Source organism: Coffea arabica, chromosome 7e (genome assembly GCF_036785885.1).
Source record: "Coffea arabica cultivar ET-39 chromosome 7e, Coffea Arabica ET-39 HiFi, whole genome shotgun sequence".
NCBI classification, from domain to species: Eukaryota; Viridiplantae; Streptophyta; class Magnoliopsida; order Gentianales; family Rubiaceae; genus Coffea; species Coffea arabica.
This window is the reverse complement of record NC_092323.1, coordinates 11276284-11337231: the sequence shown is the minus strand read 5'-3', so window position 1 is coordinate 11337231 and position 60948 is coordinate 11276284. Positions and strand designations below refer to the sequence as shown.

Genomic DNA, 60948 nt, shown 5'->3' with positions numbered 1-60948 from the left:
AATTTTAATATTTTAATTTTAGTTACTAGATCCAGATCTCATCGGTAAAAAATTTGAGGTCATCAATTAGTTTCAACAAAAAGTAATGACTATGATTCTACCTTTAAGCCTCTCAGATGGAGTGCTTTTCTGTTAGGAAATTGGTTTAATTTTTTTAAGATAAATTTCTTGTTTTGTATGGAAATAACTAGTTTTTTAATTGATTTTAGTTACTTGAAATAGTAGTCAAGAAATTTCCTATTTTGTTTAGAACTATAAATTATTTTCTATTCTGTACAAGTTTAGGAATTAGAATTGATTTCCTATTGTTATTTGAATTTTTGGCCAAATAATATTCTATATAAATAGGTGGATTGACATACTACAAAGAGATATTCAAGGGCACACAAGAGGCGACATGTAGCATTATTCATGGGTGGTGAGAGAGAATTCTTGAGAGATGAGAGATGATATAAAAAGGTTGAGAGATTTTTCTCTCATAATAAAGAATGAATTTCTTTCCATGAACGTAGGCTCAATGGTGGAGCCAAATCATATTAAATATTGTGTATCGTTTATTTTTCATATTTGTGGCTTGTTTGTCATTAAATTGTTATGTACTGGATATCTCAATGATTGTTTATTCCGTGTTTGGATCCTAACAAGTGGTATCAGAGTTTGATTGTGAGATTGGATTGTTCACAAGCATTTGGATCCCAACAAATTGAATAGTTAGATCAAGAGTTTGGTTGTTCAAGGTTGGATCCTGTTAACTATTTAGATCAAGTGGATTGGTGGCTGTTACCAATTGAACTATTTAATGAGTGGTATTCTTGTTTCAATGGATTGACAAAAAGTATTGAACGTGAAGGATGAAAAATCGAAAAGCATGGAAACACTTGACGGTGAATCTAGGCAGGTGATTCAAGAGTCAAGGAAAATGTGGAGTCCAATGTTGATTTTGGACGTGAATCGGTGGAGACTTTCTCATACCTCCAATGGTTGATACTTCATTCCGGTGAATTTTAGATTTTGGTTATGTTTTTTGGATGGTGTGGCACATGTCTCAAAGAAACAAAGAGATCTAATTTTCATGCACTAGAAGACTCTAACAGTTACGAGTTTTTCGTTTTAGGTGGAGTTTTGAAAACCACATGTGGCGGAACAATTCTGAAGATGGGAAGAAATATGGTGATTTTTACCACTTGATTGCCTCAATGTTTAGAGTTATACCTTACAGAAGGGGATCCCAGATTGCAAGTAGTGGTGAGAAAAAAATCCTGCAAAGGGAGACGATAAATTAAAGCACCTTCTCACGAGTCAACTGGAAATTAGATTCAGGATAACTACACATGTTCATTTCTCGATTGAATCAATTTGGTGTCAAGATTGTATTAATTCTGGTGTATAGTTTGATACCATATTATTTGGTAGTTGAAGACAAATGGTTGTTAAAATAAATTTTCGCCAAAGTGGAGATTTGTTAGGAAATTGGTTTAATTTTTTTAAACAGGTTTCTTGTTTTGTGTTAAAGTAACTGGTTTTTTAATTAATTTTAGTTATTTGAAATAGTAGTTAAGGAATTTCCTATTTTGTTTAGAATTAGAAATTATTTCCTATTATGTACAAGTTTAGGAATTAGAATTGATTTCTTATTGTTATTTGAATTTTTGCCAAATAATGTTCTCTATAAATAGGTGGGTTGACATACTATAAAGAGACATACAAGGGCACACAAGATGCAACATGTAATCTTATACATGAGTGGTGAAAGAGAGTTCTTGAGAGATGAGAAATGGTATATAAGGGTTGAGTTTGAATTCAAATTGTATTCTTGTATAGGATTTTCCTCTCATAATAAATAACGAATTTCTCTCAATGGACGTAGGCTTAATGATTTAGCCGAACCACATTAAATATTGTATGTCATTTATCTTTCATGCTTATAACTTGAACATTAAATTGTTATGTACTTGATATTTCAATGATTGTTTATTTTGCGTTTTGATCCTAACATTTTCCTCTTCTTCACACCCAAACCTTGATTTTGACATTTTCCTTGACAACAACTCGCCTGATACTTCTCTAGCACATGAGAAAGGAAATGCCATAAAATCATTGAACTTAATTTCTTGCGAAGGAATTAATGAACAAGAGCCCAGTTCAAGTTGAAACAGTCAAGGCAACTCAGAAAGTTAGAACTTAAAAGTAATGTCAAAGTGTTGGATAAACCAAAAGAAACAACTAGTCTAAAGAAAAAGTTGGTTTGGAGCTTGAGGATTTGGGAGCAAACTCTTGGAGGAGCTCCTCAGTTCATCATCTGAAATTCAAAGTGGGGCTACTAATTATTAATTAGACCCAAAATTCATACTAATCCAAATGGATAGTACTTGTAGATTAATCGTTCTTTCATGGTCTTATGTTTTGCGTTTGATAAAATTGAAATCTGAAAATTGAAATCTAAAGTCAAATGCATTAAGTTACTTTTTTGAATGTATATCACATTAAGTGATAAGTGAATAGATTATTACGTATTTCTAGGAGAAAGTTTTATTTAGAAAATTCAGTGTCATTTAATTAATTTAAATGTTCTATTTTTGGTTATCAAATACATCTGATGTTCAGATTTGAACATATTAAAATTAAGTGCTAAATTGAATTATCAAATAGAATCAAATAATTCTATTTCATATCACCATGCATCTATTTATGGGATGCCCCTCAATATAAATCCAGTTCAATGAAAACCTAAATAAAAAACATATATTTTTTCAGTCAATATAAATAACACATTCATGGAGCATATTTGAGTTAAGAATCTCAGAATTAAGCCTGAAATATATTTCAGGAAAAAATAGTGGGCTCAATTCTCAATGCCCATGAGTTTGGTGTCTAATTGGACTTAAACTTTAAAAGTTGAACTCCAACTCGACAAAGTTGAGCTCACAAAGCCTTGTTACGTACACACCAATTCGAAGCTTTGAGTAACGAAAGTGTATATGAATTTTTTGTTTTGCAATAAAATATGGGACGTAACTTAATTGCTAGCTCACAAAGATCCTGAATGAATGATTTCTTGCTCTAACAAAAAACTCTCCGGAGTTAAAAATTTCACCAATCAAGAGTTGGGAGGCTCACATACTCTTTGACCCTAAAAAGGTAGAGGTATTTTTTGGAGGCAAGACGGACGGGTATATTTTTAAACACCAATACTGAACAAAGGATGCTCTTGAATCTAATTGAAAATATTGAATATGGTCATTTAATATTTTGCGTTCTAATTAACTAAATTATTCTATTTCCATTAGCTTCTGTAATTATATGTCTGCTAGCTAAATTTAATTGAATCTCTCTACCAATACAGAGACCAAAATCCTAATCTACCAGCTGGGGTGCTTTCATTTTGATCTTCTTGGCCATTTTGATTATATTTCAAAGTGCTCTAAATGAAGTTCAGTCTTTCACATTGCAGTGTCTGCAAATTCAGCCTTACGTTCACAAAAAAAAAAGAAAGAAAGAAAATTTCATGATCAATATATATACCTCCACCACATGGGGCTTTAAGAAATATGCAAACAAATATACCTTGAAAATGTGGGGACGTATATATCACAATCGGAATGAGATCGGGCAACCGATGGCATTCCAAGATGTATAAAGAAACTAGCATACAAGAAACTTTAGCTCCGTCTGTGGATTCGTCATTTTTTGAAAAATTCTAATTTCATATACAATGCTACAGTAATCTATAAACAAAAAATAATTTCAAAATCCCAAAAACAACTTAAAAAACACAAAAAATAACCTCAAAAAATACCAAAAATAATTTCATCTACAGTAAAAGTGTTTCACATATATTATTATAATAAAATATTTTCAAAATATCCCAAAAAATAGCTAATCCAAACGGTATATTTAGAATTTCAAATATGCCATTTTCTCTGGTCTATTTTAAACTTGCAGGATATGGTATGGGTTTATGCTCTCCCACACCTATGTATTGCTTTGTTTTTCATATCAAATAGAGGAAACAAAATTTGCAACTTCGAATCTTGAACCCATACCATATCCGGGACTCTGGGTTTTCTAAAAAGAAAAGTATATATACTGATATGAATCACTCGTAGTTGTAGCCAAGCATCCCTGAACCTGAACCCCAAAAATACAACCCCGAAAGATAGGAACAATTTGCAATAAAGAAAAGGAGCTGTCCAACCACATATGGTTTCTGTCCTTGAATTTAAGGCTCTAATTCCCATTCCTAGGGGCGGTTGCCTAGTGCAGAATCCGCCGACGGAAAAGGACAAAATCAAGGGTCAAAGTCATATTAAAAATTAAAATAATGACCATTTGTTGTTGTTTAGTGTTTATCCATACTAATACTAGGGTTAGGCAGAGGTGCATTCACGTACGCTCTAATGAAGGTGCAACGTACGAGTTGTTGTCAGGCCGACGTCATCATGCTTATGCAACAATTTGATGGGAATATTCTATTTGAAAACTAAAAAATTAGATGTACCATCCATAATTCAATGTTCTTGAATTTTGACCAGGTATGACGAAGTTCATGTCTTGACCTTGTTGACATTCGCAGTCCTGTCCCGCTGCTTGACCCAAAAGCCACCAAAAGAACGCAAAAAAAAAAAAGAAAAAAAAAGAAAAACCCTCTAGTAGTATCATATCATATATGCACTCAGTACATTCAATGATTTTGGGCGGCCAGAATTTTTCAAAGTGTAGACCAAAGTGTAAATTCAAACATTAAGTCCCAATTGAACCTGCAAAGTGAAAATTTTATTCTGAATAAACCCTTTCAATTCTTTTGGCCACTACTGGGTCGGCCCTAATGATTTCATCATTTTGTATTTCGCCAATGACGTTTGAGTAAAGTTTAGTGGTAAAGTGAAATCTTATCAATTTCTTTTAGAAGCTTTAAAGCAATTAACTTCTCGTCTAATTGATCTAAGAAGGATTTAAAATATTTACTCTTCTAATCCAAAAAAAGATTTTGCTGCTAGTTTCAATCTTGCGTATATGATTAGAAGAGCACTATTGTATCCTTTTCAGCTCATTTACATGGGAGCTTAATTACTCTAAAGTCCCTAAGAACTGGTAGCGAAAGAGATTATTTTGAGACAAAATTTTCATTTTGGAGGGCTTAATTGGAATTTGCTTACTCTCAAGAGTTGAATAAGAACTTTGATCTACTTTGAAGAGCTAATTAAATTGAGATTCATCCTTTCTGAAGTAATACTACTTGAGGTTCAAATTTGGATGACAACAGCTGAAGTATAGGAAGATGATGCAATATTCAAACTTGTTGATAATCCAACATAGTCTCTTGTCCTCAATTTTATATAAACACAGTACGCTTCAAGCTAATCACTGAATGAAGAAAGATTCGATACGTGTTAGTAATCATTAAAATTGCTATCAAGGTCACCAGGAACAGGTTCATTGAATTACTCATGTATGCCCCCTTTTGTTGGATACATTACATGTATTTCTTCCCACTGTCATGTCAAGTAGGCTATTAGAGTTTTTGCTGCTATCAGATTCAGGATTCGAATTCTGAGACAGACAGTTATGAATGAATGAAGAGAGTCTAAGAGGGTGGGAGGATAAAAGAAAAAGAATTATAATTGTATACTTTAGTATTATCAAGGTTTCATCTTATTCCAGGACTTTAGTATTTACTATCAATCCAATCCTTCCTTCCAATACTTCAGCTCTTGGCCGCAATCTGTGCCACAATCTCCAATCCTTATTTCCCCCATTTTCGTAGTCCTTTCTGAGGAATGCCCCCAATCTCAAAACAATTACCAAATGGAGAAATTATAACACTTACCCAAAAGAAAGACAGATTAAAAATCTTAACTAAAGAACTGACTGGCTTTACTTTGGGCCACTTTAATTTCCCTACAATCCAAAATTCACAAGACTGTCCCGTTAAATTCAATTAATTAGACTCTCGTCACTGGCATGTCGAAAATTTTCCATCACGCCATTAAAATTTAAATCCTTTTTTTTTTTTCTAGAAACGATGGACATTTAAATTTAAATCCGAGAGTGCAGAAATCGTAGTATTCTGGGATGGAGATTTTAAAAAATAATAATAATAAAAAAAAAACAACACAGGCATATAGGGCAACCAGAACCCATATAATGAATCATAATTTACCAACTTCAACTTCAGAGAGGGTTAGCCTATAAACATCTTGATCTAAATTCTAAAGCCCTGGTCTAAATTTTATTTTATTTTATTTTTTTTGCAGCCATGATCCTGGTAATCAGCCATACAAGGAATCATCACTTGACCAAACTTCCACGATTATCCAATGTGCGGTGTGCAATTGCTGTTCAAGTCATGTGCTGCAATTTTAAGGACGCCGTCTTTTCTATTACTGTAATCTTCAGACAATCCATAGCCATTAACATTATAGCCATCAGACAGTTGAAACATTTGGAGACAGAAGATGGCGATTAGTCAGGAACATTTACCATTTCATATGTAAGGAAAGTCCGGAAAGTTGGTGACAACCTGGAAATAGTGGCGCGAGTTTGACTAAACCATCCTAGTCCGAGGGGCATTATCAATTTAGTAGAAAATTATACCTGAAAAAAAATTAGTGGTCTTACTAACTGGATTTTGAAACCTTGCTAGTATTTAGTAGAAACCGATGATTTGTTTTGTTCTCTCTCTGTTCTTTTTTTTTTTTTTTGTTTAGCTACTAATGTTCTGGCTACCTTTGATTTTGTTGTCAAGCTCCCCCGTCCGGATTGTATCTTTTGGGAGTTTCTTCTAGAAAAATAATGATGTAGCAATTTTTTTAAGATGTAATGTATATGGGACAAAAAAAAAAAGGCTACATTTTTCTTGTTGCTGTTTGTAAACGTAGCAATCCAGACAAAATTTCCAACCCGTGCAAGCAGTCTCAGACAAGATCTATCAAAAGATATATTAACCTTCATGGGGGAAGGGACTCTTGCGAATGGTTCAGAGGGTATTTATTCTTCGCTTGCGAATTCCTTTTCCAGATTTCTCTGAAGGAATACAAACTAGTTGCATGAGAAAAATTGGACAGGGAGCCTTCTACTATTGTTGACAAAGAGACAAAGTGTTTGTTTGTCTTGAAATGTCAGGGAAATATTTCCGTCAAATGCATCACAGTCAACATACATAAAATTAATAAATGCTCGGGAGGTTGATTATGTACTAATAAAATTGATATTTTTGGCCATCTTTATCAATACCAACTTCCAACTTGGTGCACTAAAGTGTGATTAATGTTGATTGCATGATGATCTAAACACCTAATAATACCGTTGGTTTATAGTATAAAGCTAGTTATAGTTCTCGGATTTCGCTGTACAATACAAAACTCTAAAGAATTAAGAAAATTAGGCAGTAAATTAGTAACAGGAAATCGAGTTTTTTTTTTTTTGATAAATAACAGGAAATCAAGTTTAGGCTGCCGATATGTTGAGGCTTATAAACGACATTAGACGTTGAAAATTTTCCATTTGTCAGGCAAAGTTAGTCCAAATTTTCGAAAAACGGAAGATTTGGCCTACGTCAGTGCATATTTAACTCTATATTGGTTGAATTGAAACATTTGGGAACTCGTGGCCCCACCAAAATAGAAAGATTACAAATATAGAACATAAAGTTTGCTCATATTCAAACAAGTAGTTTAACTCATTCCGGGGAGGGATCGGTTGGGTGGTCCGACGGAGAGAGTATAAATGAGAGATCTCAAGTTTGAGTCATCCCATTTATACAAAAAAAAAAAAAAAAAAAAAACTCGCTCCTTCTAGACTCTAGTAAGGGTAAAATATTGCACTTGTACTAATTGATTACCAAACTAGTATTTTCTAGTATCAATGACTACAATCAAGAAAATATTGCACTTGTACTATTTGATTACCAAAGTAGTAATTTCTAGTGTCAATGACTACCGGCTCTCAAGTTTATACACTCTGCATCTCTTTTTTATTTTTTTTGGATATATTATGATAATTGATGGACTCTGAGAGCTTTGTACACTGCATTTCTTTTCTTTCTCTTTGATATATCATGACAAACTTAACTTTGTCCTCAATGAACTTTGGAAGTTATGTGTGACTCGCTCTTTTATCCTTTCAAAGCCAAAACTTTTTTCTTTTTACTTTTTTAAATCACAATTTAGGTAAAAAAAAAATGTGCTAGCATGGAATATGTGAAATTTTAGTTTAGAATAAATTTCATCTATATATGGAGTCTCCATGATCAAATACAAGTGCTTTAGGCTCTTCAATCCTAGTACATAATAACAATTATTCAAGCAAAAACTGTAAAATGAAATAGGAGTAAACCTTTTTTCAATTTTGCAGGTGAGTGAAAAAATTTCTCCCTGCAGTCATGTAAAGCAACTGATCCATCCATGACTAACTTCAAATAAAGTAGAAAAACTGTAATGTTGGATGAGTAAAAGGGAAAGATGGAAGTTTGAAATTCTCGGTCAGGTTCTTGGAATTCAATCAACAATAACATAAAAAGGAAACAGAGAGAGAATAAAGATCCTTTTATTTTTGTCTTTCTACTTGGTCGTCGGACTAAATTGACACCAAGAAGATGAAAACAATTGACGTCAATCCCTCTTTTTAGTTTTCTTTGTAGTTTTATTTATTTTTTTTCCCGTAGCTCTAATTCATGTCCATGGTTCAACAGTTGTCATATTCTATTGACAGTAACAACTACAGTACTTTAATCCACTATGTATATAAACATGCTAGCACTCCCCTTGCCTCTCCAATTCATAATTGTCTGAGAAACCAAAGTTTCTTATACTTAAATATTTCTCACTATTGTAGTACTAACCAGAGAAATTAAGATTCAGAAAATGAATTCTTCATGGATGGACCATTTTTCTGGGTACCATCTGTTCTCATCCCACAAGCAGATCATGGATCAAGCTGATGATCAGAACCTAGATTTCTACATTTCTGGTGATGAGGAGAATGTCCAATACTTATGGGATACGAATACCAGTTCATCTAGCGAGGTTGACAGCACTGAAATCATATTTAGCCTTCAAACACAGCCTGAGAAACTTGAAGAGAAGCATTATATAGGTGTGCGCAAGCGGCCATGGGGGAAATATGCAGCTGAAATAAGGGATTCTACAAGAAATGGATTAAGGGTTTGGCTTGGAACTTTTGATTCTGCAGAGGAGGCCGCTTTGGCTTATGATCAAGCTGCACTAGCAATGCGCGGTCCAGCAACAGCCCTCAACTTCCCGATCGACAGAGTCCAAGAATCATTGCAGGAAATGGTGTGGATGTATGAAGACGGATCATCTCCAGTCGCAGCCCTGAAAGAAGCGCACAGGATGAAGAATCAGTCCAAACGTAGAGGAAAAGCAAAACAGGATAAGCAAAACGACGTGTTGGTTCTTGAGGACTTGGGATCTGATCTGTTAGATGAGCTTTTATCTGAAACTTGTTATCCTTGAAGTAAGCCAACTTGTTGTAATTATGCTGTTATGCGTCAATTCATCATTGTACCTACTTATATATCCCCATCTCATTGTTTTCTAGTCTCCCCTTTGATTTTCTTAAATCCCTGGTTTGCCTTTCTTTCTTGCCCACAACATCACCAACTGTTGGAACCCTAACCGTCTAAGCCATGATTCAGATATGTCTTATTCGCTTCAGCTCTAATAGAGCAGTAATTATGAAGTACATAATATATAATCTCCCCACTTAGCCGCCAGTGGCACTACCTCCTCTTTTGCTTTTGTAGATAATGTATCAAATTGCTTTTGTTCCAAAGCAAAACATATCAATTTCTTTTCAGTTCTTGCACCTAAAAGAAGTGCATTATACCTTCAATGTATGTTTTGCAACCTCAACCGTGGAAAAGATTTAACTTGGAGGCTGTATATTAGTAATAGCTTCATTACCATATAATCCTAATTTAGTTTTTTATTATCACAATATCAAATTGTATGTTACTGTATATTGAAAATTAAGTTTCTCTTTTGACATCATGCTTGATCAATATCTCAGTATTACATGCCCATGTTCTACCAATCTATATAATCTGTTTCAATTTAGCAAAACGTCGCATTTGGTGCTTTGTTCTTTACATCAATATTTTTCTTCTGCTAGTGTTTATAATTTTGATAAGTTTCAACTAAAAAGTTTGAATAAGAAAACATGACAGCAGGCATCTATACTGTGGAATTGTTTCCTCCATTTAAACAATACATATGCTGGACTTAGAGCCATACACCTTAGAGAAGGTATCGTTGGTTTCCTTGAGTTCTTCTGGACTTAGAACCATACACTGTTTTCTAAACTAGCTAGCTCAATAGCATCTAAGTTCTGTCAGTCATCAAGTCAAGATCTTGATGTCGGACTTTTTACAAGCGTTCACAAGGATTTAGCAGGAAGAGAAAATAATTAAGGGGATCAAATATATAGTATATTATTGAAAAAAGGCATGCTTTTGCTTTCTGCAAATGATCTTTAAGGGTCATAAATAGGTTGCTGTCTCCCGAAAAGCTATTTCCTCATATTGCTTCTTCCAAGAAATGAATTATATAACGTGCATTATGATTGTTTCTGGACCTTGGCACCCTTGATGAACTAGATTTGAGAGTCTGCAGGAGCTGGGATCCTACACAATCAAAATTAAAAGCATTCAAAGATGAATAGAGACAATTCTGATAGAACCAAGGAACTAAACTGTATGAGCACTTGATAGTGGTATCTAATGATTTAAAGGCCTACTCTCCAAATTACTGGTCACATATATACGTCGAGTTGGAACTTTGAAGCACTTTTGTTTACTGTTTTGGGTGTCTCCTCCTGTTTGAAGTCCTGAAGTTTGAAACATCAAAGTAGTTAGCTTGTGTCAGATCATGTTCCCAAGTGATACCAGAAAACTGATTCCAACATTCCATGTTACCTTGGATCATCTTCTTTGAACTCATTCTAACACTAGTTTCCTAGGGTAAGATCTCTTCTCTTTAGCATCCATAGTTATCATATCACTGTTCTGAAACTTCTTGTCTGTCTGATTTGATCTACCTTTTGTACTGTAAGATCATCTTAACCATTCCCATCTCTCAATTCATTACCTTACTATGCATTTCTCTTGATAATCACTCTGATGTTGTCTTTTACTTTGTAATGTTCCTAAATTTCAATCTTAACAATCTCATTTCTTCAACAGTTGTTGGTGGTTTTACTCCATCTCTTTGTCGAAAGTGTGATGTATCACAGAGCTACTATTATTGCCATCTCTTCTGTTTTTTCACTTATCATTTGTTTTTGATGCGATTATCTCCATACTTTTAACTCAACAAAAAAGAAATTAAAGTTAAATAGAATTTTGATTGGTTTTCCGATTGATTAGGAAAACCATTTAACTATCAATTAGGAAATAGGAACTTTGTGGGGCAGCGAAGTTACTTTAACTACTCAACAGTAACAGACATTTGCTTTGGGAAGAGAAAAATCTTTCTTGTTGAACTTGTCATCATTTTTCTTGATCATCAGCAGCAACGACATGCCTTCATCATATTCATCTGATCTTTTCAATCCAATTAATACACTTTTCCAAACCTTTTGTTAACAATGTGATATTAAGATACCTTATCCTTCTCTAAATCTGAATATTATTCGAAAATAACTCTTTGTTACGGCTACAGTTGCATATTACAAGACAAAGCTTGTTGCTATCTATTAACAACTATCAGTCATGCATGAGCAAAGTGAAATTTTGGGGATATATAAAATACGACTCTTTCGCATACTTTGGAGACCTGATAAAAGAAAAACCATTGTGCCGTCACAAAATCAATGACGGCTATATAACAAAATGAGCACTATGAGTCAGGGTCAAACCCTATCATTTTCAGCTAGGAAATTAAAGGCACTTGAATCCATTTTCATAAGCCTTGATGTGACTTTGAATTGGGATCATTATGCCATTTTCATAAGACGCTTTGATGGTTCTATTACAAAACCAGTACTTTTAATTTGGATCCCACTCTTTTTCTCTTAAGCTAGTGAACTCGAGATAACTTGTATGCATTTTGATTAGCTTTGCTGCTATTGTATGTCCCCAACTATCTTTAATCTTTAAACAATAGATGTCTCCAAAGATAGGCAAAGATTAAAAACAAAAGAGAACGTGAAGCAAAATACTAATTACAGGTTGTTCTATGGTTGCAAAGTTTGAAACTGCCTATAGGTGGATTAAGTTCCCATAATGAAAGAATAAGTTGCACCTGATATGGCTTCTACTGGCTAGTACTTGAAGCTTTAGCATCTTCTTTTCTGAATCATCATCATCATCATCATTATTATTATTATTAGTATTTTTGGATCTATTTGAGTTGGGAGGAGATGATGTAGAATTGTCCATTTGTGCAATAATTGTTGGAGCTCAAGTCGATCTCTACCAGTCTTCACAACAATTGACTTTCAAATCATGAATTTCAGCTAAAATTTAACTGGTAAGAGCTGAAGATAAATGAAATTATTGGGTAAGCTCCCTTGAATGTGCTAGGTGAGGTTTAATAAATGTATAACTTAAATGGCTCAGCAATATAATTCATTTAGCTTCTCAAGTTTCATCATGATCTTAGGATATTACATTCCAATAACTTCCTTCAGATTTGAGCCCACCAAAAAAGGAAAAAAGAAAAAATGAAGAAGTTAAAAAATGTTGTCAGGTTGGACTTGCTAAAAATTTAGTCTGGTTATATTTTTCTCACATTTGATCTTTATGTCCTAGATACTTTGATAGAGAATACATGTTTAATTAGTTTCTTGATAATGTACGTGCTCACATTAACTTTTGAGAAAAGGATTCTTTACCAGTAAACTAAGTGTTTTATCATAAAATTTATGGGTGATATCGATTCTGAATATGTATACAGAAGTTGTAGTCATAAGATTTAATTACATCAAATTCGAAAAGCAGTTGCTAGATGGAGGAAGATGCCGAGAACAAATGGGAGCTTAGTTTGGATAGGGACTTTTCTATATGCATCTTTAATTTGATGTAAATATATAGTTAGTTATTTTTCAAAGGCCTTTGTTATGTATTTGTAGGTGTTTTGCTACTAATAACTAATGGATGCTATTCAATAGAATTAATACTTTTACCAGTAAAAAAGAAAAAACATTGACATATTAGCAAAAGTTACAGTAAACAAGTAAAACCAATAACATATAGGGTATGTTTGTTTGGACTGAAAATATTTTCCCGAAAAGGTTTTCCAGAATTTCTGGTGTTTGGAAGCAAAAGAGGTTGGAAAATTATTTCAGCTGGAAAATGTTTTCACGCCACCGGGTGGAAAATGACTTCCACAACAATTTTCCTGAAGTTAATTTCCGACGGCTTCAGGACTCATGAAAAAGGAGCTGGTGAGAGTTGCAGAAGTTTTTTAACTTCTCTGTCTTTGAATGCTTTGTCAAGTGTCCTCCGTAAGACTATCAAATCTCGCTTCCACTTCCAGATCCGTACTTTGCCACAGCCAAGTTATCTCTTCTATTTGAATAAATCAACTTACAAGATTCCGCTGAACAATACAGCACCAGTGGACTTTTTTCATTTTCTCCACGAAAAACAAGAAGGCCAGCCATGAAGATGATGAAGGCCGTGAAGAAGCTCAAGTTCTGGTCAAGAAAGCAGAAGAAGAAGAAGAAGGCATTGTTCATTGATAACCCACCACCACCACCATGCCATTGTCAGTACCAATATTACTGTCCGCCATATGAGCCCTCTGCTCCACCATTACCAACATCATCATCTTCATCATCATGGGTTGAGTACGATCACGAGGCTCAAGACACCGTCTATGCAAACTCTAAGTTTATCTCATTTACCTCATCAAACCCAACTCAAGTTCAAGATCCCACATTTGGTCCGCAAGACTTCGGTTCGGTTCCACAACCCAGACCGCAAGATCCTACAATGCCAGCAATATATCAACAAACATATCAGAAAATATTTTCATTGACAAACCAAACATCGAAAAATTATGAAAAAAGGAATTCGGAAAATATTTTCACTTAATAACCAAACACTGGAAAATTATGGAGAAGGAAGTGATTTTCCAGGAAAATGACTTCGATGGAAAATATTTTCCCTAGAAAAATATTTTCAGTCCAACCAAACGGACCCATAATGGAGGTTACATTCTGTATAAAAAAAACTTACCACAACAGATAGATTGAGAAGCTGAAGAGTAATGGTTGATGAAGCTTGTCTCCTCTATTCAATGGCTGTTTAAGTCTATCCACCATTTATTCTTCTTGCGTTGCTATTCTGCTGGGACGTGGCGAAAACTTTAGAGCCTTTATCTTCACTGAAAGTTACCTGTTGAATACGTAAAGAAGATTGTAGTTGCTGCTACACTATGCTGCTGTGTTTTGCTGAATAAAAGGGTCTGTATACTGTAGGATGTGGTGTTGATGATGGGAGAGGAGTTGTGCAGAAGAGGGAAATTTAGGGCGCAGCTCTTGGGAGGGGTTTGAGCAGAAAATATTTTCCTTTAAAAAAAAAAAAAGAAAACGCTTCCACAAATTCATAGCAGACTTTATAGTTGCTGAAACCATGGATAAATGCAAGGGTTGATAACGCTTTGCCCCCTTGAAAGTGGGGGGTAATAACACTTTGTGCCCTCGACGAAAATAATGGGCAATTTACCCGCTTGAGATATTTTGTTTGGTATTTGTAGTAAGCATTCCATTTGAAAATGCAAAAAAAAAAAAGAAGAAAAGAACTGCTTAAATAAGTTGACAATTTTGACAAAAAAAATAAGTTAACAAGTTTACCCTTTTTGTTGATAAATAAAAAAAATTTATAGAGTTAATTTTATGTACAATGTATACATAATTATGGTTAGATGCATGATACATAAATAAAATTTGGATTAAAATTTTCAATCCAAATAATGGTGTATATGCTGTTAGTCTATAGCAAATTAATCCAAATTTAAAAAGGACATTTATTAAGAAAAATAGTCTGGTTAAACATGTTGACAATTTTACTCTTATGCTATTGATAAATAACTTACCCTTATGTTGTCGATCAATGATAGTAATTTATAAAGGACATTTATTGAGAAATATAAATGATATGTAGCACTAGAGATTTTCTTCAAAAATAACACACATTTTAGGCTGTTCAAACTTTGGGAAAAAAATCAGTATATCCAATCTAAATCGGATATTGGTCAAACGAAAATCGATAAAATCAATTAATATCTAAACTTTAAAGTTTGATAAAATAGTGTTGAAATAGATATTCAAATTTGATAACTAAATTTCTAATTAAAATTTGGTAAAATAGTTTGACAATAGATATTAAAATTCAATTACCAACCAAATTTGCAAGAATTTTATATGTTAATATATATTATATATAAAAAAAATCCTATATTAAGCAACGTACAACTAAAATAATAGGAATAAACTAAAAGATAGTCCACATTTTTTATTTTAGATATTCTCTTATTTGTACCTATCATATAGAAATGTCGTGTGTTTTTTAGCCTTCTTTGTAGGCAGATATATTTATTGCTATCTACTAATATATATCATGGAGTAATCTATTATATAAACGGTGTTATAACTTATGCTTTCATAGAATCAATTTGACTAAAGACAAAATTTACAAGATAAGGATAGAATTGTCAGTTAATCATTATAATTTTTTGGCTTTTTCAAATGGAATACTTAATACAAACATTAAATGAAATGCTTTCAAATGGGTAAAGTGCCAATTATTTTTATTGAGGGGGACAAGGTGTTTTTACCCCCACTTTCAGGGGGGCAAAGTGTTATTAGCCCTAAGTGGAAAAGCAAGTATTGAACTGGTAGTATAGAAAGAAGAACCCTATTTTTTTTTTTTTAATCTTGTCTAAGCAACCCAAGCTAAAGTTCTTTACAAGATTAGTAGTTTGGAATTTGGATATTAAAATTGGTTTCTATGCTGATGTCTCAAGGGTATTTGAAAGTCTAACTCTTAGCTACTTTGTTGTAACTTCAGTTTCAAGGGGACACAGGGTTGTATTAGTGCTAGTGAACAAAATGCTCAGCTTGCATTATAGCAAACAATATTTGACTGGCTCACAGATGTCTAATCTTAATTTCTCTAGCTTCATCCACTGGGACTTCAAATGATGATAAAATACTGTCCCATCGGATAAACTACTCAGCATAAGAGCAGTTGTGATGATCATTTTAGTTGTATTTAGTCGTTTCTGTCGAGTACCATCTAGGCGTTTAGACATCAATTCATGCTAGCTTGAATTTTTACTTTTACAGAAGTGTTGAGGCAATATAGGACTCATCGAAACCAGAAAACATTGCTAGAAACTTAAGTGCCAACAGTATATCACTGTTTTAAACAAATTGTATAGTAAGAGTACTTGATCAACGGAGACACTTAACTGGTTAAGGGTTTCTTATGAAATTCACTGCTGAATCTACTGGTCCAGTAAAGGGCACAGAGTGGACCATCCGCCGACGAAAGCAGACAAAGAAAAAGCATTATGGGGTCGTGAAAATATCACCTTCTGGGGGTTCACGTCCTGCTTCTGGATTTTAATATTATCTTCATTCCAAAATAACATATTGTTTGGGCCCATGAATTCATTTGCTTTTCTTTACTTGTTTTTTTTTTTTTTTTGCCAGCCAGTCTCTTTCAATTAAGTTGTAAGTAAATACCCAAACAAGTCTCTTTCTTTTTCTTGAAATGCATGCATTTTAATCCAACAAAAAAAATGGGGCGCATTCATGAACCTTTAATAATAAAATAACATTTCAAGAGTCACAATCAATAAAAAGAAAAAGATTGAAAGTGATTGGAATGCAACTATGCATATTTGTTAATTGAATGGTTAAATATTTGGAAAAAAAGATCATGAGAACATGATACTAAGGCATAATTGAAAGATCAGAAACAGCTATCCACTTGTTGAGGATGAAATCTTTGCGACCTTAAGTATACTAGAAGGGGTGTTGTATTGAAATTTTATTAAGAAATATACTCCATAATTTTTTTTCTTTTTTAAAAAGATAGATAACCTAGAAAGAAAGTCTAAACCTTTGAAGGCTGCTTTAAATTGGTTGAAGGGTTTTGATGTTTGACCCTTTCTCCTATCTATATGCGATGTTACACCATTTTGTGTGTTCGTTTCATCCAAAAAAAAAAAATCCATAAATTTCTGTCTAATGCTTTTTCGTGGATGAGATAGATATCATATAGGATTCAATTATTTGCTGTGTTCGTTTCAGTCAAAAGGACGTCATTTCCCGCTTTTTTCATGGATGAGATAGATATCATAATTGCCTTTTTTTTTTTTTTTGGTTTTGTCGCTCTCAAACTCATCACCTTCTTTCCGTTGAATGATTGGAGCACAAAAGTAACTGTTTTATCCAACATGAACAAAACTTAGATTGTGTATAGAAAAATGGTGTAATAAGAATCTCACCTTATACCAAAAATGTGTGTATGGATGCGTTATATACTTAGGCGGACCTCGATCACCTTATCCCAAAAATCTCTAACAAGCAATTTCAAGAAACACCTTCATAGATTTCGAAGCAATATAAAGTTGAATAACTAAGAAAGGAGATTTAATAAATGATAGCTGAATCTGATAAAACAATTTTGATTGGCACAAAATTTGGGGGTCTTAAATCTTCCTTCTTTAGAGCAGAAGACGAAGTCCTTTCGAAGGGCATCGATATCTAGAGCTCTGATGAGCATCCTAAAAGGATTCTCCATTAACGTAAATTATTTGTTTCGTATTTTGTTTTAGGTCAAATTATTCCACATGTAAATTCAGCATCTGTGCGGCCGAATTAATGAATGCATATAAACATTGAAATTAAACAAAAAAAAAATTCTTCAATTCTTAATTTTCATTTTATTCTTCGGTCTAAACTTAGATTATTCTACTCTTATATTAGCCTCCGCTCAGCATCTGCTGACCCAAATTAATAACAGACTGACATCCAGATTTATCTAATTAAGGAAGTAAAGATTTGATAATTTTAACCAATCTTAATGAAGTTTATTGTTTCTATTCGCGCATTATAATTAATGATTAATCCACTATAAGAAACATAAATAAAAAAAAAATCTAGAACTTAAAAGATCACATCGGCAGGTTTTTCTAATCTACTTCACCTTCCTCTACTAAGGTCTTGGCTAGTTACATATGAATTGATACTAGTCTTCAGTCAATTGATAGCGTGTACCATATCTCAATCAGCATTTCTTGTTTGATTTAACTTTTTCTGTTGGCTCCAAAAGATACTACAACAATCAAGAAAATCAGATCCCTTGTACCAACTTCATATGACTAGACCAGATAGACTATGTCTACGAACATAGACAAAGTCTTATACTCCATCGTACCTTTGCTTGGATTTTCATTCGATAGACGAAGAAGAGAAGTTGGTCCGAGTTGTTGCTTGTGGCCATCAATCTAAATGGAGGAATGAGCTTTGAAACTTTGAATTCTGAACCCTCATTATCATTTGGAAAACGGTAACTGAGAGCATAAATTAATACAATCACTCAAAGCAAGAGAAAAGGAATTTTTTTTAAAATTTTTTTGTTGAAAGAAAGAAATTAAAAAAAAAAAGAAATAGTTGGTCCTATTACAGAGGGTACCTGTCCTGTATTTAAATGCTGTTATTCCTACTTCTAAGGGGAGCTGTCCTCGTGCGGAATCCGCCGACGGAAGAAGACAAATTCCCGGGGTCAGAATGTGAGAATCAAGACATATTTTTTTTAAAAAAGGAAAAATGTATTACAAAATCAATAATTAATGTGGGATGCATACACAGATTGATACTAGGGTAATGTCGAGGTGCTTTTCTTGCAGTATTAAATATGTTGTATGGCACTATGGCTATTGTCAATTCGTCATCATGCATGGTTGCATAAACAAAGCTCTATAAAAATAAATTATCTTATCATTATAGTAAGACATGAATACCTGAACCTCTTAGCTGTAGACTGCTCCGAGTTTGAATTGTCAACAATCGAAATCATAGATGATGGGAAAATGACATATATATGGAGAAACCTTAATATATTGCCCTGTCATCCTATATTCAATTAATTGCTAACCAAACAGACTAATTAATCTGGTGGATTATGTCTGACAATCAATTTCGTTGGCTGAAAAGTGAATTAAATAAAGCTTCAAGCTTGATTTGCTTAGGGTTTGATAACGTTACACATTCAAGCTAGAATTCCACAAAAACTGATCAAATCCTTATATTTCAAGTGCGTTTGATGGTGCCTTGTATTTTCCAAGTTCGTCCTTGGCTTGGATCAAGAACCAACCTGTCTTCAATCTTTTTTTCTTTTTAACAACATTTAATTTATAACATATCTCTAGTCTATGCATCCCCAACTTCAGTCTACATGTTCCTGTCCTTGCATTCTTACATCATCAGCACTCGTAGTGTAAAATCCTTATCTGTATACAATGAATCTTGAACAATCATTTCTAAAGAAATTTTAAAAGCGTTTACCTATGTCTGATTTTGGCCAGTCCAATTAATTTACACTCTGATGCAATCATGCAAGTTTTCTCTGACCACAGTCGTAGAAACTCACGTCAGTTAAATGCAATTCAGTGCGCAATTAATAGGTCCCCTCTAGATCCTTATAATAGGTGGAGAGAATGAAGTGTCAAAGAATCACCACAGAAAGAATTAGGGTTCAAAAAATTGGTAATGATATGGACGTGACTAGAAAAGGAACAAATATAAGGAATCAGTGTTAATATTAGTTAATAAAAAAAAAGAGCGGAAAGAAATAGAATTCGGAACATCTAGGTATAATAAAATGGAGCCAAAGTTACCGATCCAATTTACCTTCAAGAATAACTAGTTTCTGCTAATAGCTCATCTAAAAGGTCAGGTCCCAACTCCCAAGTCCTCAAACGCCAAAACATCTTCGTTTCGACCTATTTCTCATCTTGTGTACCTCTTTCAAGGCTGCAACTGGGGATTCTCCACCCATGTCTTCACATCCCATTTCCTGCAATGATCGTAGGCCACAGCTCCCTCCTCTGCAGTATCAAAAGTTCCACGCCAAACCCTTATCCCATTTCTTGTAGAATCCCTTATTTCAGCTGCATTATTCCCCCACGGCCGCTTTCGAACACCTATGTATTGCTTTTCGGGCTCTTTTTGAAGACTGAAGATGATTTCATTCTCATCAGTACTGGTACTGCTGGATGGACCAGTGTCCCATAAATACCTTGTCTCATCCTCATCACCAGCAATGCAGAAATCAAGGTTTTCACCTTCTGCAATAATTTGCTTGTAAGATGATGAGAAGACTGTTTTATGGAAGAAAACTGGATCCAGGAAGGTTCCATTCGTAGGTTTCTTCCTTTTTCTCAGGTTAGTAGTCAGTACTCTTTTGATGAGAAATATCTGAACAGAAGAAACTTCAATTGTCATATGATTAGGAGTTTGAAGGGTACTAAGAAGCTTGTATTATATACGTGTACTGGATTTATATAGATGATTGCTGTCAAAATTCTCTGACAACTATTCGTTCATGGAATTCCGACCAATTTGATGCCCCCACTGGAATTTTTTAGAGCATACATGTTGCAATGACGCTCACAATTGCAAAATATTTGCATTGCCATGACGTCATTTGCGGTCTGCGGGATTCAAAAAAGAATATAGAAAGGAAAGCTTGGCATTTTTCTTTCTTAATGGATGAGACGGCTGTGTCCAAGAATTTCAAACTTCTGTTTTCCTATTTTACTTGCATTTCTTTTATATTTTCTATTATCTCATTATTTACGTACTTGAGCAAGAGACATTGCAATGCATTTCCAATTGGTACTGAGTGAGCACTTGTTAGTACACCACAATCATATTTACATTGGCATGTAAATATGCATATTAACAATTATTATCCTACTTCATATTTATAAAGGATGGGGGGAGAGGGAGAGGGAAGGAAGAAGAGGGGGAAAGGAGAAGAGAGGAGCGGAGGAGGAAGGAGGAGGGGAAAGAGAGAGATGGAGAAGGAGGGGGTGAGAAAGCGAGGATTTTTTTTTTTTTTAAAAAAAGAGAGAGGTACGTTCAGATGATGCGGAGGTGGCAACCAACAGTGGTGGGCTCATATGATGGCGGTGGCTATGAAAGCGAAAATGGTTAGGAAGAGTGGTGGTAAAAAAAGAAATAAATGTGCATTTTTATGTATTTTGTGATGTGTATTTTAAACTTTGTGGTATTTTTAAAAAGTAGATATGGTCAAAATTATTTGAAAACTTGTATAATAAAAACACGCTTAAAAACACGGATACAAAACATAGGCGGTGTCCCACACCTGGCCGCCAGTGCCACTAAGCTTCTTTCTTTTGTTTTCCATGATAACACATGAAGTTGCTTTTTTACAAGCAAAACTCGTTATTACGTTTTCAATCATTTTCTCAATGGTTAAACTATGTATTTTACTACTAATTTAGTTTTACTACCTTAACCCGCAAAAAAATTTAAACACGGCTTCTTGTAACATAGTTTCCTTATCATTTGTACCCTAAAAATTTGATGTTGGCCACATTACAATTTCATCATGTATGATGCTATATGGTGATAATGACAGTTTCTTTTTTATCATTATACATGATCAATTTGTCAATAATAACGGCCATATTCTACCATCCAATATAATCTATTCAATAGAACAAAATATTCAAGCAAAAGGTGTGTTCTTTATTCAGCTTCTAGTCCTAGATTTAGCATAATCTCCACACTTAATAACAGATTTTCTCAGCTTGACATCCATTTAACTTCGGTTAGAATAGATTACCTCCATCATTCCATTGCTTCCTGGACTAGATTAAAAAAACATCTAAATTCCGAAGTTTATGTTAATGATTTAGGGAGGAGAAAAAAATAGTAGTATGGAGCAAGCTATGCAAATCATCATATACAAATAACCCAATGTTGGTAGTCATTTGAAAAAGAATTGTCTAATATAATTAACGTAGCTTCTTCCAAAATTTTAACCACTGATTGTATGTCATGAGTAGTTCTAGAACCTAGAAACTTTCTCGTACTAGTTTGAAAGTCTGCCAGAATTGGCATCCTACAGTATCAGCAAAATATATATGCATATATATATATATATGTGTGTGTGTGTGTGGGTTTGTCTATATATATATATATATTTGAGAGCAATTTATTACAACTAGTTAATGCATCTTCTCTTTAGCATCTGTAGTAGTGGTCGTGTAACTATTTTAATCTTGTGATTTTCCAGAACCTTGTATACGTTATGATCATCTAACTTACTATCCATTCTATATCAAACCTTTAAATTCAGTATGATAAAAGTCCTTTTTTTACCCATAATTAGCCTATTTTTAATCCACATAACAAAGCTTCAATGATGCCTATCCCAGGTCTTGCGATTCCTTGTTTGCAGCTGCTGAAAAAGTTCAAGAAGTCTATAAAGGTTTGCAGCACATTTGCAAACAAAATTTTCGAACTGGAAACATGTCCGTTTCTATACCTACTTGTTAGAGACTTAATAAGCAATCAGTTTGCAAAGACAAGTTAAATGGCAATAGTTTATATAATAATCTGCAATAGCAATCATTAGCTTTGTTGGATATTAGACCAAGAATTGAGAGAAATATTTGGAGACAAGGGTAGCTTCAATTGTTTTCTTGTTTTATTTCTTTCACACTCTCTTATATTGGTTTGGAGCTTACAAGGTCTATTTATATTTGTAAATGATCATTCTAGATACATAGAGAAGTGTTCCAACCACCCAAACAACTCTCTTAATTTCCATCATTCTAGAGAATATTGCAATTATCTAGAGAGCATTCCAACTACCTCATTAATCAAGCTAATTGATTTAGCACATTATTCAACATATTCCCCCTTAATGTGTTGTTCTTGAACTCCAAGCATCTCTCGAAAATAGTTGAACTTGTCTTTTGGAAGTGCCTTGGTAAAGATGTCTGCAACTTGGTCTTCACTCTTGCCAAATTTTAGTTCAACTTCACCATCTTCAATTCATCTCGAATAAAATGGTGTTTGATAGCAATATGGCGAGTTCTACTATGATAAACTGGACTTTTGGCAATGTCAATTGCTGATTTGTTGTCACAGAACATCACCGTAGCTTCCTTTTGTTTCTCATCAATGTCTTCAAGAATTCTCCTAAGCCAAATGGTTTGTGATGTTGCCAAACTTGCAGATACATATTCAGCTTTAGCTGATGATTGTGCCACACTTTGTTGCTTCTTTGATGCCCAAGAAAATACTCCAGAATCAAGCGAAAAAACAATAGCCTGAGTTGCTCTTCATATCATCAAGGCATCCACCCCAATCACTATCACAATAACCATGCAAATTTAAAGTAGTGTCTTTGTTGAATTTGATGCCTTAATCAAGTGTCCCTTTGATGTATCTTAACACTCTCTTGGCTGCTCCAAGATGTAATTGACTGGGATTGTGCATAAACCGTGATAATAAACTTGAAGCAAACATGATACCCGGCCTTGTAACTGTGAGATAAAGCAAATTTCCGACCAAACTTCTATACAAAGTGGAATCAACTTTTTTTTCACCATCTTTCTTGACAAACTTTTCACTTACAACAAGTGGTGTAGCCCTAGGTTTACAATCAGCCATGTCAAATTTTACAAGAATATTTTCAGTATATTTCTTTTGACAAATAAAGACTCCATCATCATATTGATAAATCTCCATACCAAGAAAATGATGTAGCAGTCCCATATCATTCATTTCATATCTTTTCATCATGTCTTTCTTAAAATCAGCAATCATCTTCTCATTGTTACTAGTGTAAAGCAAATCATCAACGTATAAAGCAACAATGAGAATGTTTGAGTTATCTTGAGTTTTCACATATAAGGTTGGCTCACTTTTACTCTTCTTGAATCCTTGCTCCATGAAGTAAGAATCAATTTGACTATACCAAACCCTTGAAGCTTGTTTCAATCCATATAATGCTTTCTTCAACTTATACACTTTGTCTTCTTGTTCTTTTTTGACAAAACCTTGAGATTGTTAAACATACATCTCTTCCTTCAATTCTCCATTCAAAAAGACAGATTTAATATCAAGTTGGTAGAGATTCCAACCTTTTTGAGTTGCTACGGCAATGAGAGCTCTAATTGTATCACATCTTGCAACCGGTGCAAATGTTTCATTGTAATCAATTCCGAGCTGTTGTGAAAAACCCTTAGCAACAAGTCTTGCCTTCTTCTTTTGGATTGAACCATCTGGATTCATCTTAACTTTGTAAATCCACTTGATACCAATGATCTCCTTGTCTCGAGGCTTTTCAACTAGTTTCCAAGTCTCATTTTTCTCAATTGCATAAATTTCATCTTCCATTGCCTTTCTCCAGTCCTTTTCTGCATATGATTCTTCAAAATTTTCTGGTTCAAGAATGCAAAAATTGTATCTTGTATAAACATCACTTAAACTCCTCATTTTCTTTGGAGTTGTGTTTGGAGAACCAACTCGAACTTGAATTTGGAGTTGATGGTGGACTGCTTGTTGGTGTTGAATCATCACCATTTTCTTTTTCATTTGTTGAATATTCTTCTTCTTCATGATGCCAAACACCCTGTTTCACAATATTTTTCTCATCCCAATTCCAAGCAGCATTTTCATCAAATACAACATCTCGACCACTAATGATTTTGTTTGTCTTCAAATTAAACAATCTATAACCTTTAGACTTGGAGCTATAACCAACAAAAATACATTTTTCACTTACTTCATCAAGCATATATCTCTTTTCTTTTGGAATTTGAGCATAGCAAATGCTCCCAAAAACCTTCAAGTGTTTCACTGACGGTTTCCTTCCACTCCATGCTTCAATTGGAGTTTGATTCCATACGGCCTTTGTAGGATTTCTATTGAGCAAATACACAGCTGTATAAACGGCTTCAGCCCAAAATTCCTTTGGCAACCCTTTGTCATGTATCATGGATTTTTCCATCTCCATCACAGTTTGGTTCTTTCTTTTCGAGACTCCATTTTGTTGTGGTGTGTAGCCAACGGTCAGCTGCATCTCCAAACCTTCATCTTCACAAAATTTTTGAAATGCATTTGAGATGTATTCCTTACCACGATCACTCCTCAACTTCTTGATATAACAGCCACTTTGTTTCTCAACAAGACTTTTGAACTTCTTAAAAATTGAAAACACCTAGGATTTTTCTTTCATGAAATAGACCCAAGTCATTCTTGAAAAATCATTAATGAAAAGGATGAAATACTTGTTACCTCCATGAGAAGTTGTCTTCCTGGGCCTACAAATATCCGTATGAATCAGCTCCAAGATCTTCTTGGCTCGCCATGCAGCTCCTTCAGGAAATGGTTGCCGGTGTTGTTTGCCAAGTGCACAACCTTCACAAACTTCATGTTTCTCCTCAATTCTTGGTAAGCCATATGTCATCCCTCTTTGTTGAAGCACTTTGAGACTATGAAAATTCAAATGGCCATACCTCTTGTGCCACAACCATGAATTTTCATTGACATTTACTTTCAAGGCTTGATTTCCACTATAATTGAATTTGATTGGAAAGTTTCGATTGGCTTGCATTTGAATTTTCATCACAAGTTGTCTACCATCTTTTTTATCATAGATGCAGCACTCATAATCATCAAAGTTAAGTGCATATTTATGCTCAAGAAGCTGTCCAAGACTCAATAAATTTTGGTCTAAATAAAAAACAAATAAAACATCACGAATGAACTTCATACCTTGCCTGATTTGGACACCAATTGTTCCCAATTCTTGTGCTTGAACTATGACTCCATTGCCCATCTTCACTTCAGTCTTTATAGATTCATCCAAGTCAATAAAAATGGATCTATCTCTTGTCATATGATTGCTATAACCGCTGTCAAGGTGCCACATATTGTTCTTGACTTCAGTGGCTATGTGGCAAGCATTGAATAAGTTTCCTTCTCCTTGCTTGTCTTCTGAAAATTGTACTTGGTGATTGGTTTTGAATATGCAATCCTTCTCAATATGGCCAAATCTTTTGCAATAGTAGCACTTTGGCTTGTCTTTGTGCCAACAGTCTTTCTCAAGGTGATTGGTCTTGCCACAATAACTGCAAGGTGGTGAATTTTCAGCATTAAGGCCTCTTTAAAGGTCGTTTCTTCCTCTTCCTCTTGAATTTTTGCCTCTGCCCCTTCCACGGCCATATCTACCGCCTCTTTGTGAGTCTCCACCTCTTTGGTAGCTACAAGATAGCTCTCGTTCATTGGTTTTAGGGGTGAAATTCAGCTTCGATTGGAAGGTGCTTTCAAAAGATTTTTCAACATGTCTAGCCAATCTTCTCTCATGAGCTTTCAACGATCCCATCAACTCTTGAACACTCATTGAAGAAATATCTTTTGTCTCCTCAATTATGGATACCATTGGATCAAATTTTGGAGCCAAACTAACAAGAATTTTTTCAACAATTCTGCTATCAATAATTTCTTCACCAAAGGTTTTCATTTCATTTACAATTGTGGTGATTTTTGTGTAGTATACTTTCATCATCACTCATCTTCAAATTTTCAAGATCTCTTCTAAGAGTTTGAAGAGTAACATTCTTTACCTTAAGATTTCCTTGAAACTCTTTTTGTAGAATCTCCCATGCTTTCTTGGCATGATCAGCTCCTATAATTCTTGAAAAAAATATCTGAACTCACACCTTGCTGGATGTGTGAAAGAACCTTTTGCATCCTTCTTCCTATGCTCTTTAAGTGCTTTTAATTCTTGATTGGTGAGACCTTCTTCACTTTCTGGTTCTCTATAGCCATTCTCTACATATTCCCACAAATCTTGTGATCTGAAAATTGTTCTCATTTTTATGAACCAATGATCATAGTGCTCACCGGAGAATATGGGAATTGGAAGACCATCAGTAATATGATTGGCCATCTTGTAGTTGGAAATCTCTCAAATTTTTCTGGTTTTAGGGTATGGACTAAGGCAATGAAACCGTAGCTCTGATGCCAATATGTTGGATATTAGGTCAAGAATTGAGAGGAATATTTGAAGACAAGGGTAGCTTCAATTGTTTTCTTGTTTTATTTCTTTCACACTCTCTTATATTGGTTTGGAGCTTACAAGGTCTATTTATACTTGTAAATGATCATTCTAGATACATAGAGAAGTGTTCCAACCGCCCCAACAACTCTCTTAATTTCCATCATTCTAGAGAACATTGCAATTATCTAGAGAGCATTCCAACTACCTCATTAATCAAGTTAATTGATTCAGCACATTATTCAACAAGCTTTGCAAAAGGGAAATTAAGATTACTAATTGTAACTTTCTCCCTTTTTTACCATCAGTTATCATATGGTTACTCCACTAGTCTCTCTCAATCCCATAAAAATTATTCTAAACCTTTTTCATCAGTCTAGTATCGGTGTATGTTGTCTTGTAATTCTTGATGTTACTAAATCCCAAGTGTTTTAGTCTGTAATATGGATATCGATTATCACAAACTATTCTTTGTTGTGTCTTTTTGCCTTTGGCCTAAAAAAAGATTAGTAAAACGACATATAACATCCTGTGAGAGCTAATAAACCTCAATTCAATTGGATACTGTTAGTCGTATTTGACTTGGAACCCTTATTAAGATTGATTGTACTGATCTGTTGATTGTATTATTTCCCCCTTGTTTGCTGTTATGAATCAACGAAAGTGAGTATTGAATTTAGTAAAAACAAAAAATGAATTCTCACTAGAAAGAATAAACAGTAATCGGTCGCAGAGAGAAATTCTGCAAATATAAAACAGTAGCTGTATGCTATAAAGCTCCTGACTGAAAGCAGGCAAGCAAATTACTATGAAAAAATCAGTGTAAGCTAGGATGCTCAATTTCTTATTTACCTTTTGAATTAAAGACCTTTGCTACTGCCTGAACCCAATTTTAAGAATATACCTGATGTGACTATTACTACACTTCCAGCACCTGAAACTCCGGTACATGGAATTTGAAGAGAACATGCAGCTTTGCCCATGTTGTTTTAGAAACTTGTTAATAAACAGGGTTGATTATGATGAAAATCTACTAATGACCTTGTTTTTGCTTTTGTACATCTAGATTATTGCTCCTGATTATCTTTATCTCATCTATAGATTTGCTTTACTTTGACAACAATTCCATCATAAGTTAGAGATATTAGATTTACTATTATAGTTCAAAGGATATTTGGGACATTTAGATGATTATTACCTGTTCCCTTTTTTGTTCGTAATTTCATGTATATCCTCTTCACCTGATCTGTGAATGAAATAGATATCCACTTATCATACATATATCCACCTGACCTTTCTTCATTTCAGGCTTTTTTGCTCTGAAAATCAATGCATAAATTCTCTTGAACCTAAAGCAAAAAGTTTGGTGGATCACTTTTCACGCTAAAAGTAACTCATTTAATCAATTTTAAGATGGCGGTGAATCAATAATATTAATTTGCTCAAGGGCACCCTCTAGGGCCTTCGTATAAATGCTTCACAAGGAATCTTTTGCAAAATTTCTGTTGTAGCCCTTTTGCATTGTTGTCTGACATCATAGTAGAAGGAAAATGGAAATGGCCTACGGGAAGGAAGGCAACAGCAGGGATGAGGAGATTAAAGGAGGCCACACCTGAAAGTCTGGTTCCCTTGACAGATTTTGAGGATCAGGTTGTTTGGGAAGGATGCCGCTCCGGAGTGTTCAATACCAAGTCCGTCATGAAAGCTACAACGAGAGGAGAAGTATCGTGGAGTAAGTTGGTTCGGGGGAAAGGCTATGTTCCAAGATATGCTTTTATCGTTTGGCTTTTATGTAAAAAGAAGTTGCCTACAATGGATAGACTTCGAAAATGTGGTGTATCTCTGATATCTAACATGTGTGTTTTTTGTCAAAGAGCAGAGGAAAGCATGGAGCACCTATATTTCAACTGTTGCATGACAAGACCTGTGTGGGCTAAGGTTCAGCATATGTGCCTGACCTTTAGGGGCTCATGCTCCTGGGATCAGAATCTAGGTTGGCTTGCGGCACATTTGAGGTCAAACTCCTTTGCAGACCAATTGAGAAGATTGTGCTTTGCTGCAACAGTGTAACAGATATGGAGATTCAGGAATGCTGTCATTTTTCAGTCAAAATCGGTTGATTGTTCTAGAATTCTAGAAGATATTGAGGAAGCAGTTAGACATGCAACTAGTTTTTGGACAAGTTTTCCAAAAACTCAGGAAAACTGGTCTCTTGTGCTTGAGTAGGGGTCGGACTGGAAATGCCTCGTGTAATAGTATAGCAGACAAGTAGTGCCTTGCATGATGGAGCAAGATGTGGTAGTGGTTTTTCCTATTTCCTCCTACCATTGTGTACAAGCCTTATTGCTTTGATCAATAAAAGCTCCTATTATTTGCCCACAAAAAAAAAAAATTGTGCTCAAGTACTTCAGGTGTCAACAATTTTTAAGAACAAAATCGAGTCCACGTAGCTGCAGAACGATAAACTGTCTGTGACATTTCAAACTAAAGCCCTAAACTGGATGTATGGACCCAAACAATAAAAAGAAAGCCCAAGTAGGGGCAGGCTTACTTAACAAAGATCAAAACCTTGCGGTTTGATCTGCTCCTATATTGACAGGGATGCAAGTGAGTTTAACCGGGTTGAAAATCTTACTGTTTAAATTTATTTGATTATTTTAATAAGTTAAAATTTTATTCAAATTTAATTTGTTTATTTGCTCAACTGAGACTGAATATTATCAAATGTAAACAAATCAAGCTCAATTCGAATATTGAGTTCATTTTTCAACCCTATATATTGCCAAATCAAAACCAATCCAGCTCTTCCTTATAAACGATTATAATTCCATCAATTCAATTTTTCTTATTTTTTTTCCACTAATCCTTTTTTTTTTTTTTAAAAAAAATAAAACTCTTTAAAAAGAAAAGGTCTTCCCCTTTCCTATCCATTTTCTACGAATTCTTCGGACCTAAACAGAAACGAACAAGGTTTGCAACAATATTGGTTCAAAAGCCACTAGAAAATGTACCTCTTTGCCATTTATAATAAATTTCCTTTTCAGAAAACTGGGAGAGGAGCTTTGTAGTATGATTTTTGTTGCTGTAGATACGTAGTTACTCCGATTGCAACAAAAAAAACAAGAAACCTTATTGTCCTTTTTGAGTGTGACATTAACAAATGAAATGCATTGCAGATGCTGATAAAATATTCATGTTTTTGTAGTATATGTTTCCAAACGATATAAATAACAGGAAAACTGAAAAGAAAGAAAATTGAAAGAGGACCGCCGCCCAATTGGTCTTTTCCGGTGGCCGTGGACGCCTGCCAGGCGCCAATTCCTGGCTGACTGGTAATGGAGAACGAACTTTGACTCTAACGCAGCAGCCAACGAAACTAACACTGACGGTAGGCCCCTGGTCAATTTAGGCAAGACCGTCAAGTATTCTCCCACGACCAAACAAACAATAAATGTTTCATATAAATACTAATTTTTCAGACAGAAAAGAAACCGCACCAATCATTTTTCTATTCAGCAACAACAACTTTTTTTTTTTTTTTTTGTCGAAAATTCAACAACAACTACTTGCCTATACATGTCTTTATTAAACAATTACGGAACTGTAGGACCCTTTTTTTTTTTTTTCTTTTTTGGTCCTGATGTATTTTATCATCATTATTAGTATTATATGCTTTGTTTGGATTGGTCATTTTTTCAAAAACAAGTTTTTCAAATACAATATTATAATAATACACAATAACTCAAAAAACATCTCATCCATACAATATTTCAAAATTTTCAAAAAATTTTTATAATAAAAATTTTTCATATACACTGTTACAATAAAATTTTTCAAAAATACCCTAAAAAACAGCTAATCCAAACAATTTTCTTTTGAATAGGGAGGAGTGAGATTTAAAAATGGGAGAATTGATTTCAGGATCTCTAATACCTGAGATTTCAACCTCAATCACTAGTTTAATCCCTCTTTGCCTTGATGTGATTCCTACTAATAGTAGATTCTTTTAAAATAAGGTTACAAACAATGCCCAATGGTTTAAAATAATACAATCAACATATTAACTCATAAATGGTGGAAATTACAACTCATAATATTAAAAATAAATCTACCAATAGTGAGAGAATAAACTCACATGACGATGTCTATCTTAACCTTCACGTAATTATTGTAAGAAAGAAGAATACATCATGATGCAGGTGCCAACACTAGTTAGTCGTTTCTTGTTGCAAATGAATGTTACGAAAAGACTTGTTCTGGTTTAACTCAAATTATGCCATAATGAAATTCTGCACCTACCAAAAAAAATGTATCTTTTGAGCATTAATATTTTATTTTAGTGATCATTCAATTTAGTCAATCTTGTCCTTCTATATTTTCAAGGTTTATGAATTAGTAAAATTCTCCTTGTAAGTGACCTTTAAAGGATGGTCAAGTAAATGCAACCTGCTGACAAATAAGCAATTATTTTGAATTTAATAAATATTATGTCATTATTAGAAGAATGAATCCATCCACTCGGGTGGAATTTACTGATTCATAGTAGGACATGCTTGTAATTACAAACAAATAGTGTTTAGGATTATTCAAATTTGCAATGACATGAACATTCTAAACCATCTACTTTTGTTCTCTCTTTCCTGATCCTCATTAAACCAGTCTTCTTTTTGACATTCCAGTCATTCCGGTACCCTACAAGAGGACTATATTTCCATAATAATGTTCCCAACACATAAACCATTTACCATTACAAGTAGGCAATCACTTGATTATAGGTGTGAAAGGGGGAAAATCTTGCAAAAGCTGCTCCATGTGAATTTTTTATTTTTTTATTTTTGGTTTGTTGCTCTAGTTTTACGCAACTGCAAACATCCAAAGATATTATTTCCTTCAAAAACTTCTACTCACGGCATTCCTGCTAATTGGAGCAAATCATCTAGAATTTGCATTAATTGATATCTAGCTGCTTCCATGAACATTGCAAACTATGTGGTTATTCATGACGAAAATGAAGCAGGATTTTATTTATTGGATGTCTGATAGGCACTCGTTATTGCACTTACATTACACCTAACTTAACATGTGAATACGCACAATGATAATTATTTACTTAGACACTTTTCTAAATTAATTACACTTTTTCAATAAAACTAACACTTAAAACCCCTCCTAACAAGTATTTATCCACTAGGCATTGTTATCCAAATCAAGTATGTATAGCGAAAACTTATATAATTTCAATGCTAACGGAACGTGCTTGGAAAATTTCCAATCAAGAAGCCCGGCATTACACGGCAGCTTCGTTATCTTTAGGTAGATAAAGACTCGAAGAGTCGATCTGATCTTTTGATGCCACGAATCAGGCTACTATTTAGGCAGCATCAGCATATTAGTCAAAGCTCGTGCTAAAGATTTGGGACTCGATTTTTTGCCATCAGCATTTGGGTCCAGACTTCAGACATATGTACTCCAATAACTGCAGTTTACGTAAGATAAGGTCTCCAAAATCTCTTGTTTCTGCATTTCTTGTTCTGTTTGCTTGTGGGCTTCAATCTAGAATTTTATAGTAACCCTGGCGAAGTATCCGACCGCGACCCCGTAACTGACACCTGCTTACATTCAGCACAAGTTTCTGGAAATATCAATCATATGATATATTCTTCTTGATAACTTTCCACCACGGACTCTTGCCTTAATCCAATTCGAACTATCAGATTCCTCCGTCTTTTTTCTTCTCGAAAAGAAATACTGCACCGATTAAAAAAAAAGTCAAATACCCCACGTGTCAGGGCATTTTAAAGCCCAGCCTTTATGCAAGAGAATTAACCACAAACACTTCAGTTTTAGCTAGAGATGGATTCTTCATCCTATGAGAATCCAAGTCCTGATCAGAACTTCCTCTTCTCTGAGTTTTCATTCTGGTTTCTTGACAACAATAATGTTCCTAAACAAAAACTTGAGACTACTGAAGCTATACAATCGTTGAATTTGACAAGGGATTCCAAGAGGCGAGAAAAGAAATATATAGGAGTAAGAAAGCGTCCATGGGGAAAATATGCAGCGGAAATCAGGGATTCAACAAGGAATGGAATAAGAGTTTGGCTAGGAACATTTGACAGGCCAGAACAAGCAGCTTTGGCTTATGACCAAGCAGCTTTCTCGATGAGGGGTACCCTAGCTAGCCTCAACTTTCCAATGGATCGAGTCCAGAAATCACTTGAAGGTATTAAGCATAACTGGGAGAATGGCTGCTCGCCAGCTGTGGTTCTTAAGGCAACCCACAAAATCAGGAGAAGTGCGTCAAAAAGAACAAGGAGAAATCTGAAGCAACAACTCGTAAAGGAAAAAGTCGTGCTGGAGCTTGAAGACTTGGGAGCTGACCTTTTGGAGGAGCTTCTCAGTTCCTCACCTGAAAGTGCCGCTAGTAGTCATAATTAGAAACTTAAAATCCTTACCTTCATTTCCCCTCTTGGTAATTTTGTATTCCATAATTAATCCCATGTATGTCTCTGTAGAATAAACAAAATGAAATTAGCCTCACTCTTATGTATAGTTAGCTACTTCACTTTCTCCTACTTCCTACCTCAGCACTTTTTCTTCTTTTACTTTTAACAGAAAATCACCTAGAGATTTTAGCCAGTTATATCAAGATTAAAATGCCTATTTTACTTTTTGCAAATTGATAAATATAAAGGAGCTAACAAGTGAAATTGTGATCTGATATATTAAATTTTTAATATTGTAATAGGCTTTGGAAATTGGAAATCGACATGTGATCCATCTTTCATTTACAGATAAATACCTGCTTTCTCTGTTGTCATTCTCTTCCTTGTGGTTTCTTTAGTGTAGTTAATTATCTGCGATGCAATACATATATTTCCGGTTTACATCTCAAAATCTACATGTATATATATTGTAATTCCCAGCAATTTGACCTTTAATATTTCAGCCAAGAGCTCAAGTGTCTTTAGTCATATATAGTTGCAATATGAAGCATACAGCAATTATGTTTAAGCTTTTGAAACACAGTAAAAATGATCAAGAGGAAACCTATATTTCCCTATATTTAGAGTATTAAGGCCGTACTCCATTAGGGATCCAATAAAGGTCAAAAGAAATACACAGAGCCTGCAGGAAGCCAGAAGATATTCTTTTTGTTCAAGTACAAGAAAGGAAATGTTGTTCAGGCATTATTCCTGCAATCCTTCAGAAAAGGAAACATAACATGTTTTAGGGGGTCCGCTTATAATGAAAAAGCTAATCGAGGAAGGAAAACAAACGAATTCACGTAAAGTCGATTTGTTGATGTGCCGTTGTTTCAATTAGTTATGAAGCAGTCAGCCACTTGTACCAGTTGTTTTAGCTTGGCCTTTATATGTCCAGCAAGTCTGTCAATAAAAATATGTTGCTCAAGAGACATTGGGTATGAAGGCCGCACAGTCTACAACAACGTTATTTGCTAAGGCGATTATTATTTTTCAACTTATGTTGAAATGGGAATTTTCTCATAGGTATCACGGGACACTAATTAATATATTTGTATTATATGTAATTTATCATGTGAATATATGCATTCATAATTATCATATATCATGCATTTTGATGCTAATTTCTAATTTACTTTTATAAACAAATTAATACGTTTGACCTCTCACAGCCAAACCCTTTGATAACATTTTCTACCAAGTTGTACACAAAATGAATGAGACATTGTAAATGAATTTACCAGTGACTGTTACATTAATGAAACTACATAAATAAGATGATTGCGAGCCATAGTTATTAAATTCGGATCGATTCAATGGTTCAACCGGTTAACCCGATAAATCAATCAATTAGTCGAGTTGGGTCTCTAATCTAATCAAATAAAGATAAAACTCATTGGCTTGGCAACGAACTGATGGTTCAACCGAATTGAATCTAAAACTTGATCGATTTTGAAAAGAATTGAGTAGCATAGATTTTGTGAGTAAATTCATCTCGATCCAGTAAACTCGATGAATCGAGCAATCAGTTGAGTTGGATCTCTAATCTAATTGGATAAGGATAAGACCTGTTAACTTGTCGGCGAACTGGTGGATCAACCGAATTGAATTGAAAACTCGACCGATTTTGTAAAGAACTAAGTAGCATAGTTTTTGTGGTAAAAATTTTAGTAACGTACCGGTATGGTTCAAACTTCGGTCCTTATGTAAGTAAATAGAATACACTTACCATTGGACCACTAGGCCATATATTAGTTCATGATCCTTTTTTTATTTTATGAACTTTTTCAGTCAATTCTTTCTGTATTTATTTCTGTAAAATAAATTTATTTGAAATCTTTTAATAAAATTTATTAATCTCCAGACTCTATAGTTTACGAAATGAATTTTAAAAATAACATATTACACAATTCATTTTAAAGATAAATATTGTTTCTAATCACCTTTTGCACTTAAAATTCGTAAATGAATTAGATAATTACACCAAACATAGATAAAATTGTACACTTGAAGGTTGTTGGATTAATAATTAAATTTAGGTTTTACTGGTTCTTATAAGTATTAGTTATTCTATAATGAATTAACTTAAATGAGTATTTGCTATGGTGTAGTTTATTAATGTTTATACCATATATCCTATATCGAAACTTTTGAAATATAATATTTAAATATATTTAATAATCCACTGGTTCAACCAGACCATTCACCCACTAGTTGAACCAGTAATTCGTTGATCCACTTCCTTCGTTGGTTCCTCTGTAGACCGTTTTTAATAACTATGCTGCAAGCAACATGGGATGCCAAGTTCAAAAAAGTGAAGTAATGGATAAACTTGAAAATGTCAAAATGATTATTTAGTTTAATGGGTTAAAAAAACCTTATTAGCCAGAAATCACTCTCAAAAAAATAAACAGACAAGGAGCATGAAGAGAAAGGACGGATCCTTCTTAATCAACAAATGGAATATCATAAGTAGGAAAAAAATTTCAGCCGTCTTAAATTGCATTTACGGGTACGTGCCTATCTTCTTCCAAAAAAATATTCTTTAAAAAAAACTTCTTCATTGTCATTTTATTCTTTTTTATCCTAGTCAAATTGTTCTACATTAGATCAGATTCTGCCTACCTGTCAAAGAGTCGAGATAAAATTGCAATTCTCGATTACCGCTATGGGTAGACCAAGATGTAATAGATATACTAGGGAAGTTGAAATTTAATGTTTTGTACGTAATGTACTTATTGTGCTTCAATATCAGCACAATTATTTCCTTTCTTTGGACAATAAAAGATATACATTTTTTTTTTTGGAGGAAGGACCATACAAGCTTAGGATAGTTCGATATTTTTGCCGAGCTAGAGAAATTTGGTCTTGAATGTTCACCCAAATAGCACCAATAAACACACCTTCAAGAATTGCCTTTATAAGGAATATATGTCAAATGTGAAACCAGATTAGCCCAATGAAGAAGTTCAAATTGTATAAAGGACTAAAATATACACTACAAAGTAAAATGAAACTTATTCAAAGTCTAAATCATGCCATGCATTATAATGTCTAATTTACTTCATCTTGCTCTATGTGCTTTGGATTTTTTTTTTTTTTTTACACTTCCAATCCTTCTTGCACAGAATTCGAATCTTAAATTTGGAATGAGGAATTCTAAGAACCTCTTCTAACCATTGGACAAGTATTTTGGCTTTCAAAGACCCTAAAGTTGCTACTCTTTTAGTCAATTTTCATCTGCACATGTAGCTTATCATTTCTCATACGATTTTTAAATTCACAATTGACTTGGTTCAGCGAGAAAACTAATACATACCAATAAACAAGGTGTGATATTCATATCTTATGCAATATTGTTTTAAAATTGAACGGGTGATCCAAGACTAGACGTTGGTATGAGCAAATCTAAATGGAGGAATGAGTTCTGATGCATTGAACCTTGGCAGCGCATGTACTAACCATACCTAGCTAGAAGATGAATGCTGGAATTTTCTTATCTGTTGAATAATATTAATTACTCGTATCAGGTACCTCAGCCTCAATTTTTAGGTGTTGTTTGTTGTTTTGTGTTGTTGGGGGGGGGGGGAAGCCAAGATTAATGCACAAGCTTAACATATTCAAATATGGTTTTTTTTTTTTGGGTGAACAGAGTATTAGAATATGGGTTGCCAACTAAATTCTACGTGCACCTATTTTTCATTTTTGAATGATGAAATGAATGATGAATTATCATACATGCACTACCATCTGATCTTTGTTGAAAAAAGATAAAAAAAAAAAAAAAAAACTAGTTGGAGGCCGAGATGCATTTAATTACAGCCTTTTTTTAACCTTTTTAGGTCGTGTGTCATTTTTCTTTTCACAAGCTCAAAAAAAAAGTTTCACAAATATTATAGTTTTGGTGCTAATGTATGATGAGTTGATGACAATAGCTGAAGTCACTGAAGATGGAGAATTAATTGTCTAACTTTTCACAATATTGTCATTCTAAGCTTATCACCAAATACAGATAGATTCATCACTAATATCCTAATCTTTTACTCACACGATAATTAATTACAGGAGCTTTCAAAATCCATGCGCCTGTAACGGTACGACCAAGTTCATATATTTTGTTTAAACATACCCCAACTTTAGCTAAAATTGTATGTTATTGCATTATATACACATCATGCTGTCCTTGGATTGGACCTTAAAACGGGGCAGTATAGGGTGAGAATTGATATCGAAAGACCATTTCAGTTCGCAAAAGTTACCTTTCTGAAGAGATCGGAAAGCTTAGTTTTGCTCCAGTATTTGACAACATAAATACTTGGAATGAAGAGAATTGGGTATTCCCATATTTGTTTCACGTCCTACAATTAATGAGGGTGTAATTCCCACCAGGCCACTTTCATTTTTTTTTCTTTCCTGTTTCTTCCACTCAATCAATCTAAATCTGTAAGCCGAGGCCCATTCGGGTCTGGAAAATCAATCTAAACCTGGAGGAAAATCAATATAAGCCTGCACGATCTCGTGGTTGTCCAATGTCATATTTACAATCTGATCATGAACACAAATTATCTGCAGCACACAGTTGGCTGCTCATATCCCGACAAAATTGTAGAAACCCTTATATGAAATGAATGTCCCTTTGAAATGATTTTCGTTTCTCAGATTAAGAGTGGTACTCCTTTGAGAAAAACCACTGCCAACGTTACCTTGTGGACTGATATTGATTTCGTGATGGATGGCGAATTGTTACAAGTAGACTTGAGACAAACTCAATATTCAGTGGCTTGATGGAAATTTGTCCATTAAATTTGTTTGAATGGGCAATGTGGATTTCTGAGTTCTGATTGAGAAGCCGGCCAATGGTCGGTCACCTGTAGTTCTCTTCGGTTGTACCATTTTTTGTTTTACCTTTTATTTATTTTTTATTTTTTTGGTAAAATTGGGTAGTATTGAAGTAGTGAGTCATCTGCAAATTATTTTTCAGTAATATTAAATTAAATTAGAGAGGTGTTTGGATTCGGGAGAAAGGCGAAGTTACCTAGAAGCGAAGAGATAGACCATCCGTGGTGATGTCCGTGAAGGATGCGAGAGATAATCTAGAAAGTGGCATTGTGGGAAGAGCGAAGAGGGTTCGTTTATATAAATTAAAAAAATTGGAGGGTGGTTTATGAAATATACCACAGGGCTTACAAGTTACAAGCATTGGTTACAGTAGGTGTCTGAAATTCTAAAGGCGACAGTCTCTATCTTAGGTTTCCACAAAACGCTTGCGATAGATTTGTGTCCAAGGAATAAGGAAATTACCGGAAAAATTGAGTTGCTATAGCCAGAAGCCAATTCCTGCTAAGTAGTTTCCTACACTTAATTTTCAATTCCTACTCCTTCCCGCACAAAGAACGCAATATTAGGAAGTCTAACATAATCCAAATTCAGATTGTACGAGGATATCTAACCATAGTGACTTCTATATAAACATCAATAAAAGTTCAGGCTTGGATATCACCCTTCTTGAATAAGATTTGTTTGAACTACTAGATCTTGCTCTTCTCTAATTGTAATACTCGATCGGGTGCATACTTTTCTTGATATTGTGAGCTTTTCTTCTTTGGATTTTTCCCTAACCAATTCCATGGCTCATCCAAGAAATTCTTCTGGTGATGGAAAACAGGTGTTGAACTTACCCTTTGGATATAGATTTTACCCTACCAATGATCAAGTCATACATTATTTGAAGCAGAAGATTCTTGGAGGAGAACTTCCTGCAGATATTATTCCAACAATTGATGTATATTCACACAACCCTGATCAACTTCCCTTTGGCATGTTCTATGTTCTTATGCTTTTATTCAATTGTATATGCTCCTCTACCTTTGTGGTTTGTCAATTTTCTAGAAAATACTTTTGGTCGAAACAAACACACCCTTAGAGAATTAGTGAGTCGTATTACTTTTTCTGGTAAAAATAGAACTATTGCGCGTGTGAAAATAGAACTTTTTTATGGTATTGATTTTGTTTGTGAATTGCGAGCTGTCATGCAGATAAATTCAAATATGGAGTGGCCGGTGAATGGTTTTTCTTCACCAATCGTTTAGCCGGTGACCTTCCCACCACAGATGGTTATTGGAGTCCCGCAGGCTTGCCGGCTGAAATTGGTCTTGATAATAGAATTATTGGCTTCAAACAGGCCGTGGATTTTTATTGGGGACACTCGCCCAATGGAACCAAAAGTAATTGGACCATCTACGAATATCGATTGAATCCTGACCAATTAGATGGAAAGGTTGATGAGACTACCCAAGTCAAGGTAATTATTGCCATTAATTCAGAATTAAGTTTATTGTTTGGTTTCTTAAGTGAGAATAATATGCTCAAAGCTCTGAATGAGGAGTAAATCATATATACACTGACAGTGTATACACTATTATCGTTGGATTCATGACATATGTGTAAAAGTTGAATTTCAAATTCAAATTTTACATAGTTATCATTTATCCGGTGTTGACAGTGTATATATTGTCACTACAGGAAAGATTAATTCTTGAGTTAATTAATTTGTCTTGCTTCTAGGTACAAAATTTTGCGGCATGCCGGGTCCGCAATAATGACAAGTTCCAACCAACAGCAACGGGTGGAGCAATTCAAGAAAGAATTGGCAGCTTGCCAACTAATGAGCTCGAATTTTTATCATCTGCGGTGATGGATGGTGCCAATGAGTTGGCAATCATGCCAGACGGAAAAGAAACAGCACCTCTAATTTCTGCACATAGGAAATTATAGATATCTCTTCTTTTCAACGTTCATCTTGAAGTTTATAGATAGCATTTTTTTTCTTTGTTTATTATAAGAAGAAACAGCACCTTTAATTTCTGCACATAGGTAATTATAGATGATCTTTTCTTTTCAACGTTCATGTTGAAGTATATAGATAGCATTTTTTTTTAATCTTTTGTTTATTAGAAGAAGGAGAGAATTTTTTTTTTTAAGCCAACAATGGCATTTTATTTTTATAATGCAGTCAATAAAAATAGATAACTTGACTTTTGTCCACCTCATAAATAACCTTTTTCTTTTTTTGGTAATTACAAGCTTTACAGTCTCATGGTCTACAAGGGTCAAAGATCTAGCATTCTCTCGACAACCTAGATGCTTCAGGTAAATTTACCAATCGAGAAGCAAATTAATTAGTTGTCGTACCTCAACTTAAATTATTGTTCTTTGTTATATTTGCAAAACAACTGTTCATAATGGGTATGCAAACATGAAATCAACAAGTCCTCAACAACTGGACACCATCCCATAAAACAGATAATCAATCCTCTAAGGATTCAATTCTCGGAAGAACATTTTATAGGAGCAGCGTGACATACCTTTACATCTATATTGCGAAACTGGGTATCGACACCATACGCGTGAAACCTGTAATGAAGATTACCATCAATGTACATGTAGTAGCGAAAATTGTACTTGCATGACAAAAATCCATGATTTAAAATAGCCATACTCACACTAAATACTGCACTATCTCAAACTGGTAGGCAATACTGTAACTTTTTAATCCACTTGTGACTCAGGAGAGTTCAAAAGAACTTCAGTACGACCAAACTCTTAAAGCGAACTATCTTTCTTTCCGGCATAAAAATAACTGCCATAGGATCACTCTGGAAAAAACAAGGTCTGTAAGTGCTAACCAAAGACAAACAGTGGTAATCCTGAATCTAGTAACTGTGATTGTGTATAAAGGATTTATTTCAGTGCTATAGGGTGAATAGCAGATCAGAGAGAGGATGTTGACAGCAGAAGACTGTGGGGTTTGAGATTGTCCCTAAAATTGTTATAAAACGTAATTTGACGCTATTGTTGAGTGTAAATCATAAGAATTATTGAGAAGTACTATTCGTCATATTAGATAGCTTGAACAATTTAAGTTAGTATGCAACTTAAGCGACTTTTCACAAACGAGAGTTGGCCATGCTTGTCAATCATCCAAACTGGCCAAGTAAAACAAGACCAAACCAAGTGGACAAGCATCAGTTATTTCCTTATTATATCCATTATAAATACAAACATACCATAGATAAATGCAGATTAAACTTCTCATCGAGAATCGAGATCAAATTAGTAGATGGGTGGAGAAGGGTGCAAGGTGCAATTGCAAGGGGTTTAAGTGCAGTCTTGCATCCTTCAGTTTCCAATTCTGCTACTGACAACTTAAACAAGGACAGAAAGCTAGCAAATGCATCTACCCCAGTAACTACAGGGAAGGTAAACATTACATGCGGTACATTTAATTTGAATAAAGTGTACAGGAATATCATGCTAGTTTGGTGTCAACAATCCTAAATGGCAGATTGCCTGATCTAGCGATTTATATGGTTTCCTGATATAAACTGCATGGCAGAACAAGAATACCAAAACACAAGAATACAGGAAGCTTCAGATATTTGACAATCTTCTCGACAACAGTGCTTGTCAAAAATCTAATCGCGAGAGAGAGAGAGTTGAGCTTCTCCAACGTTTAGATGTCAATACAGACCACACTATATCCACTTCCCTTATGCTTATTGATATGCCTCAGTTTTCTGTTTAGACAAACTCAATCGCAATTTCAATTACCAAGTCATTATTAGACAGACAATTGTTCCTTTATCCTGAGACACCACAAAGAAAATACAGCATCCAAATGGAAGCTGGAAAGTTCCTGTCTGATTTGATTAAATAGTTGAACATCCTCAAGTACCTTAAAGTGTCATATAACAGATTATATCTCCAAAACTTTTTAGGCCAGGAAGCATGAATGTTCCATATTAAATTTACATACGTCTGCTTCTGTCTGCAGATACTGCACTAGAGGCTACAAAGAGCTCATTATGAAAGTGATCAATTAAAAGGAGTATTCTACGTAAGATAGCATGGCCAACCTCCCCTTACTCATCCTATAATCACATCCTAAGATCTACAAGAGAGTACAAGCTCCACTGCATTGGATATCATAGATAATTTTTAAATAATTTTTAGTGCTATACGCTTTCATTTTTGCTCTTCACCTTGAAGAAACGTTTACAAATGATTTCAAAAATTGTGAAGCTATAAAATGGAGCTCCTAAACCTCTGAGACATTGAGAAATATTAAGCAAATGCATATCACCATTTTTTGTTTAGAAGACTTAACATAAATTCGTTGATAATCATGAATCATCAGGAAATGATGAACAAACCATGGATAGCACACGCGTCCTGATCACACAAGTTTGTAGCAGAGAGAGACAACTACACAAATTTGCAAACAAGAACTTAGTGTGAGATACCTTTATCATATTAAAGATGAAAGTATGACTAGAATAGAATACTGATTGTTGGTGTTTACAAAGACTGCTGAGCTCTAATTTAATAAGTAAGTTTGTTAAATGAAAAGACTAATAATATGCAGAATTAGCAAGAAAGATAAAGAATTCAAGAAATCCTTCCCAAGTTTGCTTCCATGCAAAAAGTTTAATTGGGATTCAACTAGTGGAACTACTACTCGATGATATAGCAGCAACATGGCTCACATTGAACAAAAAGTTAGTCTTTTTTAGCAGCAAGAGGTTTTTGCCATCAACCACATTGACTGAAATGAATTCAAACACACAAGTTCGTACAAGTTTGCTGCTCTCCGAAAAATGGGGAAACTTGCTTTATACAATAGATAGAGCATGAAGCCAACACTCTACCTGACCTAATTTGACCAACTTGCAAAGTACCACAGAAAACTGAACCACAAGAGAATTAGGGGAGAGCTAGATACCCATCCATTCTGTTTGGTGTGATGTCTATGTACAACAGACCTTAGGAACTACCTTGTTAATGACTGAAGACTCAATCATCTCACATGATGGACTCGAGAAAGGGAAGGATTATAGCATAAAAACCATGCTTCAGGTGATAATAGTTATCATCTGTTGAGGCCTATGGTTTTGGATCAAGAAGTGAAGTTCAATAAGATTGCAACTAACAAGGCTTTTCATTTACTGCATTGTATTCTAATCTGTGGCATTTTGCATTTAGTTTTCGAAGCATGAATCATAATATTGTTCTACAATACAGTGAAGCATTCCCATCCAGACTACCATTAATTTGTTTCTATCACTATTAGATATTCCAAATACAGTAGAATATACATAGCAAAAATCAATTCAAAACTGAAACTTTTTGAAAGATGCTTCATTTTTGCCTATGATCCAAATATAGTAATCTTTCACCTCAATTTGATGACATTTCATGTCAAGCAACATCTTTTCGCTTCCCTGAATTTATCTCTCAATGCCTAAACAAGTAAGCAACGCCTAAACTCCAGAAATTTACTAAAATATCACATATTCTCATCTTAACTCTTCAACCGAAAAAATATGTATTAAAATAAATTACACTAATCACGACTATCAATTGAATTGTACTTTGAAGCATCTCCATTGCTCATTCCTCTTATCAGCTCATTTCACATGCAGATACATAAAAGAACGCGAGGGAAAAAAAAACGCATGCATTTATTGATTTTACTCTGTATTAAGTTAAAAGGAAACCTCGATCTGAGAGTAAAGGCATTTGCAGCCGCGAGAGTTGAGAAAAGCATCTATCGCATCGTTCGGAGCGTTGGAAGAATTAGCTTACAATGAAGCAATGCCGCCGACCGCCGACAGTCCGACGCCACGTAGGAGCAGCAATTCCCCACCTCAGTCGCCGCAGCAGCCGCCTCTTTTCTTTTTTCTTTTTTTTTTAGTCTAATATATTCAACTGTTGTTCGCTCCCTCAGCTCTACTCAGTGATAATCCAGGAAGAGTACTAGGAAAGTGGTCATTGAAACTTTGGTTTACGTCAGCTGAATCTCAGACCACTACAAAAGTGTCTTGTAGAGCGGTCAGCATGTTTTCTACTTTTCTTTGAGTCCAAATTGACAAAATTGTTTAGTTTTCTAGTGCAACAGATCCTATTAGAAATGAAATGCACCTCTTTGAAGCAAAATTTTGCACTCCTTTATGTACCTCAACCAATGTACTTCATCGAGACCAAAACCAATGTACTTCATGAGAAAAAACAAGCCATGCTAATAACTTTTCAAACTTGGAAAAATTTAGAAAATGGGAATAGAGAAATTAAAAATTCATAAGATGAGTGTGACTTCGGGTGAATTTTTTAACAGGGTATGGGTCATTATTTACCAATTAACATAGGTAATAAATTTATTGTTAAATGACTGAATTCTTTTCATCATAACGTGTATTTCATTGAATTGAAATGTCCTAATAAATAAAGATAGACAATTTCTTAAATATATATACACGTCCAAATATCCACATTTATATCGACATATGTGCACATATGTATACTCACATGTGCACATATGGTGCAAGTGCACGTACACTCACAAGTCTTGGTCATTTCACATATTTTACAAAATAAATTTGTTATTTATGAACTATAACCTTTATTCTACCTAACAATTTTTTTTCAAAATTTACACCCCAGCTTTTGAATACTAATATTTCCTATTGTCTTTTTCCAAATTTTCCCTTCAAAAATTTGACCAAAAGTTTGTTTTACTGACCAATTGTCTATGTCCAAAGGAAACAAAGAAGAATATACGTCTAGTGTACACAAATATAGAGAATCTAAGATCGGATGCAAACAAACAGTCAAACTTATATTAATCCATGGACTGATTTTAATGTAACTGTAACTATAGTTTAAGTTCATTCTTTCCAAATATTATCCAAATAGAGTTTAAGATTTTAACGATAACTGATAAATAATACTCGGTTATATGCAGATAAAATTTAAAAGATTTGGGTAAAGTCTGGTCATAATCAAATCCAAAGCGACAACAAGAAAGGTTTTTCCCTTGAACTCTGAAGAATTTTTAAAATTGACTAAAATTTTTTTAATTTTTCAATCCTATCCTATAATTGCACCCCCTCTCTAAAATTTTTAAAATTTCCTACATTCTTTTATTTTGCCCTTTTGAGTTCTTGAAGTCTATTGCTATCACTTAGTTTATAAATAATCGCATGTTTCAAATGAAGTCAAATACTAGTTGGCAATTTAGGATTCAAAACTTTAGTACATAAAAATAAATGTAAAAATTTTTGTTATCTACCGTACAAAAAAAATTGTCATCTAGTTGTTATTATTGTAAAATATTATATAATTTTAACAAAATTCACACAACTATCGTACTGGTTATTAAAATTTTTTAACAAAAAATTTGTCTTAATCGTAGGAATTGCCCCCACTGTTGGGTCCTAATTCTGCTACTGAGTCAGAATATTATAGATATACACAAATGAGACATAAGAATAAATAGAACAGACGTCCACAACTAATCTTTGCTGGACTTTTCAAAAGAAAACAATAATAGTATGTTTGTTGCACAAAGATAAATAACTTTTCCCACTTTGGATACTCGCAAAAGCAAGTTTTTTTTTTTTTTTTTTGGGTCAGCCTTTATTGTTGCCCTGATTTTAGGAAACACAAAATTGGACGCCTCCGTCTCTTTTTCTAGTGTCATTGCTTGGGCTGCTGTTTCGGCTTCGCCTCCCGCAAAATCAACCCAACCCAACGTAGACAGTGGCTGAGTGCAGAACATTGTAATTTTCATAGGTTGTCCGTTCAATGGGAAATATTAAATTTTTTTTGTTTCAATATAAAGTAGCTTTCATATTTTTTTTTCTTATTTTGATTCCTTATACTATATAAGATTGAGTTTTGGTCAAAGAATAGGTTGAATTTCAACCGCATGGGTGGGGGCTTTCTGGAAATGTGAAATGTTGTGTATTAGTTTAAAAGTTTTAGATACAAGTTAAGAAAGCATATATTTAGGTATGTTTACTGAAATGACCCCATTTTAATACATTTAAAGTTGTCATTGATGAGCCATCTGGGTATTGATAGAATGTGTAATTAGTGTGCAACCGTTTTTGCATTTTGTACAACCCATATATGCTTGTGTGTTGGTGTAATTACCGGAATATCCCTTAGCTACCAATAATTCCTCTTTTTAGCCACAGATAACTGTTTGAGATGTTGTTTTGTCTGAAACGTTTGAATGGCAATCGGATTTAGAAAATGAGCCAACGATTTCTCTATCAATGGTAGGAACCCATTTCTCTATCATTTATAATCTGCATTTATGAGCCATAAACGTTGGTCAGTTTATCCCCTTTCAGTTTCAGGAGTTAAGTTTTCTCTTTTTGCTTTTGTCTACAACGATTTACCTCATCGTTTTCTCTTCCATCCGAGCTCAACTCTGAAATTACCTATTATTTCATCATTAATTACACACAATTCAATTGCCGAACCGTTGGCATGTTAATGCCTAAACGGTTGATTATCAGTTTCTCCCTGTTCGTATTCTAGAATTGGGATAATTCTACCTGGCTTCATACTAATCAGCTCAGAATGTTCTTCAGTTCCAGCCACTCCTGGTGGTTCAGTATAAGGTTAGATTTCACCCCCCCAATTTTTCAGTTCCTCCCTTAATTTTGTCGATGTATTCTTAGTACCTACAATTAGCGACTCTTATTGCATTGCCTAACCCCAATTGGTCTGGGTTGGTTATAATCTTATAGGTTTGGAGCAACAGCAAGTAAGAGCTCTCGGTGAAGATTCTGGAATAAGGTTAGCTTTCTATGTTGCTCTGCCTTTCTGCATTATCAACGACCTTCAATTTGACACAGTTTTATTGTAACGCTGTGTGAATTGATTGATTATATTGTTTATCTTTTCATACTAAATTTTAAATTTCTTCTCACAATATACTATTGTTTGTTCAACAAAAAAATCTCCTTCCCCACAGGCACCAAACACCCGCGTGATGCGCGGGCACTCCCCCTAGTCAAATTAATAAGATTTAGTATTTCTTCTACAATTTTTTATTCATACATCATATGACAATTTGTTTAAAAACTTAAAATCATATGCAAAGAAAACCTATTTTGAAAAAGAATATAGATATAAAAATAAGAAACAAGAGATTAAACTATTACCAATTTGTACATTTAATGTATAAAAAGTTTCTAAAAAAAAAAAAAAAAACTAAGCGATCACATATCGGTGAATCACAAAAAAAAAATGACATACGAATACGATCGCATAACCTTTTGATCCGAATGTAATCCAATCCTCATATGATTTGATGGATCGAACATCCGCTAATTCGGACCGAATCATCCGCTAATTCGGACCGAATCATAGGATCATCTTTCAGATCAGGGTTAAGATGCATACCCCTGTCACATCTGCATTCATTTTGACCTTGACAGCTATCAATAGAGGAGTGGTAACTATCTGGTTGCAAATAGCTGATCATTATTTGCAGGACATAAGATTTCTCAACTTTCTTTTGTGTTGAATAGATATAATTAACTGAGCCAGTTGTGGCAACGAATCATGATTGATGAAGAGCTGCTTCGTACAAGCCGAATCAATTAATTCTTTATGTTCCTTATCAACATATATAGAATAAGAGCGAGTGGGGGTTTTGGTCTGAGGCTCTTTTCGTCGGCCTGAGGCTCATTTTTTTTCGTCGGCCCTCGTGCTCCTCGCGTGCCAGGCTTTTTTTCGTCGGCCCTCGTGCTACTCACGCCACTCTCCATTCCTTCTCTCTCCTCCTTTTTCCATTGTCTTCTTTTCAACCCTAAACCTCAGCCGCTTTCTTTCTTCTCCCTACTCTCCATTTCTTCCTCCTTTTTCCTTTGTTTCCTTTCAACCCTAAACCGCAGCTCCAGCTAGGCAGAATTCCAACAAAAAATTCTCTCATATCCCTCCAGGCCGCAACTCCAGCCCACTTATACCCTCTCCTCTACAAAGAAGTTGTCAATCACCTCTCTCTCCTTCTCCGATCAACTGCAAAGCTAAAGTTTCCTGGATTCTCGCTTAAATTTTAGAAAATTTTTGGGCAATTCTTCTCCATTTCCCACAAAAAAAAAAACATGATTTCAATCAGATATCCATGGCCATGATGTAAGCATTTCTGATTTTGTTCTGCTTTTTTAAGGTATTGCCTCCATTGTTCTGTTTCATGCTTTTTGTTTTTTTTTGTGCTATTTTCCCAGCTATTTTTTAGCTTCTGGTGGAAAGAAAAGGGGGCGTTTCTTACTGTTTTTTTTGCTTCTTGTTGTAACAAGTAAATAATGACTTCTTGTTAGAATTTATTGCTGGTTTGATTTTCCTTCGGCTTTTTTCCCCTTTTTGTTGGAACTTCTTGTATATGGTTTATCGAATGAGTTTTTGTACAGATTTTGTCTTTCTTGTTCGATGGTTTTTCTGAAAATGTATTTTTTACCTTTTTCTTGCTTATGTGGATTTTTAAGGCCAACTATATGTTTTGTTGGTGTTCGTGGTCCTTTTTTTTTTTGGTAGTTCGATGTTGCCTTTTATGAGATTTTTTTTCCTTCGAAAGTAGTCTTTGTTTTTTGTATCTGTTTGTTGTCTTATTTCTTTGTATATTTTTTTTGAAAATGTATTTTTTACCTTTTTTTTGCTTATGTGGATTTTTAAGGCCAACTATATGTTTTGTTGGTGTCCGTGGTGCTTTTTTTTTTTTGTAGTTGGATGTTTCCTTTTATAAGATTTTTCTTCCTTCGAAAGTGGTCTTTGTTTTTTGTATCTGTTTGTTTTCTTATTTTTTTGTCAATGTATATTTTCTTTGAATTTATTTTTTATTCTCTGTTTTTTGTAGCTTTCTGTTTTTCTTTTTTCCAGGTTTCTGCTTTGTATTTTATTATTTATCTTGATATTTTGTAAGATAGTTATCCTATAAGTTCGTGAATTAGATCGATGGAATTCTGTTTGCTATATTTTATATTTAAAATCAAAAAGTGCTTCTGAATTCATCTTATCTTTTAATTATATAATATAAAAAATTTTGTCTTTGTTGATTCAATAACTTAATCCTTGAATAAAAGACCTTTTATAAGTGATCACAGTGCACCAAAAATAAATAGGATAGGCTTGGCTGTAGATGAATTAATGTTATGATAATTTAGCTGGACAATAACTTGGAGGGATTGAAGAGGAATACTGCTGCAAGTTCATACACATTAAGAATGCTCCATTACTGGGAAGAACCTGTGAATGTGTTCCATTTAGTAGTTTTCTTTTTCTGTAGGCTATTATTAATCCCTTGGAGCTAGCAATGGAAGCACTCAAAGAGATCCAATTATGGTTCTATAAAGATTTCCCTCCTCATCCTAAGGAACAAGTTTATGGATTTGCAACACCATCAACAATGAAACCAACTCAATGGTCTTGTAAGTCTTGATCACATTGTGGAAGAACTCGGACAAGTGTGATATTTGACTTGTCATAAGCAGCCAATCCAATTCCATTTTTCTGAATAAGCATTTTATATTACAGATCCAGGTGGTGGAATTAACCAAATCCAGCTGAATGTACAGTTTCAGGGGATGTTAGGTACATATTTCTTTATATATTCTTGTTTAGGATCTTGAACTTCTAAACCCTTCTAACAATGCCTCTTTACTTTTGCAGGTTGACTCCATTTTACAGGTGGAAATTTTTTCCTTTTTTCTCCTTACTAAATTGTGGATGATTTAATTTATCAGATTATGATATTTCACAATTAATTCCTTTGCCTTCTTCATTTTTATGTTTTAGCCTTAAACTAATTATCTTCCTATACTTAGTCTGCTGTAGCTTTACCAGTTGAGTTTAGAAGGATATTCAGGTAACAATTCAGAAGTTTGACAGTATATATTATTCACTCCTCAACAGTGTATCAGATGTGCTGAAGAAGTTACAGGAGTATGTAGAAGACATAAATGAAAATATTGAGAAGCTTGATACTAGGGACCCTGTTTCAAAATATGTGCTACCAGATGAAAACCTAAGGGGAAGGTATGCCTTTGTCGACTGCTTTGTTTAGTAGAAGCATGCTGAGTGGTTGTTGCTTTCACTTTAAATTTGGTAGGAATGAAAAAGGGGATTGTAGTTTGTCAAATTGAAAATCATTTATCCACTAATTCAAGAAAATTTTGATATACAGAGAAGAAGTATGCATAAGGTAATTACACATCCTAAGATTATAAACACTGCAAGAAACCATATTAGGCCCAACAGTCAACAATGTAATGCAAAAGTTTTTTGTAAATTGACAGAAAAGTTAAAACTGTCCCTGGATACAATCTATGAATATGGGATAAATTCTACATTTTAGATCTTGAACTAAGACTTCTCTGTTGTAAATGGTCTTTCATTATACTCAAAGCCACATGCTTCATCTGGGACTAGGAGGGATCACAGAACCAAAGCTCCCTTGTTTTCTACAGTTTCTACTTCTTATCTTTCCACTTTCCAGAAGTTTAATTGAGTATGCTCTTTCAAAGTTCAAATAAACAGAAAAGAAAGTCCCACATCTTTCTTGCAAACTGGAAAGCATTTCATCGAAGGATATTTAGGTTTGGGCTTCCTGTCATAGACATGCTTCATCACGTTGGGGTTCTTTTTTATCTTTTTCCTTGGGAGTTGGAATGGGCAGCACTGATGGCAAACAACATAAGGGAAAAAAATGCCGATGTCATGAGAACTTCTGTTTCCACATAGGGGATGGAACAGCCTTCCACTAATAAAGACATTCCTTGATCAAGTATTTATGTTGTGAATTGCATTGCACCCTGAGATTATAATTTCAAGCATGGAAGTAGGGTGATGGTCCTATGGAATCAGTTTTCTTTGCATATCAGTACGGTACTCATTGTGTAATATTCAGTTTTACAATTTATTTACCCTCAGAATCACACTAAGTTACAACGAGGCAAATTCTGGAGTTGCTTGCAACCTTCAATCCCCTGGTTTCCATGTCCTATGTAAAACGACTGAAGAGGCAGTGGTGCATGTAAAGCCCTATTCTATTACTGGTAGTTTGCCACTTATTAGAGAATTGCAGGTACAATGAATTTGCTTGTCATAAGACTCAAATCTTTTGGCATCCTTCTAACTTTGTTATTAGGCAGGATGAGGGCTTTGATGTCCAAACTGCAGGCTATGCTAAGATTCTTCCATATCCTACCACTTTTTTATTTAAATAATATAAGCTTATAGCTGTATGCTTCTGATAGTATTTTGTGAAAAAGATGTTTTGGTCTGCATTAGGATTTTTCCCAGAGCTTGGTTGCTTGAATCCTTTCTTGAGCATGTTACTTGCCAGTTATACCATTCTTCTTATCTTAGAAGGAACTCAATGAAAGCATGTTAAGATTCTGTCTTCCTGATAATTATTTCTTCTATATGGCTAACACCTAACCTGGTTGACGTCTTCTATACCCATTCTGATGCAAAAGATATATATGCTGCTGTCAATTTTGGCTACACCAAAACAGATGGATTAATGGATTTTGCTCTTTTCATAAACATGCAGGCTTGATGGCTACATACCATGCCAAGAATGAGTACTGCCTTCTAACTGACTTGTGCCAGGGCTATCATGTGCCTTGGCTATCAAGTACCAAGGCCTTGGCTATCATGTGCCCCTTGTGCCCATGTCATGATAATAATAACGAATAAAATTCATGACTTTCATTATTGATGTGAATGTCAGATGATGGAATAGTGGTAAAGGTGAGGTTATTTTCTTTTAATGTGTAGGAAGTTCCACGAATGGTTGGTGGGCTTGTTAAGACTATATTTTCTTGCATGTGGGATATTCTTTTGTATATTTTCTAGCATGTAGGATATTCTTTTGTGACTTGTGAGAAAGTCATGGTAATTGTTATGTTTCATATGAATAGTTTCCATATTTTAGTTATTCCTATCTGACACATATGGCTCACTCATTGCCAAGTCTTGGAAATTTTTTGCATGGGAGCACCATTGATGGTAATAAATGGAAAAAAAATAACAATTATAGGTGCAGAAATGGTATAATGGTAAGGTTTCTTACACAAATTGAAAAAAAATGAAAGAAAATGATAGGGATGAAAAAATATAAAGGACTTTATGAACTTTGTGTTTCTATAGCCATTTGATATTCACACACAGATTATTGCTTCATTTTGAAACAGGTTGCAAAGGAGGGAATTCCACTGCCTCCAGATAGAATGTTATGCCCTTTGCATTCACAAAAGCGTGTAAACCCATCAGCTGTAGCTGTTTCAGGATTTGTCTTTTGTTATTCTTACATATTTAAATAAGTCTCTTAGGTTTGTTTCTCCATACTTTTGTATTGATCATGGTAAAATTGCAGAACTACTGCCAAATATTGTTTCTAAGTGATGCTTTCTCTTATGTCACATTTCAGGAAGCTTTTATCATTTTTCTATATAGTGTACGCTAAACTTAAACAGTAAATTGTACACTGTAGCCAGAAATTCAATTTTGCAACTAATTCTTTTGTTTAATCATACTAGCAGTTGCTTGTTACCCCAGTTCAGTTACATGAGATTTGCCATTTTTAGTTACAATTTGATATTGTTTTGAGTTGCTGATGGGCTGGGATGCTAGGCTATCTAGATCCATGTCTGTCTTTGTTGTTGTAAACTACTGCAGTATCTCTGATGAAAAATTATCTGAGTGTTCTCTCTTTTGGTCAAAATTTTCTGTAGTAGGATATTTTGTTGTATATCATTTACTTTTAAGTTCCAATTCTTTTATGAACAGGACTGTTAGGTCCTTTTCTTTTTCTTCCTTTTTTGGTCGAATTAATGAATGGAAGATTGTAATCGCATGAATATTTTACATTGTGATATCTACTCAAGTTAATGCATTCTAAGAGCATTTGCCAATCTTTGGGCTGACCATCCTTTGTTGTTGTTGTATTCAATCGAAAAGGCATCGAAAAAATGTATCCATGGCATTTTAACTTTCAGCTTCAGCTCAATTAGGCCATAATTAATCACACGCATTTCTGTAATGTATCAATGATCTGGCATTTTAATATATCAGTACTTTTCGATGTTTTAATGCTTCTGTTCATATGCAATGTAAGATTATGCTCTATTTTCCCCAGTAGTATCTTCTTCAAAAAATGTATCTATCTTTGCTACAACTATTTCTGCGGCAATGGATTAATTTTAATTGCTTTCATTTACTTTTTGCAAGTTCATCAGAAGGCAGAGGTTATGAATCCAAAAAGGTATAGCATCAGCTTATAAAGCTTCAGCCTGCAAGCTACTAAGTTTCTGTTTATAGTTTTTGCTTTTCGTATCCAGTTCACTAGCCAGTTACATTATCAGAATCGTTGCCCTGTTCATGTAACGTAATGGATTTGAAGTCTTTGCATTACCTTGAAGTTTATAGCACTTTGGAAACAGTAATTTTTTTGATTATCCGCACCAAAAAATCAGTGTTCTTTTCCAAATTTTACAGCTAAAGCAATAATTAGAAATACTGAAGTACTTTGTTCCCAAAGAATTATAAACAAAAAAAAAGTATTTTTAAACCTTATTAACTGATATTGAATCAGTAAGTGAGCTTATCTTCAAGCTTGGATTAGTTATAGAATTCAAGCCAAAAAAATTTAACAAGGTCCAACTTTGACTTTGTTATCCCTCTATGATTTTTGTTTTTGACAAGGGTAAAAAATCTAAGCACATTCATTTCAAATCTTGCCAATAAATGTTATACAAACCCTTAAGACTTTGAGTATTGATTCAAATTTAAAGGACTAATTCCGTTGTGCATTCGCCTAATAACGTATACTCGATTCTAATTTTCCATCTTAAATTTCAATTTTGAACATATTGCACTATAAACTCTTGGATCTAATCCATTTGAATCCAGTCTAAGGAGTTTCTTATCTTACCAACGTCATTATTTGAGGAATAATTCAATTTGCTAAAGCTTTTAAAATTAAGCTTATTCATTATTGAATCAAACTCAAATATAATTTTATTAATTCAAACTTAAGTAGCTTGACATTTTTTACGCAAATCTGAAATTAGCATAAGATTGGGTTGAACTTAAAAATTTACACACTCAAAATGTTATTCATTTCGGTTTCATTAGTTAGTGATCCTCTTAAATGAACTCTTATTCAACCGTTCTCAATTTGAATATCAAGTAAATTGATTTTCTCTTTTAACTCTAAATTTAGATACAAAAAAAAAAAAAAATTTGCATACCATGCTGGATAAAAGAACAATGCACCGAAATTTAATTGCTCCCTTAATCTACATATTTGACAGATTATTCCAGTCTCTTAAATAATGTATGCTTTGCACACTCCATGTTCATCTTCTAACGATTAGTGTAATCAAACTTATAATTTCAACATTTTTTTTAAATTCGATTGGGAACACAAAGCACTATTACCCACGCATATTTAGCAAATTTGGCAGGGCATATTGTCTTTAATTACCTACGCGCATCGCGCGTTTTATACCTCCTAGTGTAATTATAAAAGCATACAAGCCATCAATTCTACCTGTTTTATCATTAATCCCACTTAATGCTGTTGGTGTTCGTAGATGTGATTCTTTTTCAACTTTTTAATGCTGATGATAAATTTAAAGCGAGTAGGGACTAAGGAGTATTACGTAATCAACCTTCAACATGATCTTCTTTTTAATTATGATTAGTTACTTAAAACTCTTTTCTTTTCTTTTTTTTTTCTTTAGATAGACAAATCCTTAATCCCTATGGTGCTTCCAAAATTTATTGCATTTATTACTTGTACGATTAACTTTTAAGGCATACAAAAGGAAGAATTGTGCAATCATTCGATACATTAGTTGTAATTGTGTGCACATTTGTGACTTTGACACAAGTGTTGCACATGCAATTTTACAAACCTTTATAGTTTTGGATATACCACGGTTTTTCTTAGAGATCATTTGAGCTACATTTTCTACATGGCTCAATTCCTATTTTAAACTCCATTAGCAACCAGACATACATAAATTGAACCAAATTTTTTAATTTAATCCAACTATATTTAAATTCCAACATAACTATAAATTTTCATTTTTCAGAAAAGAACTAGTTTTCCCTTTTCTTTTCTTTTTTTTTTTTAAAAAAAAACAAAAAACTCTAATCCATAGTGCACCCCCAGAAATGCAAGCCTAATGATAGGTAAATTGTGCAAAATGGCAACAGAGACGCAATTTCAATTTTGCAGGTGATAGCTAGAGTAGGAATTAGAGTAGTTTTATAGGTGTGCACTGTTAGTTAATTGATCTTTTTGCACTTCATTTGAATGAAAACTGCCTAATTTGAGTATTTATTGAGTTTTTCTTTTTCTTTTTCTTTTTTTGGCCGGGTCTTTCCCCTTGGGCAAAGCTCAACTTTTATGGATCATCAACAAAGCTCGTGCAAGGGATCATCCAGAAACTCAGAAAATAAACCAGAAAACTACACTATGACAAATACAAAATAGAGTATATCAGCCAAAACAATGATGAGGTAGTCCAAAAACCCTACCCCATAACTATATAAGCCAATTCACTTTAGTTTAGTTACGGCTGTCTCCCTAAAAATCGAAGCATAAGCTCTGAACTTTCTGCGACACTATACAAGAAAACTTCACAATCAAAAAATTGATAGGGATTCAGCATCACCTCTCCACGCACGGCGCACATCTATCAGCCTTTATCCCCACTCCCCAGCCCTTTAATCTATCCATTGAGGCTTTGTTGTTGGGTTAGTTTAAACAAATTGGGTCATGCATGCAAAACATAAAAAGGATCAAATACTTTCTTTTTTAAACCTTAATCGAAGGTCTGGTGGATCTCTTTCACACAAGAGTCCCCTTTAGTCAAATTTTAAGATGGTGGTGAATCAGTTGCTCAACTTCAGAAGATGTCAATATTTCAAGAAAATCGTAATCAAGGACAAATAGCTGTAGTAGACATGACGAGAGAATTCGAAAAAATTTATTAGTTATCCAAATACATGCACTGTTTTAATTAGCCGTCATTAATAGAGACTTAAGTCAAATAACCTTAACATTTTACAGGAAAGTTCAAAAATTATGTTCGGACCAAATTAAAGACTAAAGGGCCCAAATTGAAGGCCTTAAGGTCCGATCACCTATAATATTGCCAAATCAGAGCCAATCGGGTTCTTCATTAAACAATCATAGTTATCGTTGTTTTTGCTATCATTCTATCATTTCATTTTGTTCTCCACTAAGTTCTATTATTATTATTGTTATCGTTATTATTATTTTGCTTAAAACTCTCAAAGAAAAGAAAAGGTCTTCCCCTTTCTTGCCCATTTTCTACCAATTCCTCTCACACTAAAGAGAAAAAGAAAATTGTTTGCTACTTAAGTGGTATAAAAGAAACTAGAAAATGTAACCTATTTGCCACTTAAGTGGTATTAAAGAAACTAGAAAATGCACCTCTTTGACATTTGTAATTAAATTTCTTTTTCAGAAAGCTGCGAGAGAAACTTTATGGTATGATTATTGCTGCAATGGATACGTAGTTATTCGATCCAATTGCAATGAAAAACGAGAGTCCTTGTTTTCCTTTTTGAGTGTGACATTTACAAAAAAGATGCATTGCATAATGCTGATACAATATTCAATATTCAATGTTTTTGGAGTAGACGTTTCCAAACCATATACTACATAACAGGAAAAACTGAAAAGAAAGAAAACGGAAAGAGGACCGCCGCCCAATTGGTCCTTTCCGGTGGCCGTGGACGTTTGCCAGGCGACAACACTGCGAAGATGACTAATAATGAAGAAACGATTTTTTGATTCTAAGTAACGCAGCGGCCAACGAATCAAGCACGGACGGTAGGCCCCTGGTGAAATTAGGCAAGACCGTTGAGTATTCTCACCATCCAACAAACAATGAATGATTCATATAAATACTATATTTTTCAGACAGAAAAGAAACCGCATCAATCATTATCCTATTAAACAACTGCTTGCTTATACATGTCTTTATCAAGCAAGGGTAATATATAAAAAACCTCCTGTGTTAAATTTAATATACAGAAAAGTCCCTCGTGATTTCAAAATATACAATATGACATCCCATACTTTGAACTAAATTGTAAAGGTAACGGAATCCGGTAAACTTAATGGAAATGATTTATTGAAACCTAAAAAAAAAAATTTATACTTAATTTTTAATAGATATACCTGTTCTACCCCTTTACCCTCAATTCTCTTTATCTAGAGAACAAAACAAATGATTTTTTTGAGCTGTCTTTTGCTTAATTATATCAGGGCATTTTGGTCATTTCGTCTATTTCCGTTAAGTTTAACGGATACCGTCACCTTTACAATTTAGTTCAAAGTACGGGGTGTCGTGTTGTATATCTTGAAACCACGTAGGGGCTTTCTGTGTATTAGATTTATCAAAGGGAGCTTTTTTGTTTTTTACCCATTAAGCAATAACGGAACCGCAGGAATTCTTTTTTTTTTTTTTTTTGTCCTGGCTATTTTATTATAATTATAGTTATTATTATTTTTTTAATGGAAGAGAAGTGGGATTTAAAAATGGAAAGGGGCAATTCAAGACCTCTAATTATTGGGTTTTGAACCGTAACCACTAATCTAATGCCTCATCAACTTGATTTTTTCCTACTAATCATAGATTTATTTTTAATAAGATTACAAAGAACGCGCAATGATTCAAATATATAATACAATCAACAAATTAATTCATAAATAATGAAAATTACAACTCAATAATATTAAAAATAAGTCCACAAATAGTGAGAGAAGAAGCTCACATACTGATGCTTATTTTAATCTTGACTACTAGATCAAGATTTCACTGGCTCCTACTAAATGGCATTGCATTTTTATTTAGGCTAGCCAAAATACTACGCAATTCTAAAATTGCTTCATTTTATATTTTCGGCTTCACATTGTAGTTTTACTAAAACAATAAATAAATAAAGAAAAAGGTGGCGTCAGCAGGACTTACCGCGGAGGGAAGAAGCCAAAGGGAGGATGTAGAACCATAGGCCTAGGGTTTGTACAGAATGAAACACTACGCCTACCAAAAAAAAAATGTACATTTTGAACATTCTAGAGTTAATTCTAATGTTTTATTTTAGTGACCATTGAATTTAATCAATCTTGTCCTTTTATATTTTCAAGGTTTATGAATTAGTGAAATTCTCCTTCTAATTGACCCTTAAAGGATGGCCATGTAAATGCAAGCCTTAACAAAGAAGCAAGTATTTTGGATTAAACAAATATTAGTATTCCTTATTAGATGAGTGAATTTATCCACTCGATCGGGTGGAATTTAATGAATCATGGTAGGACATATTGAAAAGAGAGAACAAAAATAAATAGTTCAGAGAATGTTTGTGAAATTACTAGCAAATAGACAAGTGTTTAGAATTATACAAATTTGCAATGACATGAACATTCTAAACTATCTACTTCTGTTCTCTCTTTCCTGATCCTCATTAAACCAGTCTTCTTTTTGGCAATTCCAATCATTCCGGTACCCTACAAGAAGACTGTATTTCCATAATAATGTTCCCAGCACATAAACCATTTACCATTACAACTAGGCAAACACTTGATCATAGGCGTGACAGTGACATGGGGTCTAATCTTGCAAAAGTTGCTGCATGTAAATTTTTCTTTTTTCTTTTTTTTTGGTTTGTTGCTCTACTTTTATGCAACCGCAAATATCCAAAGATTATTTTCTTGAAAAATTTCTACTCATGGTATTCCTGGTAATTGGAGCTGACACTGGATAAGGAAAAATCATCTAGAATTTGCATCACTTGTTATCTCCCTGCTTCCATATACACTGCAAACTAAGTGATTATTTATGACGAAAATAAAGTAGGATTTTTTTTTCTAATAGGCATCTAAGTACGCAGTCGTTAACACACGTGTATTGCACATAACTTAACATGTGAATACACGCGATTATAATTATTTATTTAGACACTTTTTCAAACTAATTATACTTAAAAAAAAAAACTAACACCTAAAACCCTCCTAACTAGGGATCATTAGCCAAATCAAATAAAGTATAGCGAAATTTTCTTTAATTTCAATGCTAATGGAACTTGTGCACTTGGAAAATTTCCAATCACAAAGCCTTTAGGCGGCTGGGGGAACCAAACAACTTAATTACCTTCATGCTTTGGTCATCCATAGCTGAATAAAAAGTGGAATAGTCGATAATTATTTTTTTTATAGTGCAAGTGAAAGAGTAGAAACCTGAAAAATCTCTCGCTTACACACACACTCTCTGTCTCTCTCTGAATCACTCAAGCCAACGCTCCCTCGAGTCTATAATCATTGATCTTTTGATGACACCAATTAGGCTACTCTTTAGGCAATATCAGCATATTGGTCAAAGCTCGTGCTACACATTTGGGACTCGATCTTTGGCAACCCATCACCCAGCTCGTGCTACAGATATACTCCAATGACTTGCAGCCTATGGGCTACGTAAGATTTCCAAAATCTCTTGTTTCTACATTTCTTAGTTCTGTTTGCTCGTGGGCTTAATTTAGAATCTTAGATTAACATTGAGGAACTATCCGAAGGCGACCCCCTAACTTCACCTCCTTAAATATAACATAAGTTTCTGCAAATATAAATCATATGACATTTTCTCCTTGGAAACTTTCCACCACGGACTCTTGACTTGATCCATCCAATTCGAACCTCAGATTCCTCAACCCTTTTCTTGTCATAAAGAAATACTGCACCGATTTTTATTTTTTTTAAAAGGTCAAATACAACCCCCCCCAAAAAAAAAAAAGGCCAGGGCTTTTTAAAGCCCAACTTTTATGCAAGAGAACTGACCACAAACCCTTCAGTTTTAGCTAGAGATGGATTCTTCATCCTATGAGAATCCAACTCCTGATCAGAACTTCTCCTCTGAATTCTCATTCTGGTTTCTTGACAACAATAGGGTTCCTAAACAAGAACTTGAGACCACTGAAGCTATTCAATCATTAAATTTGAAAAGAGATTCCAAGAGGCAAGAAAAGCAGTACATAGGAGTAAGAAAGCGTCCATGGGGAAAATATGCAGCGGAAATCAGGGATTCAACAAGGAATGGAATGAGAGTTTGGCTAGGAACATTTGAGAGCCCAGAAGAGGCAGCTTTGGCTTATGATCAAGCAGCTTTCTCGATGAGGGGTCCCCTGGCTAGCCTCAACTTTCCAATGGATCGAGTCCAGAAATCACTTGAAGGTATTAAGCATAACTGGGAGAATGGCTGCTCACCAGCTGCGGTTCTGAAGGCAACCCACAAAATCAGGAGTAGCATGTCAAAAAGAGCAAGAAGAAATCAAGAAAAACAAGGAGAAAAAGTTGTTGTGGAGCTTCAGGACTTGGGAGCTGACCTTTTGGAGGAGCTTCTCAGTTCCTCATCTGAAAGTGCCGCTAGTAGTCATTAATGAGAAACTCAAAATCCTTGCCTTCATTTCCCCTTTTCGTAATTTTTTATT

The 60948-nt window shown here is 34.2% G+C and overlaps 3 protein-coding genes and 3 long non-coding RNA genes across 11 annotated transcripts in view; 5 read left to right on the top strand and 1 right to left on the bottom strand.

Moving 5' to 3' along the window:
- Positions 1 to 8861: 8861 nt before the first annotated feature.
- LOC113702052 (ethylene-response factor C3-like) lies at positions 8862 to 9473 on the top strand. The gene has a single exon (XM_027223001.1). The coding sequence runs from the start codon at positions 8862 to 8864 to the stop codon at positions 9471 to 9473; it is 612 nt and encodes a 203-aa protein (XP_027078802.1).
- A 23462-nt stretch (positions 9474 to 32935) lies between these two features.
- Positions 32936 to 33520, top strand: LOC113698743 (ethylene-responsive transcription factor 1B-like). The gene has a single exon (XM_027218671.2). It carries the CDS (start codon positions 32936 to 32938, stop codon positions 33518 to 33520), a length of 585 nt encoding a protein of 194 aa, XP_027074472.2.
- A 5242-nt stretch (positions 33521 to 38762) lies between these two features.
- LOC113699496 (uncharacterized) lies at positions 38763 to 40323 on the top strand. Its single transcript, XR_011818182.1, has 3 exons — positions 38763 to 39349; positions 39603 to 39868; positions 40132 to 40323. It is a non-coding gene; the product is annotated as an uncharacterized lncRNA (long non-coding RNA).
- Positions 40324 to 40805: 482 nt separating this feature from the next.
- Positions 40806 to 44385, bottom strand: LOC113698542 (uncharacterized). Its single transcript, XR_011818253.1, has 3 exons — positions 44124 to 44385; positions 41070 to 41222; positions 40806 to 40980 (listed from the first exon to the last, which is right to left on the bottom strand). It is a non-coding gene; the product is annotated as an uncharacterized lncRNA (long non-coding RNA).
- A 3679-nt stretch (positions 44386 to 48064) lies between these two features.
- On the top strand, positions 48065 to 52952 carry LOC113742436 (uncharacterized). 6 transcript variants are annotated; one of them, XR_011818326.1, is made up of 8 exons: positions 48065 to 48592; positions 49706 to 49847; positions 49954 to 50010; positions 50089 to 50106; positions 50332 to 50454; positions 51349 to 51502; positions 51570 to 52173; positions 52617 to 52952. It is a non-coding gene; the product is annotated as an uncharacterized lncRNA (long non-coding RNA). The 6 variants fall into 6 exon arrangements; XR_011818329.1 differs by having other exon boundaries at positions 51349 to 51451; positions 51974 to 52952; XR_011818327.1 differs by having other exon boundaries at positions 51349 to 51451; positions 51570 to 52952.
- A 7331-nt stretch (positions 52953 to 60283) lies between these two features.
- The window catches only part of LOC113700125 (ethylene-responsive transcription factor 1B-like), a 711-nt gene continuing 46 nt past the window's right edge, over positions 60284 to 60948 (top strand). The window contains exon 1 of the mRNA XM_027220596.2: positions 60284 to 60948. This exon is cut by the window's right edge and continues 46 nt beyond it. Coding sequence (XP_027076397.2) covers positions 60325 to 60897 — 573 coding nt within the window. The 5' untranslated portion in view covers positions 60284 to 60324 and the 3' untranslated portion in view covers positions 60898 to 60948.

What these genes read in the sequence shown, in the direction of transcription:
- LOC113702052 (XM_027223001.1), top strand. Translation starts at nt 8,862, where the DNA reads ATGAATTCTTCATGGATGGACCATTTTTCTGGGTACCATCTGTTCTCA.
- LOC113698743 (XM_027218671.2), top strand. Translation starts at nt 32,936, where the DNA reads ATGGATTCTTCATCCTATGAGAATCCAAGTCCTGATCAGAACTTCCTC.